The sequence below is a fragment of the Blennius ocellaris genome (assembly GCF_963422515.1).
Source record: "Blennius ocellaris genome assembly, chromosome: 2".
Lineage (NCBI taxonomy): Eukaryota > Metazoa > Chordata > Actinopteri > Blenniiformes > Blenniidae > Blennius > Blennius ocellaris.
Window position 1 is genome coordinate 22468811 of NC_137651.1, and position 72089 is coordinate 22540899.

At 41.0% G+C, this 72089-nt stretch overlaps 2 protein-coding genes across 2 annotated transcripts; both read right to left on the reverse strand.

Moving 5' to 3' along the window:
* Positions 1–274: 274 nt before the first annotated feature.
* Positions 275–19477, reverse strand: LOC308140807 (alpha-2-macroglobulin-like; the record flags this gene model as incomplete). Its single annotated transcript, XM_080510742.1, has 35 exons — positions 275–279; positions 1015–1056; positions 1142–1247; positions 1319–1387; positions 1484–1574; positions 2423–2547; positions 2756–2968; positions 3712–3899; positions 3975–4137; positions 4297–4371; positions 5357–5513; positions 5986–6061; positions 6468–6644; positions 6730–6813; positions 6919–6970; positions 7059–7180; positions 7307–7433; positions 7720–7945; positions 8480–8645; positions 8754–8847; positions 9418–9567; positions 12161–12306; positions 12759–12822; positions 12998–13225; positions 13450–13476; positions 13561–13817; positions 14539–14656; positions 16127–16244; positions 16334–16418; positions 16485–16656; positions 17232–17252; positions 17359–17411; positions 18391–18547; positions 19046–19226; positions 19392–19477. 35 exons carry the CDS (start codon positions 19475–19477, stop codon positions 275–277), a joined length of 4221 nt encoding a protein of 1406 aa, XP_080366868.1.
* A 3100-nt stretch (positions 19478–22577) lies between these two features.
* LOC308140815 (alpha-2-macroglobulin-like) lies at positions 22578–42712 on the reverse strand (the record flags this gene model as incomplete). Its single annotated transcript, XM_080510754.1, has 32 exons — positions 22578–22612; positions 22715–22820; positions 22913–22981; positions 23062–23152; positions 23924–24045; positions 24145–24357; positions 25349–25536; positions 25612–25774; positions 25926–26000; positions 26201–26357; positions 26851–26926; positions 27689–27865; positions 27946–28029; positions 28782–28833; positions 28948–29069; positions 29191–29317; positions 30059–30284; positions 31161–31338; positions 31430–31526; positions 31639–31779; positions 32532–32681; positions 32808–32953; positions 33058–33118; positions 33653–33880; positions 34832–34999; positions 35932–36076; positions 36193–36277; positions 36365–36530; positions 36797–36817; positions 38057–38109; positions 38626–38779; positions 42560–42712. 32 exons carry the CDS (start codon positions 42710–42712, stop codon positions 22578–22580), a joined length of 4029 nt encoding a protein of 1342 aa, XP_080366880.1.
* Positions 42713–72089: the final 29377 nt, after the last annotated feature.

The window sequence follows — 72089 nt, forward strand, 5'->3', positions numbered from 1 at the left end:
AGACTTTACCTGAGAGGAGCGGGAAGCTGAAGTGTCGTCAGTGGAGAGTGAGAAACTCAACGGTAGATGAGGAGGATTTGGGATTTGATGCCAATGACAAGGATTTCAAGTTTTATTGCCGTTTGATTTTGGGACGTTCGAGGTGAATTATTTATATGTTATATTATTTATCTGTCAGAAAGACCATTTCTGCTTGTTTTTTCTTGAGTGACACAAAACGACAGATGGCTACAGAAAAAAATGTTTATTGAAATGTTGAATCACAAAGATGTCTTCAAGCTGCAAATGGAAAAAGAACAGAAACCTTATACATATTAATCCTGTACCTGATCTGATTTTCAAATGAAACTGTTAAAGTCAACAAACTAAAAATTAGACACATCATTTCACAGATACACAAGTTATTTGTTACAATTATATTCAAGAACAATTGTATATATATATACTCGAATTGTTGTCCAATATATATATATATATCTAACTCTTGCAATTTTGAATCTGGTTTTCTCAAAAGTTTTTAAAAAACAATATATTTTCATGTGAATTTTGTATTTAAAAAATATACAAGTTCAATTTGATCAAGACTTAGAAATAAGTCCTGTGGTCCTTACTTTACAAACTGTTTTATCTGAATACTTTCAAAATGTCACAGTAAAAGAAAAAAAATAAAATAAAATTCAAAAATAAAAATTGTGACTCAAGATTGACGTGTTATTTATATCTACACTAAACTCAAGACAAGACATATTCAGTGGTGTTAATTTGTGGATGTAGCAGAACATTTTCTGGTGCTTTTAAGATGGATAAACATCCATCTTATGTGTTTCACCACAGTTTTATATGCAAAACATTATTGTTCTTTAGGGTCATTTTCTCCATTCTCCATTTTAAACCATCACGGTTTGAATGTGGTATTTGCAACAACTTCCTTTCAATGTATTTGATTGGACAACAATTCGAGTAAACTTCCAAGAATAAGGTAAAATATATATGCATCATTGCAATGTGACCTACCTGCAACACACGAGTAGATGTATTCTGTCTCAGCTTTGTCACCTGCAACAAAAACAAAAAAAGGTACAATTTAATATCAGTGTCAATGTGTTGGAATTATAGTCTGCGGGTTGGTGTGGGTTATTACTTGGCTGGTAGTAGTCATAGATGTGGACCACAGCTGGTTTCAGGTTCTGTACTGGGAGCTCCTGGACCAGGTGGAGGTGGTGGGTCACGGATTCGTCCTTCGGCAGCTGAGAAACAAAGACTATGAGCGACAGAAGTGGAAACTTCCATCGGTTGTCCTGCTGCAGATCGCTCTCACCTCCCGCAGGTACACCAGGACGTGGTCTTCCGTTTGGTCGACACGGTCCACCAGCAGAGCCTGTCGGAGCTGGGGTTTTTTTTTTTTGGGGGGGGGGGGGTCACAGAATTAAAGGGGCTCACCTAACAACCAAATATATGAGGGCTTTGGTTGAAGAAAACTCACTGTGTCCAAAGACTGCGAGTCTGGAACAAATCCAGAGAGCACTTTGACGTCCAGGATGACCATGTTTGTCGTGTTCTCCTGTCCGCTGTATCTGGAATGAAGTCATTAACGTTTTCTCAGTGAATCGATGCGGCTCGGCTGCGCTCACTGACTCAGATGATATGTCTGAGACAGCTCTATCGAAGGCTGCGTGCCAAAGACAGTCAGGAGTCCCAGTGATGACGTTGATTCCAAACTGCCTCAACCCATCTGAATCCAGTGATTCTGTCATCACCACTCATGTAATCATGTGTACTGCAGCAGGAAGATGTTTATTATTACAATTAAATAAATGTATTAATAAAATCAAATAATACAATTAATAAACAAATAAATAATAATAAATCAATTAATAATAAGAACAAACCCCCCCCCCAAAAGAAAAAGCAACTGACAAGTGTCAAGCCTTTCCGTTTACACAGGTGGTAAATACAGTATGGTGTGTTTATGTTATGAATCAATACCCATGAAATCCAATTTTCAGTCCATGTATTTACCAAAAATGAAAATGAATAAATTCCTATAATATTCTAATTCTGTTTTATCTGAGAGCCTGATACAAATCACTTATTTCCATTCCTCCTTAACGTATAAAAAGGCTGTGAAACCTATACCTGATGTTTGACTTGGACCCACGGACATGAACGAGAGTCTTTTCATGTGATTAATAATTGTTTAGAACTGTTCATGAACATTTGATCCGAGCCACAAGGAATAAAGCTCCGGCCACAAAAATGACAACGATAAAGAAATCAGTCGCATCAGGGTTTGTTGTAAATTTAAAAAAAAGTGTGAAATCACTTAAAAAAAAAACAACAACCAAACAATTGTTTAGTTTTTTTGTTTTAGATGATTGAACTTTGTGTGTGGAGGAGGATGCAGTCGTAGGTCGATACTTACAGGGACCTCAGTTCCAGAGAGAGTTTGGACTGGTGGGATTGGGCAGTGCAGTTGACCTTGGTGGTGACCTCCACACTCAGAGAGGTGGTGTCTATCGGGGTCGGGACGTTGTAATGAAGAGAAACCTGGAAAACAGACCCGACAATGAGGCCGAGCAGTACAGCAGGCCGGTAGGTTTGAAAAGCGATGCTTTCATTTCAAAAACGGAATAAATCCATTTCAAAGACAGATTCAGTTAATGGATGCATTTCTTGGCAAGAGGAAGGTTGTTCATTGTCATGGAACTTGTGTGTGTTTATTATAACATTATAGGCTGACGCTGTGTTCACTCACCTGTATTGAGGCACACGCGGAGCCCTTCACCTCCAGGTTGAACTTCCCCGCCATGTCCTGCAGCGCCATCTCCTGGTAGAGCAGCTTGTTGTCCGGCTTCACGTCGAACGCCAGCGGACCGCTGGGAGCCTGAAGCGTCACGGAGCTGGAACCCTCGGGACTGAAGACCAGAGTGGAGTAGAGAGCCAGAGCCTGGAGAGCCACCACCGTGTCCTGCAGCACATGAGTGACGTCACATCTATGGCCTTGTTCTCCTGTGGTGTTTTAATGAACTGATTAGGCTTTCATTGTTTTATGTGAAATTAATGTTTTGCATTATAGAGCGCAACAGTAATTGTATACAATGTAATAGCTAAAGTGTTTCTTTTTTTTTTCTTTTTTTACTTTGGATTTGAATTTTGACATTGAAATAATGATGTCAATATTGGCAAAGTAGGTTTGGCTGTTTAGGCATTTGACCTCTTCTCGTGGTTTTAGGTTTTGTCCGCCATTAACTTAAGCAATTTCAACAATTTTAAATCCTTTTAATGTTGTGAAAAATGGTCTGGTGAGCTAATAAAATAAAAATATCGTCGGTCAGCTGGTTGGTTGATTCGTAGATTAGTTGACTGGTGGTTGTTTTTTGGTTGTTTTTTGGTTGTTTGGTTGATCAGTCGGTCAGTTGGTCAGCTGGTTGGTTGATTAGTTGATTTATAACGGAATAACTTAAAAACTTGTTGACAGATTTTGGTCAAACTTTGTCAGACTAACAGATAAAGACACAAGAATGAAATGGTCTGTTTTTTTTTTTTTTTCTGGGGAGCTCTGGATCATATCCTCGGAATACAGACCTATACACTCCCTGAATTCCTTTTTCTTGTGACTCCAGAGCAGTGGGTTGCAGACCCGAAAGCCTTCAGAGACATTTTTACTATGTCGAGCGCTCTACTCATTTCAAAGTCAAACTTCAGTCGTACCTGTGTGGAGGAGAAACCTCCGTAGGAGTTCTGCTGTCCCGTCAGCCACCTGATGATGCTGGAGGCGTATCCCAGGTCCTCGGCGGTCGGAGAGGCGCTGAGTTTGGCCAGGAGCACGTAGGAGCTGATCTCCACAGACAGAGAGGCGGATGTTTCTGCTGCTTTCTGAGACCAGTGGAGGAAACCTCCTGGAAACAGAAACAACCGTCAGCTCACACTCACCGTGATGGAGCCTGATCGCCTCCCTCAGGACGACGGCCCACCTTCTCTGACTGCAATCGTGTCGAGGTAGTCCAGCAGGCGACCGCGGTTCTCCACGTCTCCTGCCAGGGTGAAGACGTAGGCCATCAGGGCCGTGGTGTAGGTGTTGCTCAGGTTACTCATGGAATCTTTGAGGCACGACAGACCCCTCACCAGCGCAGGATCCTTCGGGAGATCAAATAAAAAAATCTCACAGTTCTTTCTCAAAATATGGAAGTCTTCATAATCCCAGATAGAAAATGCCTAAAACATTTATTCGGATACTGTATTTAACTACATATATGAGGAAAATATCGTCACACCTGCACGCGCTACTTCACTCACGTTCAAAGAGATGTTCATTTCCAACAAAGCTGCAGTGGCGTAAGCACTGAGAGTCACTTCATCTGACACACCACCCTGTAGAACAAGCATAGCACAGAATTAATCCATTAGCACCAGACCTACAATCGCTTACACACACAGCTGGATTACAATTAAAAGTACCAGGTTGTTTTAGTTCCAGGTAATAAAAACATTGATGTTCTCAATGTTGCCTGGAGTTTCACTGCGGCCTTAATCCTACGAGGATTATGGGGCGATGACGGGGTTTAGTACCCATTGATTTTTGTTTTGAATTACAATTTGTTTCGAAGGTTAATTGTATATATTGAACACTGTCCATTTCAGAATGTTCAATTTATATTAATGTGTATATAACAGTATACAGTATCCCTTTTCTTTGTTACTGTGCAAAATTATCTTAATATATATGCGTTGGTTGTTGGTGACCACTGTTTTTGTCTATCTGTGGATGTCAAACCCCACTGTTCTAAATAAAAATCCTGCGAGGATTAGAATGACAAAGTAATACAACAACAATGCAATATGTGAAATTGAGAAGATATGATCCCCATTTGGCAGACTATCGCATCATATCGTTTTAAAAAAACAACAACAAAACTTTCTTATATGGGTTAATTGGTGCAAGAGACGATCCCTCATAGCAAAATGGACTCAAAACACCAGGAATGTCTCTTCATTTGATTAAAGCACAATGAGATAAATGGAGAAAAAAAAAAAAAGTGTTTTTCTAAAATGAAATACGACACAGTGAGTAGTTGTCCTATTAGATTTGTTCAGCGCCACAGACATTTCTTCACCTTTTGAAAACCTCACCCACTCGACCAGGGACTTTAACTCTGGAACCAAATTTACAATCCGGTTGCAGCAGTCAAAAACACACGACATTCTTGTAACGCTTCCTGTACTTGGGGGGGGGGGGGGGGGGGGGGGGGGAATGGCTAAAAGCTCAAAATGCCAGACATCTGTTCTGGATCGTTTCAAGCTTGTTTGATTAGCGTCAGTGGTGTTTCTACCCTCTTTGCATTGAGGAGCCGCTCACCTTCATTCTGTTATTGAAGAGCTTTCCCAACTGTAGGAAGCAGCCATTTTCCTTTTGTTTATGGATTAGCCACATTTTCGACTCTTTGATTTGTTCCGGGTCGATGAAGATGAAAGACCGAGCTTTGGCAAAAGATCTCAGCACAAACGCAGTCAGCCTGAGGGAAACAAAGGCAAAGCTAGTCAATGCTATATCCAGTCTTCTGGGGGTAGTCAGAGACGGGTTAGCATTCTCATCATAGACCAAGAAAGTCCCTGGTTCAAGTCCCACAGTCCAAAAACAAACATTTGAAGCTGGTCAATGACTGCACATTGCTTGTTGGTGTAATTATGAGTGCCATCGGCCTGTAATGGACCAGCCTGGCCGAACATCAGCTGTCTTGTCCATCTCAGTTCTTGTATGAGTTGATGAAAAAGTCAAAAAGCAAAACCCATGATGCCATAATCTCTGCGAATTGCTTCACGTGTGCTTTCTTTTGATTTTGTGGTGTGTGGGTCTGTGGATTCACATCCTCGGTGTGCCGACATGCAAACATACAAATGTCCCTCTGCTCCTCTCTGCCACCATTCCTTTTGATTTAAAGGTCCATATCAAGATGTGAAAATAGCAGAATATTTGAGCGTCCTCACCAGGTGTTCCCGGTTCCATATCCGAACGTGCTGTAGGCACCATGCCTGTGCTTGTAGTTCAGTTGCTTCTGGTAGCCTGTCGACGATGAGACATTCAGGAAATGACTTGGACTTGTTAATAAGATTGTGATATTTGTTTCGAGTCACATTAAACCACTCGCCGCTTTACTTTGTGGACTTTCTTTTTCTCTCGGTGTATTAATTACTGTAGCGTACGTTTCAATGTATTGTGCCGTGAGTTGCTTCATCCTTTCTTTCAAATCTTGTTACTAGACTGACTTTGATATTGATTTTCCATGCTTCTGTCTGTTCCTACATTTGAGTTCCCTGTTATTGAGTTTCTCTCAGTCAACAGCTCAGACCGTTAGAGCCCTGGGTTTCCATCGGGTTTAATGTTCCCTCAATGCCTAGTGCCATCACCGGAGTATATGATAAATGGACTTTACTTAAATAACCATACATATAAACCAACAGAGACTCACCGCTGGTCAGGAAGTTGGACGCCTTCTCCATGATGGCTGGCGTGAGCTGCTGTGTGCCCTTCAGGTACTGCAGGATGTAGATGTTGGGGGCCAGCAGAGCCATGTTCTGCTCCCCACATCCGTAAGGCATCCGCAGCAGTCCCTCCAGATTCTTCAAGGCCCGGCCCAGGATGTCACCTGCAACAAAAACACCAAATATACAATGTTTTTTTTCTCATAAGCATATCTGGCCAGTAAGAAGCTTAAATCTAACACTTTATACCCAAGACAGAGACGGAAGCTCTTGCTGATCCTTCAATCACATTCTCAGGAAGATGCACTTCGATTTCATCTGTCAAAACATCTCCTATACAGACAGAAAAACACAAAAAGATTTACCTGACAGAAAGGAGCTGACAGGAGGTCAAATCTATAGTGAATCTGATCTGATTGAGGCATCTACCATACTGACCATTGGGGCAGAGCAGGAAATTGTACGCCTTCGACATCTCAGTTCCTTCAGCCTGAGAGGACACACAGGTTACAGACGATGCTGTCGGTTTTAGTATAAACTTTGATTTTTCACATCCCGCGTTAAGCCCACCTACTTACCTTGACTCTGAGAGACCGTGTGACCACGTCGAGGCGACCTCTTTCCGGCACACTCACAATCTCGTTGTCACAAGAAATGTGGGAGGCCACAGCCTCGGCAGACACAGTCACGTTCACAACCCCTGGAAATGATCAACGTGTTATATGAATAACAGTGTCACTTGAAAACATAATAATTGCAATAATTTGAGTCTGCATCCCAAAGAAAGATTTATTAGTATTAGAGTTTGTCCTCCTATTATCCTCACCTATGGTCGATGGGTTAAAGGTCCAGGATAGAGTCTTGCGCTCACTGCCACACAGACAGGATGTGAGCTGCTTTCCAGGGAGAGGCGTGAGGGTGTAATCTGAGGACTGCGGGGTGGTAACGCTGATCTGTTCAAGGTGGAGCACAAAATGCTTTAAACATCAAAGCTGTTCTTTACGGGGACACCTTCAAATTCCAGCAATGCACCATCAGGATGCATTTGTGTTTCTGCTGGTGACATTTTCACGCTTTTGTGACATGGAGGCAGGGTACGGGCATTTTGACTATACTGAAAACAATGGAGGACGAAAATGCGTTTTGGTCAGTGAAGATTTATCCTGTAAAAAAACAGACAGCTTGTGGTTAAACCACCATGTCGTCAGCAAACATTGCAAATGCAAGATGACTGGTCACCATCATGCAGCTGGTCAGGTAGTTGAAGACGGTGGCCTTCAGCTCAAAGCTCTCTCCTCGGATGATGGAGTACGGCATGGTGAGCTCCAGGAAGAACGGCTGGAAGACAGTGACGTTCTGGCGAGGAGCCAGACCGAAACCCTGAGGGGACAAACAGAAAGCCTCCGTCTCCCAGGTGGTGATGGTGTCGGGCACTTTGAGGGAAACGTCCTTCCTTCCAGAGTCTCTGGATCATTACATTGAAAAGAGACACGTCAGCTTTGTTTGCCCAATGTTCAAAACCTTTAATAAAGCCCAGGATTTGTCTCGCCTGCTGATAATCAGCTTATTTGTGGTGCCTATGAAAGTGTCCTGTGGTACTTGGGACCAAGACATCAGTTATTGATCCTTTAAGTGATGGAAAATTGTTCTGAAAACGTATCTCTTCTCATCAACATAACCCTCAAAATAGTGCCGACTGTGAAAACCATTAGAAAGTGAATTCTGCACAACATGGGATCTTTCAATCGTATATTCCTGTCATTACGTGTAGCAGTTGACACTATGAGACAAAAGATTTGAAGGGAAGGTCAAAAGGCAACCTGTGGCACAAGATCCCACACCTGACCTGTGATAAGCTTTCTTTTTCGGTGTGACTTATGACTTTCTGACAAATCACACAATAAAGTTCAGATTCAACAATTTTTTTGAGGAAAGCAAACACAATCCATCACATTCAAATGCAACATTTGTGTGGCATCACGTTAAAAAAAAAACTTACCCAACTTCAACTAGGTCCCATATCCAAGTCTCGGGGAAAAAAGTGCGGATTGTCTCAATGGGTGGAGCAGAAGACCCGAGATGACTACGACTACTCCCTCCAACTCCCTCTCTATTTAATGCACTTGCCCCTGGCAGGCCATAGGAGTATGACCGCACCCCAAATCCTGCAAACAGGACTCCAGTTTCATACTTTCCTCCAGAGAATGGCTCACAGTGGCAGAGCAAGTGAAATGCTTCAATAAAAGGTTCGGTAGAACACTAAAGATACTGACCGAAGCGACTGTTGAGGGTGTATTCTTCACCTTGATACCAGAGGCACACGGGTTTTCTAATGTCTAAATTTGTCGCCATCTTCAGTCCTGCATCCTGCATTGTCATTCACATTCACAGGGTCATCACATGTGCAGTAAATACAACATTTCTGTATTTCATTGGAAGAAAAAAAAAAAAAAAAGAGTTACCAGGAAAACTTTTAAGATGTCATTTTGCCAGTCTGACCCAATATATCTCTTCGCCCTCACGTTCAGGCATCCTACTTTGTCGTGAGGAATACGTGAATTGTGGGAGGATTTTCTGGCAGACCACAAGCGAAACACCTTGCAAAGATAATAAAAGTGAAAATGTCTCACAATTCCAATAGTGAAAATAAGCAACTTAAAGAAAGACAACTTTGCTCGGTCCTCATTTTCGGAGTGAAAACTGAACGAGCCTCGAATAAAATGAAAAAAAAACCAACAAAAAAAACATGCACAAAACAAGGGTGGCTGCTGTGGAATTATCAATCTGTGCCATTCCTGGTTTAGTGTTAGGTTTCTCAGCACTCTTTCAAACAGTTCCACCTTGGGAGCCATTTTCAAAAAGTTGTGTTTTCAGTGGCTCCGAGCCGCGTTGTCGTGTAAATGGACACCCAGCTCCCCGTTACTGTCTGATTATTACCCTTTCTTCGTTGAAAATATTGCTTGAATCCTGGATGAGGACACTCCGGTCAACGGCACTAATCCCGCACAGAGAGTTGGGCTGCGCTGCCACCTGCAGGTCGATTTCTTCACCTGGAACAGCTGAACGTGGTGAAAACTCCAGAGACACCTAACACACATAAACACAGATATATACAGTTGTTGGGGCCACTCAACCTCATGGAAGGGGGAGGGGGGGGACCACGTTTTGAGAACAAAGGACCACATGCCTACAACTGAAAAGTCTGCCATTGGTCACGTGATCACCCCCTGGACCCCCCCCTTCCAAGGTGCAATACTAGAGGCCAACGGCAGGGGGAGCCTGAGAGCTCCCTCACCAGCTGGAAGGTCCAGGGCGGGCCCTCCGTCAGGATTGGTCCACATGACCCAGAGCCGACCGGTAACACGAAACCACAACAAGAGGTATAAAACACCCCCGCCGGGGTGATTTCTGGCTCTCCAATGTTGAAACTTGCGTAAAGACGGACGCATCCGTTTCGCACGGAGACGAAGTGCCACGTGTGCCCGCTGACCGGGCCCGGAGTTCCACACCCGGCCGGACGAGCCGACAACCACCGTGGAACTACTTCTACTTTTCCCTTTTTCCTTTTTTTTCTTTCTTCACCGGAGTCCGAGTGTGCAGCTGCCAGCGCACACTCCTCCCGCCTGCAGACCTGAAGCCGCTTCTTCTCCCCCCTCCTCAAAAGAAGCGCTTGATCATCCTGGGATCATCCTGTGGACTTTTTCCTTGTCCACAGACCAGTTTTAGCTTGTTTTACCTGGGACGCCAGAGAAAACAAACTCGCAGCCGGGAAATCAACGGATTTTCACCGGCCGCCGGCAGCACGTTCACCCTCATCAAACTGAGTAAGGCTTAGAGTCTGGGCAGACAATGAGAATAACGTGACTGTAATATTGCTGTGTGTTTATTATTGTGTTGAAGTCAGGGACGCCGATCCCTGTTTCCAACCAATCTGTGTCTGCGCGTTGGATTTACATCCACGCGAACCTCCTCTCTCTCTCTCTCTCGCTCGCTCTCTCCTTTTGCACAGATCATTTCTAGATGACTGTGCAGTCCAGAGACAGTGTGCAGAGCTGAACATATTCTGTCCACTGCCCTTTCTCCCCCTCCTTCCTCTCTTTTCTCTCTTTTTCTCTCCGCTCCACTAACCGCGGCGCAAACTCAGCAAACAGCTGTTCCTGTGTGCCGCTCCACCCGCTTCTGTGACCGTGTGTAGTTCACTGTCCCTGGGATTTCTCACCCACGAGCCCCCAGGCGCGCTCCGAGCAGGCTCACGAGCCGTGCACGAGCACAGTGACGTCACGCTGTCCAGAAAGAGTGCGCCAAGCGCCTCTGGTGGCCGCGTTGGTGATTGCAATCTCTTGAAAGACCGCCACTCGGTGGACAAGTCGAGTCATTGCATTCTCCCTCCGTGCGCCGCCGCGCCCCTAGTGGTCATTCCGGTTACTGCCTCGAACTAGACGCCTGCCGCCATCTAGTGTCCGTTCGAGGTCATTACACCCACACACACTGACCCTCCAACGCCTGCCGCCACCTGGTGGACGTTCGTGGTCATTACATCCCACTCAGGCTCCCACGCATTCACTCACACACACTCACACACACTCACACACACACACCCTCTTTCTTTGTACATAGTGTTTGCTGTTTAATAGATTAGATCTTCGTGTTCGATTGTTTATTACTTAATTGTGTTGTTTTAATAAATGATTTATGAATTATTTTTGAATAAATACTTTTTGTTAATAAACGCATTTTAACTGAATTGATCGATTCTTGGTTATCATTGTGTATTTATTGTTGACAATTCACTGGTTTGTAACAGTCTGTGCTCGAATCTCACACCTTCCTTGTTATTTAATATTGTTATATTTACACAGAAATATTAACTTTACTTAAATAACCCTTTTTGACAAACGAGACTGAAATTTGGTATTAGCTATTTCCAGCTTAGCTGGTGGTGCCCCGATTTAATTATTATTTGATAAATAACCAATTTATGCAAATTAATAATTTTTATTAATAAATTATTTTTGATAATTTATTAACTTTTGAGTAATTACTCAATTACTCTAGGAGTTGCTGATGAGTAACTAACCGTTTACTTCATTAGTAATTCCAATTTTTCCTAAATTACTTTCAGTAATCCATTACTTACAGTAATTATTTATGCTAATTACCAACCATAAATCCCAACACAGTATATATATATATATATATATATATATATATATATATGAAATGCAGTATGTTAGCTTGCACCTGCCCAAAAGGTATGGTAAACATAAGTGTACGGTACTGTAGGGATGCACTGATACCGATACCAATACTGGGTATCTGATCTGATACTCCACGGAGCACAACGCACGTCATTTATGTTTAATGTCTGAACACAGCGAGATGAATTTGTTTTGTTTTTTTTTAATCTCAGAGAAAAATATAAATGTCAATTAATTGTGGATGGAGTCATGTGTAGAATATTTATTGTGAGGCAGGTGTATAGCAGGTATTTTTCACACCGCATTTGCTGTATTGATTCAAATGAAAATGCATCATTGCCATGTAAATGGGATATCAGGTCGTATTGGAAGACACGAGGATGTTTCAAAGAGTACCCAACACATTTTGTAAATATATAAAGAAAGTCTGACCGATATTGATCCACTGACCGTATCCGATCTGTGCCTCTACCGACACTGACCTTGTGACCGAAGCATTTCTCGGTGTTGAAGTTTGCTCGGTGGGCGATCACGGTCTCGCTGGGCAGGACGGCGAAAGCCACGATCTTGATGTCTGAGGCCATTTCTGGCGAGACTCTCAGAGTGAAGGAAACCTCACCCTTATTCACTTGAACAGCAAACCAGGCGAAATGAAGAGGCGTGGGTTTTGAGAGATAAAGAAATAAAAATGCACTATGAGTGGAATTGTATACATTTTTGAAAGTCTTCTGTATCTATTTTGGAAAATTAACAAAGACGACTAAATATCCCTAATGATATGCTGAAACCTGTGCTGAAGCCCTCTGTGTATTACTGTGACCAGAAAAAGTAAGGATACACTTTAAAGTCATTGCTGATGTCAGGACAAGCCTGTGTCAAAAAAAACCTTTATATTATTACTTTTATTTAAGAATATAGCCATTGGACGTCATTTAAACGCAAAACTTCCCTGAAACGAAAATGCAAAAAAATTATGCTATTTGAATCATTGTTGCGTAAACGGTTCCTGAGACTAATCTACCAAACAAACATTCATCGATGACTTTGGCTTTCATACGACCGTTGACGATCGTGGCCTACCTGAGCTTTCTTTCACCTCGACCCTCCTGAAGCCCTGCGTGACGATGACGTTACTGGATAAAACCTGGACGGTTAGTAGAGAACAACAAGATGAAAGACAATTCATCTCACAATTCTGAATGCGTCAACCTGTTTAAAGTCTGCGTAAATAGTAATAAATCTGTGTTCTGTGTTTGATAAATATGTGACATATTCATGTGGAAATGCAATTCACACAGACTTCAGATCAGATTACTCACCAGATACACGATAGCCACAGAGCCCTCAGCCTCTCCCACCACAGTGTATTCAATGGCGATGCTGTGTTCACTGTCACAGGGAAGTTCTTTGTTCATGTCCTTCACCCGCAGAGAGCTGACTGATTTGGTGTCGGGGGAAGAAGTTTTGGACATAGACAGCAGTTGGGATCCGAAATGAAAATGTGGTTCGTTTCCTGTGAAGGGCATCTGCATTGGCGCATTGGTCACCTGGATTACAAAAGAGAAAACCGTGAAATCAATGTAGACGCTGAGCACATATTTAGATTTGAGGTGTGATCAATAACTCAGGCCTCCATTTTCTGCTGTAAGAATAAAAGTGAATCTATTATTGTAGCTTTACGAGCAGAAACAGCTGCGAATACGAGCATGCAGATAGCAGCTGTTCACTATAACAGCGGTAACTTGGGATTTATTTGAAGCTGCTGATTCACCACAGACACTTGTGCATTGTGCAGTTGCTGTGGACACAGGAAGAATGAGAAAGTTTGAGAGTGAAGTGCCTTCGCGGCGTAGTCTGGAGTCAGTGGTGGTCCGTTACTTACGTACAGACTGAAGTCTCCGTCGAAGGTGTCGGTGCTCAGTGAGAACGCCACGGTGCCGTTGCTGTCTGTGGTCAGGTTCTGCTTCAGGCGTGTGGACCACGGTCTGCCCACATGCAGGTAGACCGGCAGGTCCGGAATCGGCGTGTTGTTGTAATGAACCGCTTTAATCTGTGGGGAACCAAGATGCTGCTTGATGATCATGGCCAGTTTTGGGCCTCTTCTGTTGGTTTCTTGCACTTGGTTGACGAGAAGAACCACTATGAGCCCAACATAAATGACACATGGATTCCATGTTGATATTTTTTTTTAACCGTTTATTGTGACGTGGTCCTCACAATACCATCTAATCTGACAGGTGTGTTCATGGATGCAGACGGGTTTTTATATCTGAGACCACTGTGATATAAACACACCCGTCACAGCTGGTGGTGTTCTGTCGCTCATTCAATCTGTTTTTACTGTCCCTGGTGCTAGAAAATCAACATGTGTGTATTTTTGTTTTGTTCCCACAATCAAATGTCATTTGAACATGTTGCACATCTGAAATTGTCCCTGCAAGGCTGCCATATTCAATGCCTGTGACTCAAAAGGATTTGTAGGGTTAGTTACAGATAGTCTTCACTATTGCATTTTTTCTTGTAGCTAGGAAACTAGGCTAGGCTGATTAGAGCCGACTCATTTTCACTTCAACCTTGGGATGTACCACTTCTACCTCCTCAAAACAGTTGAAATGAGTTTTTCCCGCCATACAGGAGCCCGAACTTCTGAAACAGCGATCACTTACCTTTCCTTCCACTACGGATCCTTGGTTGAACATTGTAGGTGTGTCGATAATGGAGATTTTTCCAACTCGAAAATTAATACGCAACCTTTTGTCTTTTAAAGCTGAAACACCTGTTAACAACGAAGGGCCAAGTCATCATTTCAACACGTCGATCCATCCTAAAAGAATCTGACGGAAAGAACTGAAAGACTTGCCGGTTCCTTCTTCCTCCACTTTGATTTTCACGGTGAGGTCGTTTCGCTGCGCCTTTTGATCGAGTTTGTTGAACGTTGACATGTGGAAGGTGAACAAGGCGCAGCCTTTCTTGTCTGTCTGCAGAGACAAAAATAAAATAAACACAAGTCTGTTATCATATGTGCACCATTGTAACTATAAGATTGTGTTACGGATATTGCAAGTTACGGATATATTTTAGTAAAAATCTGTTGGGATCTACAGGTAATAATAACCGTAACTTGCTGCTTAGAAGCTTTTGACAACATTTATATTCTGAAAATGTTAGTTTACAGGGATGCACCGATACCAATACCATTACCGATACCGATACCAATACCGGCATCGTCATGGTAAACTCACACTCGTAAAAAATGCCCTTTGCACCACAGCAAATATTTACTGACATCATTGGTCAGAAACGTCGCCAGCAAATAGACGATTCGCCACAAGTCAGGTTCTCGGGTTGGAGATTATTTAATATTAATGATTACCAATTCATCATAACAACATCCAACAGCACCCACTAGTGGCCCAATATGCCAACAACATCATTTAGAGCTTTCTTGCTTTTTAAACAAACTTCGTTTTCAAAACCGTGAAAAGGTAAAACTTTCTTGAAATAAAAACAGAAAAACGATGCGTTTTTCACTCGAAATCACTTGTATACTGGGCCTTAGTGTAATGACAGACACTCTTAGGGTGAAAATATTAAAAATCATTCATCTTGTGGAGTTTAAAACCATTCAAATACTATATAGAGCAAAGAATAACTTACAGCCAAGTAACATTCAGGAATTGTTTCATGAAAGAGAAGAAGGTTACAACTTCAGGGAAAAAAATTGCAGTTTGAAACTCATAAAGTCTGGAAAGGTTCTGTATGTAATGTAATATGTAATAATGCAATACGTTTTACACTCATTAGGTAATAAGGCCGCATTTTGTTATGAAATTCTTGGCTGCAACTTGTGGATTTAATGATTGTAATAACTGTCGCAATATGTAACAAGTTATTAGAAAATGTGGCAAAGTGGATTACAAAATGTGACTTTATTACATAATGAGTTGAAAAGGTATGAATCAAATACATTTAGAAATAAAACAACCACCAAATTTAATTCAGTTAAAAAAATATACGAATAATTGATTCTATCAAGGTACAGATTATTATTATTATTATTATTATTATTATTATAGATTACTGTCAAGACAATAAGGGTTTAGGTGGTTAAGTTGTCACGTAGATTGATTGATTGCTGATTTTTAATTGTTGTATAATATGTTGTACAAGTGTACTTCTTCCTTCTCAATTTCAAACATGTAAAGCTAGTGCCAAATATTTAAGAAAAATGGGAGTGTGCCATCGCTAAATATGTGTACTTTTTATTTTTTGCTCGATTTATTTTGATGTTTTCTTCTTTATTTGTTTGTTTTAATATGTTCAGAATATGAAAAAAAAAGTATTCATTCATGCATCATAACTTAACACTATAACAGAGCTGCTTCTATGTGTCAGTAAATTAATTCTGACAATGAAACATTCATAAAACTTTGGCTTTGTACTCATACCTGTTTGGTCTCTTGGGAGCAGAAGTCGGTTAAATTCATGATTTTCTTTACGTAATTTGTAATTCCTCTGCACACCTTGACTTCAGCGGTGCCCGGCACTGACTGCCCGTACGTATATCTGACAGAAAGGACATTTGCACCAACGTCACTGCGACGTGTGGCCACAGATTCATCCGATTGTGTCGATATTGAACTGATCACACTCACTGTGCGCATGCTTCAATGTGAAATGCCTCCTGAGCGATGTTCACCTCGCTGGGTGCTTCCACGTGGACGTCGAATTTTGGCAAAACTGGAAGCAGCCTCACGTTAGAATGAATGAATCCATCAAAACCCAGAAGACAGAAACTGAACTCACCGTATTTCTTGACCTTGAAGTTGTGATAGAGTTGTAGGTTCCATGAATCTACAGACGTGAAGATTTTGTAGAGTCCTTCCTGGGCCTCAGAGCTCAGTGTGTATGAATGCTGCAGTAATTTGTAGTTGGACGATTCATTCAGCCACAGTCCGATCTTGTTGTTGCTTGGATCCTGGCAAAAATCATTTGAAGGTAAAATCAGCAATAAATGCAGTGTTGAGATGTTCATGTTAAGATGTATTATAATATATGTAGCTAATTAAAGGTCCCATGTGCCTCGTAACCTCAAATATTTCACATTTAATCTCCAAATATGCAAGACATTAAAATGATAAATCTAAACAAAAACAATACATTTGATTTATACAGACTAGTTTGTAGTCAAATGCAGGTTTTGGCTGATATTCTTAGTTTTTTTGCTCCACTGACATTTAGATCACATTTTCAGATACAAGTTTAAATAAAGACATTTTATAAGGGTCACATTCTGCTAAATTCACTTTGTAAAGGTTTTCCAAAAGTAATAATCGTAAAGTACTTTTTTCCTTTTCTCAAGATGGGTATGTGTGGGCGGAGCCAATCCAGCTCACACAGACACAGCAGATTCTGAATGCAGCTCATATGATAAATTAAAATCATGGAAAAGCTGGATTTGAGAAAATAAACTTTGAATACAATGTGTCTGGAACAACAACAAAAAAACTGTTGTAAAGCTGTAGAATAGGATATCTTTAAAGAGTTTCTTACCCTCATCTCAATGGCATTGAACTGTGAAACAAAAACAAAAAAAGAGATGTATTAATAAATATATATTTATGAATAAATATAAATATATATCATGTAGAGAATAGAGAAACAGAGGTTTGAAACTCACCTGCAGATCAGCAGGTCTTAACTTGTTGTCCAGTGTGACGACTCTGAAATGAACTGGAAGACAAAATGAACTCATGAAGGTGTGATATGACATTTCCATTTAGCACTGATTTTCACTTCGTGTCAATGTCATCTTCTCCAGCAGGTCTTTTTTTGATGTATGTTATTACTTTTTTCAGAACGAGAAAAATTCAAATCTAAATACAGATTTTACAGATTACAGATATGATAAAACAAGTTCAAAGGTGAAATAAAATGTTTAACAGGCGTAACACTTGAAAACCACATACATAATAACAGATTTCCACTGAGGCCTGAAGTTTCAAGTGAGAATATTTCATGTTTACGCTGCAACTTTTTGAAAATGGTGTCTGGAAACGCTGAACGAAAATGTAGTTTTCAGGTTGGGCCACTAGGGAGTGATGTTGCTGGTTTTTGTAATGAAGCCACACACACCAGGGAGCAGAGAACGATGGTCGCTGAAATTTTTCAGCATGCATTTTTTGGGGGGAATATTGTTGAAAGATATAAACAATGATGCAATGAGGATAAAAAAATGTTTAAGATTATATCCAAGAATCAAACTGCATAACTGACCAAAATCCTGTTTTTGCACCATTGGGGTATTTTCTCATTTTACTTTTTGTCAAGAGCTCCGCCATGCTCTAGCCACATCCTACACAGAACTTTTCTATAATAATATAACTGTCATTAAAAGTACCTTAAACATGATAGATATCATAATTCAGTGTAATCAGGATTATACAGGGTGAAATGGGAAGTTACCGAAACGCGGTTAATAACAGGTATCATGCTGCATTTTTAGCTCATTGTGCTTTGCGATGTAAAGAAATGTGTGACTCAGTCATGCGAGCATGTGGCAATTTTGGCTGTCAACCTGCCTGAACTGACTCCAGTGGCACCTAAATTTAAATTTCCAAGAAACATGAAACATGTTAATCCTCCAGACTCATAATGTAGATGATTAGTGAACACTAACGTTGAACTTTGAGACATCAGCTGAGGTTTTTACCTGTTTGTCCAGGAAGGTAGATCGGTTTATCGGTTTGGATGAATACCATTGGTTTAAAGACTTCAAATGAGACTTTCCTCACTTCCACTGAGTAGAAGTTTTTCCCTCGTACCTCCACTTTAAACATCTGCGTTGTTCCCCCTTTCACTAAAGGAGTCTGTCACAAAAATAAACGAGAGACAAGCAAACATAAAAATATTGCTAATGTATCACAAGTTACCATTTAACTTAAAAAGAACTAAGACAATCGTGAGTCTGGATGATGTCTGTGAACTGTGAAAGAGATAACTAATGAGCTTTTCTTGTAATACCACTCTGCTCCACAAGATGGTGACATGAGGCGATATAACTTTCATTTCTGGTCGATCATATTTTGCTTTTAACTCTGTAAACATATTCAATATGTCTTATTTATTGCATTATTATGTGTGCTCAATTAGCTGACAAACCCATAATAGTATAACCCATAAAACTATAAACGTCACGTAAAAAAGGTAAATTAATGAGGAAAAAAAGAGCCATAACATCTTTAAGTAATGGTGAGTGTTTGACAGTGGTCCAACACTGCCACCTAACCTTTAAATTGGTACTACATGACTTCTTTCTGACTTCCTGTTTGTTTTGATGAAGTGATGCCCGCCTGTGTGGCGCTGACCTGGAACTGAGAGCAGATGTGAAAGTCTTGATTGGACGTGTGTGTGAGTAAAGTCGTGTTCGCCTCTTCAGACATCAGGGTGACGGTCATGACCAGAACCTGGTCGGGACGCAAAAGACTCGCACAGAACTGAGCCTCGGTTCCGACCTCCATCACCCCGGGAACAGCCACCATGTACTGCCTACACAAACACAAACCCTGTTACTTTGCTGGGACCTGGAAGAACCTGCAACTTTCACGACGGATATCAACAGCCTTCTTCTTTGTTACTCCGTCCACCTCCAGCCTCCCCGAGGTCTTGATACGCGTCGGTGTCAGACAGTTCCGAGAGAGCAGGGATACTCACGGCTTCGCCTCTCCGCCCTCCATGTAAATCCAAAGCAGACCGAGAAGCAGTGTCCATATCCTGATCTGTACCACGGAAAAACCCATGACTGTCTGACTGAGAGTCCCGTCTGTCAGATGAACCTGCTTCACGTCTGTCCTCCGTTTGTCCACATCAAGCAAACACAAGCAGCTATCAGACTATTTTAATCGTCAATTATTGACAGAAAAACCGAAGGTCTAGATGCGCCTGATCCTCCACATGGACCGCTGTGCTGTTGACATGGAATCCAGGTTAATTAGTTTCTCCAGCAGCACACATCCACATCACTGTCCCTTCCATTTGTGTGAAAAACGAGTGTAAAACTAACAAATATATACCAAGCCTGACCTGAAGATTATCATGGATGATGACGTACACACCAAATTCCTTACATTAATAAACATTTTCAAATTATATTATACACACATATCTCTCAAATCACAATGAATCCCCGCCTCCTTTCACATTTCCCCCTTTTCTTAGCATTATTATTGTTGAAGATGTACACAGCTACAGATGTACTGAAGTGGTAAAAAATGTTAAAATAATCGTATAGGCTCCTGAAAAATTTAATGCAAAAGTAAAAAAAATAAAAGCAAAAACCTCAATGATAGTAATGTTACTTGTTGTAAGGCCAAATGGTTGTGTTTGAACTCTTTGTCAATCAAGCAGGATGAGTCAGAGTTTACTGAAGTAAAAGAAAAGAAAATACTGAAACATTAGATTATTTTCATGACGGTCACCATTTGAGGCACTATATGTCGAAGTTAAATCACAATTTTGTGTTGAAGCTACTTAAACTTCAACATGTCAGCAAAGACTAACAAAATACACACAATTCAAATGATCTCCCCATAATCTGAAGTATTTGTGTAATTTTCTGGTAATTATATGGGAGGGGGAAAACAGTTTTGACATGTTAATGTTCTACAATGTCAAAAAGTGTTTAAAAAAAATCCCTTTCGCCCTCCTCATAATCTCTGTCCAGGCCGAGTTTAATCTAACAGGCTGCCGCTTCACCGATGGACCAACAATAATCTGCAGGATTAATAGAAATGAAACTTTGGGTCCACTATTTTCTAAGTTCAAGCCATTTTATAGCGTCAAATAATCCACAAAGATCCACTTTATTTCTCACCGTAAACTGATTATTTGTAATGGTTTCCTTTAAAAGCCTGTAAACCTCAGAAAGCTGGGACCTTGCACAAGTGTTGGTACAATATTTGCAGAGTACAGATGACCTACTTAGGACTATTCATCCATGTGAGGCAATGACCATTTTAATTGTTGAGACCGTGTATCAAACCCAGTCTGTCATTCTGCAGGTTTATTTCTGAAAACCTTGCAGATCACAACTGAATTGGTCACGTCAGTCTGCACAGGGCCAAAAAATAAAACACATCTGCCTGGATGAAGGTGCATTTCATGTAAAAGCAGTGAACCTGACCCACAATGGCTGAAACAGATTAGAAGACCACAGCTCATACGAGTCCTTGGACTTCTTCCCAGTCAATGATCCATGTCTGTCTCTCACTGTATTCCACAAGGATTAAGGTATTCACATTTGTTCATTATAAGTTAAGCACTTCACAAATTGTAACACCTAAAATAGAAAGGACCATTAAAAAAAAATCCATGACAGGGCACCTCTACCACAGATATAGGAAAGCTGACTGAAGGAAAATGTCCATGATGTTTTCATGACACATCTGGTCCGCCGGTCTGGTCCATGCCCGGCAAACATTGAAGAGACCGACCACACGATCAGCAAAAACGCATTAATTGGTCCATATGCTGTCCACAAATGGGCCAAAGTCACTCTGTCGCTTTCTATATTGGTTAATTAACGTCAATAACTCGAATTTATCAGCTCCTTTCATCCCTTCCGGGTCACCTCAAGTTTACTTCCGGTTCAGCCCCTCCTTTCCGGGAGATTTCTACATTTGTGTCTCCGCTTCGCACTACGTGCTTCGCGCTCTGTTGATTTTTTCCCCCCTCTGAAACGTAAATGTGTCTCGGGACTTTTTGTTAATTTTGTTTTTATAATACATAAAACTGTTTTTCAAAATCTAAATTTGTGTCACATTGTGCAAAAGTGTTTCGTACTTGTCGGCCACTGTACAAACCACTTAAATAAACTCCAAAGCCTCAAACAGCTTTTCACATATTTGCTTTTATATTTTTTTCAATTATGTTTATTTTTCTAAAATATACATTTACATGCTGGTTTGATTGTTTCTAATCCAGTATGTCCATATAGTGCATGTTTATTTATGCCAAATGTGCTTTCAGCTGACAAATAATATGTTCTACAAGTGAAGTTTAGTCAAATCAAGCGAAACTTGACATTCAATTTAATTCAATCAATTCAATTCAACTATATTTCTGTTGCACCAAATACAGCAGTTACCTCAAAGCACTGTTACAGAAATAAACTCAACAATTCCACAGGAGCAAGAATAGGAGACAGTGGAAAGAGGAAAAGAAAATCCCCTTTAACAGGAAAATACCCGCAGAACCAGGAGGCTTTCTGTCGAACCAGACCCAGAAGTAGGGGGGGGGGGGTTGGAGATAGGAGAAGAAATGTGTGTCTTCTTTTCCACGTTATGATTCAGTGATTCACTTGCTTGTTCCTCCTCATTTATTGGAATAAAAAGGCTGCAGAGCATTTGGATCCTTTATATAAACCTAAGGGAACTTTGACAAATCAGTTCCGCAAAATATGGAAAATCTGTACATTGAACTATAAATCTTCATTTTGAAAAATTATACATACTATGATACTATACAATGGCCATACTATGACCATTCAGTTTTTACACTTTGTATTTATGATTATCACAGGAAAGTGTTATATTTCACTTGTTTTTTTTCTTTTTTTTTATGTCGTATCACTAAGTTCGAACTTCACCTTTGATGATTGTATTCAATAAGCAGAGCTTATGTATTAATACATATGTTCATGGAAAAAGACACAGATATAAGCGATGTATTCGAAATGATCTTTAATAAAATGCAACTTCTTGCTTGGTGCTAGAGCAAGGGATGTCTTGAAGCTGTAAAACAAAGGATACAAGACGTTATTTCTTCTTATTGTGGTAAACATTTCTGGAGCCGTTATTAGTATTTTTTTCATGTCTTTTATGAGAGCTTGTCACCTGTCGCTCACGCGAAGACGTATTCCGTCTCAGCCTGATCGCCTGAGGAGAGAGGGGAGATCATTTTTAAGATTTCCAACACATTTAATACTGTTTTGTTTTCACAATCATCTGTATTGAAAGGGAACGTGAATGTGTTTTTACTGGGCTGGTAGTAGTCGTAGATCTTGATCACAGCAGGCTTCAGGTCCTTCACTGGGAGCTCCTGGATCAGGTCTAAGGTGTGGTTAATGGCCGTGTCTTTGGGTAACTGAACAGAAGAGGATAAACACGCTGCGATTAACACCACTGTCATCAAAACATTTTCACAAATCAAACATTCTGCAGATGTCGCTCTCTCACCTCCCGCAGGTACACCAGGACGTGGTCCTCCTTTTGGTCAACACGGTCCACCAGCAGAGCCCCTCGGAGCTGTCGGCAGAAGACGGTTATCCACCAGTACGATACACGAAGTAACTCATAAACTAAACTAGGTCACGGTTACAACTCACCCTCTTCACGGACTTTTCGTCTACGACAAATCCAGAGAGCACTTTGATATCCAGGATAACCATGTTGGTGTCGCTCTCAGTTCCACTGTAACTGTAAAACAAACCGACATCGTGAGATCGTATTTGACCAACGCTTTAAGTTCACCTCTTGTGTCAGTAACCATCAACAGCTTTCTTTAATTCTCTTTTTGCAAAATCAAACTTTAATCGATTTCTAACTCTAAAATGGTTAAACTGTAGTTTACAGTGAATGTCCTGTTAAATGTGGCCAAAACTATGGGGAAACGAGGCCCTCTTGTTTTTATGGGTCATAATATTTTTAATGTCTTAAAATAGGTGAGTCTGCATTTAGTTGATATTTGTCACAAAACTTCTACGTTGAAACATTTACATTAAAAGTGTATCATTGTCTTGCAGAGTCAGTAGCAGGAGAAGAAACGGTGGAGTATCAGGATTGAGGGAAAGTTGAATAAGTCAAAAATTAAAGAGCATACCAAGAGCTTTACATGGCTTCATAGAGCTGAGGGCATCTTTTGGGGTGAAAAACTGGCCAATGGCGGTTTGACAATGTGCAAGCTGGAACCCCACCAAACACCCCAAGATAGTATGAAAACCCAAAGATTTGATCCTCAGAGAAAAGGAACTCATGGTAAAGATTTGGGTCCATCAAGAAAAAAGGTGGAGAATCACTGCCCTCAGTTAACTTCAAAGTTACAACCGGCCCTTTGCCCTTGATGAAAACAGGTTTGAGACCAGTACATTTTCCCCCTCACCGGCACATTTAATCTGTCCTTCAGATTGCACCTCAAAGAAAAGGCTTTCTGACTGTAACATGTCTGTAACCTGCTCGTGGATGACTTACAGCGACTGCAGCTTCAGAGTGAGTTTAGGTCTGGAGGGCTTGCTGACGTCGACTTTCGTTTCAACCTTCACACTGAGAGTGGTGGTCTCAGTGGGAGTGGGGATGTTGTAGACGACGACAAGCTGCAAAACAGGCGGGCAAGAGAAGTTCAGTATGAACGGTCAACAACAGTTTAGTTTGATTTGCCCGGAGGCCGTGTGGATGAGCATTTCCGAACTAACCTGCACCGCAGCACACGCGGAGCCCTTCACCTCCAGGTTGAACTTCCCCGCCATGTCCTGCAGCGCCATCTCCTGGTAGAGCAGCTTGTTGTCCGAATTCACCTCGAACGCCAGCGGACCGCTGGGAGCCTGAAACGCCACGGAGCTGGAACCCTCGGGACTGAAGACCAGAGTGGAGTAGAGAGCCAGAGCCTGGAGAGCCACCACCGTGTCCTGCAGCACATGTGTGAAGGATTAAAGACGGCTGCATGATATCGGGTGAACAAGTTGTCTTTGCACTTCTAACCAACAGAATTTTGAGTCTTGGCTGCTTTTCCTTCATCTTTTTTGCTTCTGACCTCTCCGGCCACCAGGCAGGAAACAATTAAAACCATCAATCAAATACAATTTCTTAATCAATGGATTTTCCATACGATATGTCACACCTGAGTAGATGTCGCATCCATCAAGAAATGCATCACGAAGAGTGAGAGAACATAAATCTCACTGGTGTATAAGACACATTATTTCCTCCATGTTCAGATGCAATTTTAGCGTTGATAATCTTGGTCCAGCAGCAGATGGAAGGAACCAGCAGCATCTTATTCCTTCTTATATATTGAAATCTTGCTCACGATGGGTGATCACTACCATACTGTGGTGAGATAGTTTTTGTTTTAGTTTGATTTTTTGTGTATGTATTTTACCCCGCAAATACTGCAGTGAGTGATGAGTAGGAGAAGAAACTTTCACAATGAAGATGTGTCGAACACCGGTGGTAAGTATCCAAAGTGAAGCCTTGTCGAATTCTGCTGAAGTTGAACTCAAATAAAAGATGTGACCGCCTAGAAATATTGAAGTTTGTGTGAAGATCGGACATTGGCTCGCAAATAAACGTTTGAATGAAGTAGCCTAAACATTATTTCCCTCTCATGAAAGTTCTTGCATCACCAATTCCGGCATATGAACGCCATGATGACGCTTTGAAGTAGTGTTTATGATAGCCATGCAAAAACCTGGGATCAAGAGTTTATGAAGGAGGAAGGCTGTTAAGCTTAAGTTCAGGATCATCGATAGACATGAAAATGTCAATTATGTGAGGAAAACCTGGCTTCCACCTGCTGCTTTGATGGAACATCAGAATTATTTTGGCCTGAACTCTCCCACGCTCCTGCGCTCATTTACCTGCCTCAGGTCAGCTTGTCTGGGTCGTGTGCAGTCGTACCTGTGTGGAGGAGAAACCTCCATAGGAGTTCTGCTGCTTGGTCAGCCACCTGATGATGCTGGAGGCGTATCCCAGGTCCTCGGCGGTTGGAGAGGCGCTGAGTTTGGCCAGGAGCACGTAGGAGCTGATCTCCACAGACAGAGAGGCGGATGTGTCTGCTGCTTTCTGAGACCAGTGGAGGAAACCTCCTGGAAACAGAAACAACCGTCAGCTCACACTCACCGCGATGGAGCCTGATCGCCTCCCTCAGGACGACGGCTCACCTTCTCTGACTGCAATCGTGTCGAGGTAGTCCAGGAGGCGACCGCGGTTCTCCACGTCTCCTGCCAGGGTGAAGACGTAGGCCATCAGGGCCGTGGTGTAGGTGTTGCTCAGGTCCCTCATGGACTCTTTGAGGCACGACAGGCTGTTGTTCACCTGTGGATTCTACCACACATTAAAAGACATAATGGTTCTTTTAAACAGACTGAAAGGTTTGCATGCTTTTAGGCACAAAGACTTTTAGAAAATATTTTGTCTTCAACTACGACCAGAGAAATGTGGATGATTTGAAACCTTCTTCTTGAGATTTACTCACACTTGACGTGTAGTTCATCTCCAGGAGAGCAGCGGTGATGTAGGCAGTGAGCGTCACCTCATCAGACACACCTCCCTGCACACAAAGCATTGTGCACATGTTAGCAATGAACATCACCCAACTGCCATAAGTCAATCATAAATACGCTTGCAATTGTATATGGCCAATTCTGACTTCTGATTTTGAATTTACAGAACATGAATGCACTGTGCATGGAAACATCATCTATCATGTTTTGTTTTTTGTTTTTTTAAATCAGAAGAGGATCAATGTACCTTCATTCTGTTGTTGAAGAGTTTTCCTGACTTTTCAAAGCAGCCATTTTCACGTTGTTTTGTTCGCAGCCAGTCCAGGGACTGGTCGATATGAGCTTGATCAACGTAAATGAAAGATTTGGCTTGGGCAAAAGATCTCATCACAAAGGCCGTCAGCCTGCGGACGAGAAGAGCAGAGTCACCAAGAGAAAAACATCGATTTAAAAGAAGTAGCAGTCATCGTCATTGGTTATAAAGCCTTTGGCTTAAAAATGATCCTTCCCTTTAAATGAATGTTTTTCACCTCCCTGTGGTGCCATATATTATGAGTAAGTCTTTGTCAAGCAGATACATGGAGAAAATGCTACTACCCCATATGAATGTACTGAAACTTGAGGGATATAACTTCATGAAAATATTTTCAGAGATTCTTTTGGATGTGCTTTAGTATGAGAACACAATCTCTGCATGTATAGTTTATTCAGGGTTGTTGGCTTAAAATTCATCAAAAAACTTTATGTAAATCACATGATACATGCTAAATAAAAACCTTTGAATATCAGAAGAAGAGATTACGACTAGATATAATACTGAAATATACGTCACCATCATGATGAACCGAATTAGAAGTTGTTGAAAGGATGACTGAATACTTTTGGTCATTTCCTTACCAAGTGTTTCCAACTCCCATTCCAAATGTGCTGTAGGCGCCATCCCCATGTTTGTAGTTGAGCTGTCTCTGGAGGCCTTTACAACAGAAACAGAACAATTATGGCAGTTATGACAACAGAAGTTACCACAATGTAAAGGATTTTTCTTACATTTACATGAGACAAAAAAAAATAAAAAATACAAATCATTCAACAAATTCCTGTTTTAAGATCTGGATTCTATTTGGATTTCTAACTCTTAAAACGTAAAACTGTTAAGATCTAAAATTGTAAAATCCGAAAGACATCTGCATATATCCATCCATCCATCCATTGGCTACCGCTTTATCCGGGGCTGGGTGGCGGAGGCAGCAGTCCAAGCAGAGTTGCCCATATCTGCATATATAAGAGAAGTTTATAAACTAGATCCATGATGCAAAAGCAGCGACTTCTGGTACTTGATTTGGTTGAAGTCATTAATATTTCTCTAATGAATTGAATCATTTCTATTATTGAGGAACACGAAAACGAATCGAGTTTGATGGGTGCTGACAAAAACATTCTTAGCACACATTTCCTTCGTACTCGACCAACCCAAAAAAATTGTTTCTTGTGACAAAGCCATTTTAAGACTTTTCCAGGTCGTCCTTCGATCTGGATTGAATCGTCCTGCAGGACAGTTTTGGCCCCATAGGTTTGACACTACTACACTAAATTCCCAAAGCATTGCCCTCCAGGGGCTCCTGAGGGGACTGATAGAGGGCGGTGATTTACGCTAAGTTTGTAAAAGTTTTCAATATTCATGCATGAGACTTCTGCCATCTCTACAGTCGTCTTGTTTTGTTATACTGGGACTCACCGCTGGTCAGGAAGTTGGACGCCTTCTCCATGATGGCTGGCGTGAGCTGCTCTGTGCCCTTCAGGTACTGCAGGATGTAGATGTTGGGGGCCAGCAGAGCCATGTTCTGCTCCCCGCATCCGTAAGGCATCCGCAGCAGTCCACCCAGGTTCTTCAGGGCCCGGCCCAGGATGTCACCTGCGACAAACTTCTGTATCACGTGGTGCGCTATACATTGGCTGCAGCAACATTTGGTTGAAGTGAATTGTTGAGTTTACCCAGGACTGACACTGAAGCACGGGCAGAGCCAACGATCACGTTTCCAGGAAGGCTGATCTCTTTCTCTTCTGCCAAAGCTCCACCTGTGTGCAGACAAAAACAGAGAGGAAATCCAGCTGGAGGTCTGACTGGTTTGGTTCTGTTTGTATTTGTCAAAATGTAAAACCCTGGTTCACACCAACGCGGTGGGAAAACCAAGCCACGTGAGAAAGCAACATGCTCATGAACCAGTCGTAAAATTAGGCATTTATATTCCACTTGTTTCAAAAGGTTTTCTACTTGTTTCCGTAGAGCTAGAGGTGAAATAATGATAGCTGCATATTGATATAGACCATAGGTGTTAATCTTATTTTACTTCATGGGCCAGATACTGTGAAATTTGATCTCAAGTGGACCGGACCAGTATATAGTAGCATTATAATATAGAAACTGTATACCCAGTCAGGGACCTGACTTGTTTTACACCCTGGGTGAGCAGCCGTGCCTCCACATGACTGCAGCTGAGACGAGGTAGTTCTCTGTTCCTCTGGTGTGCTTTACAGATTGCACCCTGGGTGGCTGCTCCACATTGCCCATAACAAAATCCGCCACTGTTATGTACCAAATTCTCAACATTCCTGACAGATTGATGAGAGAAAGTGACGATGCGCAATGGCCCGTAGCAGCACGGAACAATATTGACAACCGTGAGCAATGACGAGTGATGATCACCACTGTCTCGTGCTCTTCATTGTAACGTATGCTAACAGGTCACATGACGCCTCCACCATGAATCATATCATTTTGGTCAAAATCTTGATCGGGGGGGGGGTTGATTTCTGTAATCCAAACCTACCATTTGGACACAGAAGCCAGTTGTATGCGTCTGTCACCTCAGTTCCTTCAGCCTGAAAGAAATATGAAAAAAAAGAAAAGATGATGGTAACAACAAAGGAGCATTGCCAGTTTTACAGGAAAAAACATTGCAGAACAAGAGCACGTAGTTTTGAAAGGCACCAAACCTTGACGATGAGGGATTTTGTCACCACATCAACACGACCTTGTTCGGGCACACTGATCACCTCGTTGTTACAAGAGAGGTCAGACGCCACGGCCTCGGCAGACACAGTCACATTCATAACCCCTGGAAAAAAAAAAAGAAGATCAAAGTCTTCAGATCCCCGGCGATTCCTAGCGTATCAAAAAATATGGTCGTTCAGGCGGATCTCATGGTGTGTGAATGAAAAGCGGACGGCGGTTCTCACCCAGGGAGGAGGGAATCATGGTCCAGCTGAGGGTCCTACGCTCGTTCCCGCACAAACAGGCTGAGTACAGGTGTCCCGAGAGCGGGGTCAGGGCGTAATCTGTCGAGATTGCGGGCTTTACTAAAATCTGTTGAAAAAGAAACAAAAAAATTGTATTTTAAAATTGAATCTCCAACAAATAAGAGTCATAGTATTAATCTAGATTGAAAATTTCAATGCGACTGTGCAAATAAAATCATATATTTATATGGTGCCGATTTAATCGGGGCGACGTTTCATCTGATTAATTTTGGTCCATGCGGTTTCAGCTCGTGATATTTCAGTTTGAGCCTCAGTGTTGTGTTGTGTATACAATGTTTTTTTTTTTTTTTTTTAATAAAGACTTGCTCGTTTTTTCTCCTGGGCTGGATTGAGACTTCTTGCGGGCCGGTTGTGGCTCACAGGACTTATTTATGACACCCTTGATTTAGAAAACAATTATCAGTACAGACTCCATCAGTAAAAATGAATTGATGAGAAAGTTTGCAGCACATAATCTTTTGAATTGCTCCCCCATTGGATCAAATCTTTGTTTGAAGAGAATACATCATAACAATCGACTTCAAAGTCAGACAAGAACAAACTCCCTTTTGTTTGAATAAAATGATCATTTCCAGATCATAACCATAATTTTCTTAATGTCATGTTGGTCATCTATAACAGAGGTTCTCTATAACCCATAATCCTAAATCTCGCTGAGAGCCGTTTTCAAAAAGTTGAACTTTGGGTGGCTCCGAACCCCGTTGTCCTGGAAACGGACACACAGAACGAAAGGAAAGTGACGCCAAAATGGTTCCCATAGCCGAGGAGAAGTCAAAGGCCAGGTTACCATCATGCAGCTGGTCAGGTAGTTGAAGACGGTGGCCTTCAGCTCAAAGCTCTCTCCTCGGATGATGGAGTACGGCATGGTGAGCTCCAGGAAGAACGGCTGGAAGACGGTGAACTTCTGGCGAGGAGCCAGACCGAAACCCTGAGGGGACAAACAGAAAGCCTCCGTCTCCCAGGTGGTGATGGTGTCGGGCACTTTGACGGAAACGTCCTTCTTTCCAGAGTCTCTGGATTAGCAGACAAACACAAACACAATCTGTGAGACGGTAAATAAGTCAAATGGACCGCTGAGTGAACAACTACATGCATTGCAGAGCAATAATCAACACAGACATTCTCAGCAATAGTTGATTTTGGTTACTATGGTTGGTGCAGATGAAGTCTAGAGGCATAAACTTTGACTGTTTTAATGACAGTTCGCCTTTGCTTTTTCCACCGTCAAAACGTCTTGTCGCACCAAATATAAGAAACAGGCTTTTATTTTAAAGTGTGAGGTGCTTGAGCAGTGTGTGCCTGTCCATGTGCTGTTTCACTTTTTAAATTTTAAATAATCTGTTCCAAGGTTCCGATTATCCAAATGATTTTGGTTTTCTTCCTGTCCTTTAAAGCTGTGCTGAATAGGGGCATTATTGCTTTGTCATGTAATTTTCAATTACGTTCTTTTAATTCAAAGAAGCAATTTGCCAGCAGTGGTTGACCATCAGGGAGTCTGTTGACCACATGCCATGTGTCCCGCTGAAGGTTTTCAGCAGTTCCGAGTCTAACCCTAACCCTAACCCATTTTAAAAAAAATCATTTGCTTGGCCTCGTGTTCATCATCTCTTTAGAGCGTTCACAGTTGAGTCTCACAATCTGGTTATTTATTGTTTTCTGTTTCTCTCATTATGTTCTGTCCCCTCATGTCCTGTCCGGTCTGACTTTTATTCTATTTCTGTTAACATCTCATGTTTAGTCACTCTGTACATCTTCTGGATTATTCGGATCACCTTCTGCTGGACCCTGCTCATGCAGAACACCTCTTTCTATGGGGACCATGATGAGAAATTCAAGTTCTAATCCTAAAATATAGGTTCATTTCTTGACCATCAAATCCTTTTGCTCACCCAACTTCCACAAGGTCCCAGATCCAAGTCTCGGGGAAGAAGGTGCGAACCGTTTCTATGACCGCATCCTCCATCCGTAATTCCGTATCCATGACTCCTCCACCTAATGGCCCAGCTGGAGCTGCCATAGCCACCACTCGGGTATTCATTCGGGCCACTTCAGGAACGTAGTCTAGATCTGAAAGATAACCAGGAAACGTTCAGAAATTGGCAGCAGAGAATATCAGACACAGGCATCTACCTTATATACTGTATATAAAGAACATTACGGTATCCGCCACGGCCCTGGTGGTAATATCGTCCTCTGAACTTGAGGCATGAAGGGACTCGGATGAATAAGTTTGTGGCCATCTTCAGTCCAACATTCTAGATAAGCCAAAAACACACAAATGTCACTTTGAAGAAGAAAAGATATGAGAAAAACTGTAAGAGGGAACAAGAGAGAGAAGGAAAGAGATTGGAGTGATTTGTATTGTACCGAGAAAATGGAATGGACATCTTCAGAACTATCAGGATGCGGCATGATGTATCTTCTTTGTCTCACGTTCAAGCATTCTGTAGAATCTATAGCCCGATGTGGTATATGGGTTGCTTTCTTGACAGGCAGCAAGTCAAATATCTGAAGTGGAAAAACACAGAACAAACCAGGGTGTCCAATGAAGTTTTGATAACTGGTCGAATCGGCCAGAGGCTCAAAGCTGCAAGTCATGTTTAGCAAACTTCTCCATTGGCTGATGATTTACATGAAAATCAGTGTTGAAATGTATTGAACAATTAATTTCAAGATAGAAATGGCTAAAAGAAAACAAGAGGAATAGCTGCACAAAAGGAAAGATAGAAGAATAAACCTAGAACCTTGATAGTGTTTTTTATTATTATTATTATTATAGAGTATACATGTATACAAATCATATCTATCTGGCCATACTCAATTCATCCAACTCTGATCACTGACATCCCCCTTCACTTCAAGTGTTCCACAAGGTTCTGTCCTAGGTCCTCTCCTATTCATAATCTACCTTGTTCCCCTCGGCAACATCTTCTGGAAATATAACACCCCTTTCCACTGTTACGGATAACACCCAGCTCTCGCTCTCCACTACACCCTCCCCCAGCCTCCCTCCCACTTCCCTCTTGTGAATGCTTGCACAAAGTAAACACCTGGCTCCCTCACGACGAAGTCATATTAAACAGCAACAAAACTGAGGCTTTTCTCCTGGGCACTAAATCTACTCTATCCCAAACTTACAGCATAACCTTAAAAATGGAAAACTTCATCGCTTCATTTTTTTCCTTGATGTCCCCCTGCATGTGTCAAATCATTAAGCTTGGACCCTTTGGGATAAACATTTATTCAGGATTTACTGGTACCTGTTCAGCCTCCAGAGTCTTCCCTGGCTCCTTGATGAGGACGCTCTGGTCCACAGCACTCACACCACACAGAGAATCTGGCTGCGCCGTCACATGCATGTTGGCATTCACTCCTGGGACACTTTTCGTCGGCATAAACTCCAGTGACACCTGATACAGGAGAACCTTCGTTTTAATATCATTTATTTTGAGCAACTTCAGCTACAAGTGATCTTTTTTTAAATTTACAGTTAAATGTAAACGGCAAAACTGGTGGCACTTTGTTGTGACACTGACCTTGTGAGCAAAGCATTTCTCAATGTTGAAGTCGGCACTGTGGGCAATCACATTTTCACTGGGGAGAACGGCGTAAGCCACAACTTGGATTTCAGGTGCCATATCTGGAGACACTTCCAGCTTAAAAGTCACCACGCCCTGATTCACTGAAACAGAAAACCAACCATTTTGCTGTGTCAATGATCATCCACACTTGCTTCAGAAGGAAAAAACATGACTTTGCAACTATGAAGCAAATTAAATTACAAACATTTCTCTTGCACTTCAAACTGTTGAAATCCTTGGTTGACGATGGCTCCCCGAGCTAAGACCTGGAAGATTGGAGGTGAAATCACAAAGAATTAGTAATGGACCACAAAGCGTGTCCAATTCAATGATTTAGATTCAGCCCAGTATTTAAAACATACAAATAGGATTGACCAACTGTGTGTCTGTGAACAGAGGTGATAGTCAGGATGTCTGGCTCTGCAATCCATATAGTGTGACTGCTGTTATCTGAAGCCACTGTTGTTCTAGAGGAATTGTAAAAAATAAAAATCTGTCCTTGCTGTTTGATTGACTAATTGAACCTGTTTAAAAAAACTGAAGGATGCACGATGACCCATGGCCATGTCTCATTAGAGATGATCTATATGACAATGCGTTATTTAAAACGCTTTGTTATACATGTGACAGAAATCACCGAAAAATATCTAAAGATTCCCTAAAACGAAAACTTTGGTGCCGAGCATTTCCTTTATTTCAAGCTTGTCCATTTCTCCTGCATGTCCAGCTGCATTAGCATCCAAGTCAGATATGAGTTATGAAAAATGGCTCGTGGTGCGAGAGAACTAGAAATAACTCACCAGATATAAGAAATCCACAGGGCCCTGAGGCTCTCCCACCACATTATAAGCGACCTGGATCTCCTCTTCTTTGCCACAGGTGAGGCTTTCCTCTCTCTTATTCACCTTCAGGGAGCTGGCAGATACAGTTTCCTCAGTGACCGGTTGGAACAGGTTCATGGTGTGGGGTTTGATGTCATAGTAAGGGACCCTGTATCCAACGTATTGCAGTTCTGGCATGTCGCTCACCTGAGTTGTAGAAAGAAAATGTGTGAGGAGGACTCATCTCTCAGTCAGATGATGTTGCCTGATATTACATGTGATCAGTCTGGGATAAGTCTCCACCTCTGACCCCGGTTCAACAGAAAGCCTCCAACTCTGAGTCTGATGCTCCAGAAAGCAGCTTCCTCTGTGTCTGGTTCGACTTGTCAAGAGTTAATCCTTTCCACCAAACCTTTCCTTGTTCATGTCGTGTTGAATTTTTCTCTATAAAAGTGCCTTAAAATGACCTTATTGTTCTTTGGTGTTACATAAATATAATTGAATCGAATACTGGATCAGTCTAATAAAATAAGTTCCTGAAATCTCATAAGAACTCTGAAGTTGAAGTGCAAGTTCACAGGCAGGTTGAAGGGTTGGATGCTTAATATTATTATGCTATCTGACATAGATAGGTTTTACTAGCTGGCTCATTTTACTCTCACGACTTCTGAAAGTGGTTGAGTGGCAAGCTTGAGGTCGGTAGTTCGAATCCCACTGAGAGGTTACCACTGAGCGAGGTCTCTATGTGCAAAAAAAACCCAGAGTGAAGAGTCAAAATAGGATAGAGATAATAAAGACTGTAAACTTCTTACTAGGGGTATCCCATTCACACATTTTGGTCTCTGATACTTAGATTTCAGTTTCCGGCAGGTCACAAACAAGGCTCAGTGGGAAAAAAAAAAGATTGGTGAGGTGATTGACTGGATTTGCCAATACTCAATCTGATCTCCACCGATCCGATTAGGATTGTGGGGTTCATACTTGTTCCTATATTTAGTTTGTGCATACATAGCAAATTAAATATTCTTCAAATATAAATACATTAGTAACTAGTGACAGTGATCGACCCACTATTCAGCAGCTTGCACATCATAGCTTCGTCTAATTGGTTCACCAGTCAGAGAAGCTTCTTGGTTACCGTCGGACCTTCCTACTTACTTGAAGGCGAATTTGCCCTCGGAAGTCGTCAGTGCTGATTGAAAACGAGGCCAGTCCTTCGCTGTCAGTGGTGAGATTCTGCAGTCTGGTTGAATCCCACCTTTCTCCTTTAAAGAGGTAGAGCGGCATGTCGGGAATGGGCTTGCCAAGGTGGTCGACTGCTTTGGCCTGTTGAAAGCAACATGGTGCTGTAACAGTGAAGAGAAAACTGAAGAGATAGCCTGAGGAAATATTGAGCACTTACTTTCCCCTCCACATCGGTCCCCTTGTTATAAATTGAGGTTGTGTTGATGATAGACAGCTCTCCAATAACATATGAAATGGTTATTGTCTTGTGTTGACTGCGTGAAATACCTACATATAAAAAAGGAATGCTTTCATTAGCAACATTGTGACGCACATCAATATATAAAAAAAATGATGTGGAAAAGGTTAATTGGCTTGCCTGTGCCTTCCTCTTCTATTTCGGCATTGACATCCAGCTGATCCTGCACAACTTTCTGGTCGAGTTTGTTGAAAGCTGACATCATGATGGTAAATGTGGCACAACCACTTTTATCTGTCTGTGTCATCAAAGGGAACATGAGGAAATGATACAGCATTAAAACACGGACAAAAGACACTTCTTGACAGATCTTCAACATAATCAGGTCACTACATACGACAGCCTTTGTATGAGTTGTACCAAGATGACACACATTTGAGCCCTAAAGCAGTGGTGATGCTGCCGACTCACAGTTATTCCGAAAACCATTGAAAAAAGGTTGAAACGATGTGGCTTTAGCTAATCGTCAGCATTAACTTCAGGGTTGTTCAGTTAGAACTTTCTGTATGGAGTTTGCATGTTGAACCTTAATCTTGTTGGTTGGTTGGATGGATGCATGGATGGATGGATGGATGGATAAAACATGGGTAGTATCTAAAGTTACATGAAAGAAAGTTAGGCATGTAACCGCTACGCCTTATTTGAGAAAAATGTTCTCCATAAAGTTGCTGCTGGTTATTTTTGTGTCACTGGCAAATATACAAGCTGTCCCATATTCAGTCCAGCCTGAGTTATTTCACATTCACACAGAAGGACGATGCTGTATTTACTCTACCTCCTTTGTCTCCATGTGACACGGGGTAGTGATCTTAAGTTCCTCTTGCAGCTCCATAGAGAAATAAGTGTGCGATACATAGCGATTAAGAGGTCGGCACACCTTCAGTTTCACCGCTCCTGGCACAGGCTGGCCATAAGTGTACCTAAACATTTACACATGAAAAAAAAAGTAACTTTTGAGTCATCCACTCATCGAAATAGATCAACCTCAGAGTCATTGAAAGCACCCTTGTTTTAAAACCCTGAAATAACTACTTACTTTGCACAAACTTCAAGTTTTAGTTCTTCCTCTTTCACACTGATTTCATCTTTAACTTCCAACGTCATGTCAAATTTAGGCAAAACTGTGGGGGGAAATGATCAATGTTAATGATGAATGAATGATAAATTAAAAAAGGATTGCTGAATAAAGATCCAGTTTGCTAACTTACCGTACTTTTCCACCTTGAAGCTGTGATATACATCTCCTTCCTGTGCTTCCACGGCGATCTGGTATTGTCCCTCTGGCGCCTCGGTGTTGAGGGAGTAGGAATGCTGCAGGATGATACCGTCTGAGGTGGCATTGTGCCACTGGGCGATCCTGTTGTTGTTAGGATCCTGTTAAATCAACGACATCCAAGTGTTCGGACGTTAGACACACAAATAGGAGGATGTAAAGGTGGAAATACTTTCCCAACTAAGTCTTCTCCTTATTTTAATTTTTAAACCAGACTGCAGATAAAACTATGGGACATATACCGTATGGTGGTCTGTCTTAAAAAGGAGGGTTCCGACTTAAAATTAAAATCAGAAAATGTATTGATGTTGCAACACATGTAGATTCAACAAGAAATAGCCGACTGAGTTGGCGGGTATTTTCTTACCTTGAGCACGATGATGTTGTACTGTAAAACAAAAAGATACCATATAGAGAGATATGTTAAAGGATAAGTTGTTCTCATCATGCAGTGACTTCACAAGTCTGAATATTTCTATGTGTAACAGAACTAAAGTGACTTAAACAGGGCGGCATTTGTGATGGCACCTTGTATAATACATGAAGATTTAATCTAATATACATTGGATAAAAACCCTGAAATCAATGTCAAGTATATGCAATACAGATAGATTAGAATTGTGAAGAACAGGGCCAAGGGTTGCAGGAATCTGTTGTTGTTGTTTTTTTCCATAATAAAAACTTCTCGGGCCATCCATTGAATTAATAGAATTCACGTCTTTCAAGAACAATGAATGAATGTTGAATCTAAAATTACTTCACTACATACAGGTGTTATTGATGAACAGATCTTCGATTGTATACATGGTTTATTATCTGCTACCGGCGACATATTCTACGTTCCCTGTACTGTTCGCTGACGATGCCATCCTATTTCTCTAAAGTCTCTCTCTTTCTTTTCATTTTGTTTAGTGGAGTAGCTTGAATCACTATACAAGCAGAAATAGATGCAAAGATAATTAAATCCACCAAGGTCATATGTAATCTCTTACTGCTGAATCTCACCCACACGATATACGCTGAATAAAAATATATACGAAACACTTTTGTTTTTGCTCCCAGTTTTCATGAGCTGAACTCAAAGATCTCTCAAATATGGTTGACAGATTTGTCTAAATCTGTATTAGTTGATGAGACAGCATGAATATTGCCAGAGGTGTGCCTTTGGGTGGCCACAATAAAAGGCCACCCTGCAATGAGCAGTTTTGCTTTATTGTGGCCACCTAATCAGCATCTTGAGGTGCCACACCTGTGAGGTGGGATGGATTATCTCGGCAAAGGAGAAGTGCTCACTAACACAGATTTAGACAGATTTGTGAACAATATTTGAGAGAAATAGTCCTTTTTCATACACAGAAAAAGTGTTAGATTGTAGAGTTCAGCTCATGAAAAATGGGAGCAAAAACCAAATTGTTGGGTTTTTTTCATGACTTGATCAAAGGTGCTTTGTCGTGATTGTATCAACTGTTAATTTCACAAAGAAAAGTGGAGGAGTAAACATTTGCTTCACAGCATCAGCAGAAACAGGTTTGTCTAAAGGGGCCCTGCCTGTACTTTTGATCCTTTGGCTGCAGTCGAATGATCGGGGACGTGATGCGACCCCGGATAAGGGGTCCATTGACCTCACCTTCAGATTGACAGGTCTCAGCCTGGAGTCAAGTGTGACCACTCTGAAATTCACTGAAATGAACAGAGACACTGCGTTAAGACTTGGCTCTGTCGTCTTTGTTTTCCCTTCAACAACCAGCTTTTGAAATCAAATTCTAAATCACCATTTCTTGCATATGACGGCTATCTTCTTCTTAGCATGTTGCTAATTCATTTGCATACAGTCTTGAAGTTTTTTTTCTTCCCCCCACATTCTGCTTCTTTGCAGTTTTATGTATGATCACAACTGAAAATGCATTGTAAGTTGTGACCTGCATCAAAACAGACATGATCGAAACCATTGCACAGGCTCAGGAACACTCCTGAAATCCATTGTCTGTGGACGCGCTTCATCAGAGTGTCCAGAAATATATGTCAAAACTCAAAAACGAGCACATATACTAGCAGTGTTTTAGAGTCAAAGCTTTGTCGTATGGTCCAATAATCATAATTAAAGATTTCAAACGTTGTCTTTTTAGTATTTTCATATAAATATAGGTTTTAAATTATTTACACATCTGACACACCATGTGATCAGTCGAAGGTTACCTTTTTGTCCAGGCAGATAGATGGGTTTATCTGTTTGAATGAAGGTGGCGGGCTGATAGGATCTGATCAACACTTTTCTGACTTCTGTTGAGTGAAATGTGTCGCCTTGTACCTCCACCTGGAAGTTCCGCACCTCGTCCGCTTTGAGAGGAACCTGTCGCACCAAAACAGAAGAAGAGCTTTGAAAATGTTCTTGAAAAATCACTGTGCATCTCAACACCTCACAACAAGGTTCTATTAGGGAGCTGACCTGGAACTGTCTGCAGATGTGAAAGCTTTTGTCGGATGTGTGTGTGAGCAGGGTGATGTTTTCCTCTTCAGACATCAGAGTTACAGTCATGGTCAAAGTCTCGTTGGGCTCCATTAAACTGGCGCAGAATGTGGTCTCAGATCCAGCTTGCAGGACCGCAGGGATGGGCACCATGTAGTGCCTGCACACACACACACACACACACACACACACACACACACACACACACACACACACACACACACACACACACACACACACACACACACACACAAGAGCAGCTGTTACTTCACTGGCTGTGAGCTTGAACAAACGACAAACCCAGTAAAAAGTTTTCCCCCCATTGAGACGGAATAGACGGATGAACTTACGGTCCAGGAGCGGCCTGACTCACACATATCCCACTCAGGAGGACACACAGTGTCCACGTCCACGACTGCATCCCAAGACGACTCATGATGGACTGCGCTGATCCTCGCAGTCAAAATCAGCTAAATAGCCGCAGGGAGAGATACACACCCACTTTTCACTCACCCCCAACCCCACCCCCACTTCACCTCTGAACTCATTTCCAGGCACCTCACAAGGCACCGACTGGAATTCTTTCTAAAGAAATTGTTTTGACACAAATGAAGAAATGATGCGTCTTTCGATACAATATATTGCACCCCTGCTGAAACACACACAATGTGTTTTTGTTCCTTGCACAGACTCTCTCTAAATAATTACCTCTTATCTAAGCCATCATCATGACCCGTCTTCAAACCTGTCTTTAGCTTAAAGTGTAATGATTTTCCTCAGGAGGATCACAATCTTTGTCCACACGATTACAGCAAGTTCTTATAATGTCAGCGTGTACAACACACACACACACACACACACACACACACACACACACACACACACACACACACACACACACACACACACACACACACACACACACACACACACACACACACACACACACACTCCTGAAAATGTAAGACAACCCCTACTAATGAGTGTGTGAACATAGGGGCCTTAAAATGTACGTAGGTAAAACATACTCTAACAATGGCTTTCAGAATATCTCAAATCAGTGTAATTAATGTGTGACAGACATTTAATTTGAGCAGTTTTATTCACATTATAAATACCTTTTCCGATGTGCAAAATTACTGTAATGAATGGATAAAAAAAATGGCTCACTTTCTCCATAAAAGGTTCTGATAGATAACATATTTTGCTGATGCTACCAATAAAAATGCTCATGTTGCACTTTGGGGTCTGACTGTTGGAGATGCGGCAGCATATCCGAGAATAGCTTCACTTCATGGAGACAGAGTCTGCAAACAAGATTATTTTCCTAAATGTGTGGGAGGCTTTGGAGTCATGGAACTGTGCACTTTACCCAGTGTGGGATGTTTGACTTTGTGATGCAAGCAGTCCCTAATCGCACTACAAGGGCCAAAGTAGACTGTGGGTCCAGTAAGTAAACGTCTCTGTTGATTACACTCCCACTCAACTCAGCCCACGGGTTACAACACAGGTTGAAGAAATATGATTGTTGTTACTAAATGCTGATGTAATCCACCTAAAAATGGGGCACCAAAAATAAATATTACCATTTAGAAATCATTAAAGTTAGTTCATTTGAATGGTGTAATATGATGAGTATAGAATATATTAAGGATTTCATTAATTTTTTTTATTGTGTGTTTGTGTATTTGAGGCATTTTTTGACAGTTTACGACAGTTGAAAATGCTTTGTGGTAATGCCCTCAGTGTGGAGCGTGTGAGCGAGAGAGAAGGTGGAAGGAGCTTGGGTTTTTTTTTTTTTTTTTTAATACCTTGACAGGTTATCAGCATGATCACTTGTGGAAGACCGAGTACCCAACCTTTAGTACAAAGGTGGAGCAAACATTTTCTTTTATAACAAACAAAGGGAAAAAGATTGAAGTGTGTCTGTATTTTTAACAAAAATGCAATAATAATTTTGTTATAGAAAAGTATCTGATTTGTGTCTGTCAATTATTCTCTGTGTGAAGTCACTCCTTTTCTACAGCCAAAGACGGATTCATTATTCTTTAATACATTGTCTTACCCTTGGACTAGGACATCACCAATTAATTGTGGTGATCCCAGATCCTGAGTTTATTTTTGCAGTTTTGTATAGACCTGGTTACAATTACATTTGCAAAATGCTGAAAATATCAAATACAGATGTGCTTTGGACCGTCTTCATGGTCAAGTAAATTGTCCACCAAAGATATGAAAGCACATTGAAGAATTTGTTGCAGTTTACTAATCGAAACACAAACAATAAAGAAACCTTCAGAAAGTCATAATGCATTTGTTGATTTGGAAAAATTTATTTTTTTAAAGGTAAATCGCTGCAATTTTGACACCAGTGTGAACCAGATTTTTGAAACCACAGCCAAGAAAGAAGTGGACCAGTGGCTGGAGACCATAATGGCGGTTAAAACTGTTAAAACTGGACCAACATCGCAGCCCGGACACAAACTTTGTCTTTTATTACTTGTACTACGTGTGTGTGTGTGTGTGTGTGTGTGGAAAAGGAAATAAATTCTCTGTAAAGAATCCATAATTTTTTATTCTTTTTTATTCTTAAAAATGATTTTTCAAACCAAACAGAGGCTTGCCAAACTAAACTCTTAATGCAAGACATGAACTGTCAATAAAAGTTGACCTTAAATCAACATGGATTTTTTTTTTTTTTTTACCGTGGGCGACGTCTAATACACCCCTGACTCATCGTTATGTTTGGTTCATCTAAACACTCATAGAAGAACAAACATTTTTCATGGTCACACTTGTTTCAACAACACTGGCTCAATTTTCAGAAAGTTACATTGGCCACCCAATTTTTTTATTTTTTTTATTTTTTCTACAGGGAGCAACATGTATTATGTACCACTAATTCATCTTTCTTCCAACTCATAAGCTTCTACGGCACCAAATCACAGACAGATAACAGTTCCCGTAGTTGTGCTGATGTATGGTCTGAATTCTTATATGTGCAAAACACAAAACTGTAAATTGCTGGTGGATGTCGAGACCGATCATTAGCCGTCGTGCAAAAGTAGTTGTACATCCGTCTCAGCCTGGTCACCTGTGAGACAAAACCTGCATTAGACCAACACACTTCCGTTCTGTGTTCACAGGTGGTAACAATAGCATCAAAATTCAGTCATGTTTCCATGACAACTTGAGCATGATGGCATGAGGAGTATCGTGTTTCTGTGATTAATCCGTCCACCAAAGATGTAATGAAATCATCGGCTTATATCTGTCTGTTTGTATGTCTGTTAGTAAGATTATGTCAAAACTTCTGCATGGATTTTGTTGAAATTTTAACAACTTTTAACAACAATTTTTGAGATTTCTCTTTGAGGCCTCGAGTACCTAGACCAAGACTATAATAATCGTGAGTAATTAGTAAGTACTACAGATCAGTTAAATGACCAGACCAGTGAAGTGAGAGTTTTGTTGTTGGATTGTGGGTCTCAGTGGCTTGCAGCTCTAAAGATAAATATAAAGGTGGAGAAGAGTGTCAGGCCAGTGACAGAGGAAGTTTTGAGAGAAAACCTGGAGTATAGGGATAGTGGATACATGAGACAAATATGCTTGCAGACAATAGGAGACTTCAGAAAAGATTATTGGCTGGAGATGAAGGAGTACATGGAGAAAGTCGGTGTAACTCAACATGAGGCCTTCAATGACCTGCGCTGCAGCACACACGGTGCCCTCCACCTCCAGGTTGAACTTCCCCGTCACGCCCTGCAGCGCCCTCTCCTGGTAGAGCAGCTTGTTGTCCGGACCCACCCAGAACATCAGTGGTTCGCTGGCAGTGTTGCCAGATTGGGCGGTTTTTCCTCTCGAAAACCACGAAGCGTGTCCACTGCAGGTCCTTTTTTTTTTTTTTTTTTTTTTTTGTATCGCACTATTTTTAGCCTGTACAAAAAGCAAAATTACATTTCCTGTTGCTGCCCGGCCATAAAGGTCTGACCGCAGGGAGTGCACTGTCAGCTAGATTACATTATCAAAAGTAATGTGGGCAACACTTTCCATGAATCTCCTCCGAGAGTGGAGGTAAATCTGAGGCAACAGTCAAACCTGGGGTCCAGTCACAACAAGTAAATGCAGTTTAATGGTGGGTCTGATTCTCAACATCCTTATTTACAACATATTCCTGCGCTTTTCCCAACGTGTCATGTTTGTTTCTGACACTCCATGAGCCATTAATTAATAACTTTCAGCTCAAATCAATCAACATGTAACGATTTGGACCATTTGACTATACGTTTGATTTGAAGGAGATTTTTTGACTGACTGCTCTATAGGTCAATCGAAGGACTACAGTTTTCTTGATTAATGCACCCCTGCTTCAAACGCTCCTTTCAAAAGGTTTGGGTCGGCCGACACATTCTTGCAGGCTGTCTGTGTCTCTGGAGGACAGACCCTACGAAGACTGAGTGTCTACACAGCAACGGTAATGAGTTGCAGATGATCTACGCATCATTTCCGGTCAGAGGCAGCGAAGCAGTTGCCTAGCAACAGAAACCCGAGACTCAGAGCCACTGATATCACGTTCATTTGCTTGTAATGTGATTCAGTTGAAAGCCATTACTGACACTTGAATGTGTTTTATCTCACATTCTCAAGTTCCCAACATACACACCGTATGTTGACAACTTGGTGCAGTGCAGGATCCACTTGTTGGATCTGTTGTTCTAAATCAAGAAAACACCAGCAAAACACTGATTGTAATAAAGTGACACAAACATGGCTTAGTACTGAACTGATATCAGCCCAGCAGCACCTGTACATGCAGATAATATTAGGGAGGAGGCTCATGGATCTGTTATTGCAAAAACACATGTATATAAAGAAAATGTGTTTATTTAGAGAAAGTGTGATTTTTGACCCATTCCTAGATACGCTGCTGTTCTTTAAAGAGCAGAAGCAGAAATTGCTTGTGGGAGATTAAATCAGCGAAAATAGATGCATTTTACTTTTGCCCTTTCAGTCGCTTCAGATTTTTTCTCATCACGATCTTGACTTGAAAATGTCTCCACCAAAACACAAGTTTTCTTTCCCACATGACCAATTCTCCACCTGGTATTTGATTGGTTTTAATGTAATTTCTCTGTTAGCAGAGGCGAGCATCTGATCATTCCCATTTATCATAAATACTGTGATTTTTAGAGCAGCACTCCACCCAGCATGGCTGTTTTCTAATTTCTCTTTGGGGAGATTGATCCAGGAAATGAGTAACCATTATAAACCATACCCATTAGTGCTAATGCACTAATGAACAAAACACATTTCATCACAATTTCTGTGGCGCAGAAACCAACATGCAGCTGCATGTAATGTGGATTAAGTTAATACGCCCGAGAAAGTTGCTACTCATCCGGGCCAAGCGTAGAGGACACTGGTAGTGGTGGTATAGCTTGGTTGGTGGAGAGGTTGTCTCCCAATTGGAGGGTTGCAGGTTTGATTCCCATCTATGCCTGCATACATTCTGAAGTGTCCTTGGACCATTGGAGTGACAGTGCCTTGCATGGCTCCAGCCTCCAATGGTGTGTGAATGCGGTGAGGTACAGAAAGTGCTATGTGCTCACACGGCTATGAAGCGTTATACAAGTTTACCATTTACTTTATTGTATTTACAAACCAGACGTCAACGTAGTGAAGACAATCTATACAATGGTAAGGAGATTGACATAATGTGCCTATGACTCTACATTTAATTGAAAACTGTGCAAATGTAACAAATCAGATCCTGTTTTAATTTTTGTGTTTTCATTAAAATAAAATAAATAAAGTGTTGTGTTTACACAGCATTGTTTTCAAGATGATGCCTGTTTACATAACAACAGCAGAAACTCTGAAAACCAAGTCGTTTTCACATTGGGCCACGAGTTTGTCTTTGAAATGCAACCACACACGGTGCAGAGTTCAATACGCAATGGACATTAACGATGAGATGCAAGGACATCTGTATGACGGTTTGCTTTCTCATTTTAAAATGTTACATAAACGAGGCTTAAGTCCAGTGAACAGCTTAATGTGATGAAGCCACTTGGAGAAGAAGTCAAACATCTTCCAAGACTATAAAGAAATAAAACATAAAAATCAAAATATCTACAGGTGAGGGGAGCTAAAGGTACAGCTTGCAGGCCAGAGCTGGTCACCCAGAGAGTCCAATCCCGTTCACAAGATGAAATAATCTAACTTTCTCAGTAATATGACCATGACCGTACCTTAACCTCAACTGCAGTATATAATTTGACCACCAGGGGCACACTTTGGTTTGTGTCATGAGGTGAATCAGTTGAGGGGATAAGGATTACTACACACTGAGGCATGTGTCTACATTAAAGATAATTTTTAGAATTGACAAGTTATTCTGACCACAGTATGAAGTAGACAACTCCATTTTTGACTCCCTGCTGTATGTGGCTAAATGTTTTATGCCTAAAATGTAGATAATTTAATCAAAATCTACTCTGAAGAGGGGACACCTGCCCTTAGATTTTAGGGTGTCCCTACGTCAGACGTTTTACTGTATTCATGTAGTGGTCCAAATTGCGCTATTTGTAGCCCCTGAAGTAAAACGATTTTGACACCCTTGCTTTAGTGTATTTTATACATTATTCAGTCATAAGATGAGGGAGAACTTGCGAGTTCAGAGAATTTTCCAAGCTTGGACTCAAACCAGGGATATATTCACCGTGAGGCCGGCCTGCTCACCGTTACCCTGCTAGCTCCGACCTGAATCAGTGAATCTGTGTCCAGCACACATGCAAAAGCTATGACACAAAAATAGAAAACATAAATTTTTCTCAATCGATCCTGTTAAAAGTGAGACCGTGTGCCCTGAAGAATAGAGCAGCACTCTAAGACCACTCACCACCCATCCACCCCTCCCTCCCACCCTGCTGCCCCGAGCTCTCATCCAGCCCAGCCCAGATCATTACTGTGATTCTGGCATTTCATTTCTCCAGAGCACAGCTGGGAGTCACAGGACGGAAACAAGCAAACCAGAGACTCGAGGTAAGGCGACTCGACTGCTTTTAACTCATGTTATTCTGAGAACGGCTCGGAGCCGAGCAGGAAACCTGTTGGACGCCAGTGAGGTCAGTCAAACTATGAAGTTATACTTAGGGCTGGTTTTAGTGTTTCATCCAATCAATAAGTTCATTTCTACTGCCTCACTCGTGGTAGTAACCTTGAAATGTGTATTTATTTTGATTTCTCTGGCCTCTCGTTCATTATCAAAGCTTCCACCTCTCACATTCAGTCACAAACAGAGGAGTTATTGCGCCTGGGCCTGGTGTGATTTAATAAAACTACTTTTGTTTTAGTGACAGTATCTTTGTTTTCTGTCACCGTCAGGTGGGAGCCATGTACGTCTCAGTGTCTCTCCTCTTCCTCTTTCTAGGTAAGATGTCCTCTAATACCAGAATGCCGGGGAGGTGAGGGGTGTTTTTAAGCACCACGTTCATAAGACTGTGAAAATAAAACTGTCGTCGTGAAGCAATGTGAGTTTTTAGCTTTGAGGTTCAGAGGGAGGCTGACAGCATTCTGCCAGCAACAGTTGCTCCTGCAACAAGCGCATCAATCTGCAGAAGCAGCCTTAATCCAATTTGAGAGACTGGAGTATGCCACTGCTACCCCGAGGCTGCATATACCATATCCAGTCCACTCACCTGCTGGTTTGGTTTGTTTGTTTGTTTGTTCGTCCTGGTTTTTGTTTCCTGATCCCTCCAAGATTATTTGTCCTAAATTCGAATTTGATTTCATTAGCGATGATGCTATCCGCCTTTGGCTCCTCCTCGGTCTGGGAGTGACGCTCAGAGAAATGACATAAGTTCATTAATGTCAACTTATAAATATGAATCGATAATGCATTAAGACCTGAGCACAGCTGGGAATCGATTAGCCGTTTTTAAAGAGGAACTCATTAATCTTACACATTACTGCTTCCGGGTCTCATGACGCACTGATGCGACTGTCAGACAGTTTATTTAGGTCTTTCTTTGCTCCAGTGTGGAAATAAGTGTGGGCTGGTGAACTCGTCTCAAACGATGAAACACACATCAACAAAATTGGCAAAATTTATTCAATTGGAAATGTTTTTTTTTTTTTTTTTTTTTGGGAAGCTGCAATGTGTTCAGGTGCCGTGGTTCCAAACAAAGCCAGAGATATGGACATCGAACCACGTACATTTGGACTAGAAGATGCATTTCTTCATCCTCTCAAGTGAAATAAAACAGGAAAGTCTGAAAGTCTGTTCCTAAGTGACATTGGGGCGATACACTGATAGTACCTTACATGGAAGTTGTCACACCACTGGTGTGTGTGTGTGTGTGTGTGTGTGTGTGTGTGTGTGTGTGTGTGTGTGTGTGTGTGTGTGTGTGTGTGTGTGTGTGTGTGTCTGTGTGTCATATCATGGAAAGTGTCCTGAGACGGCTCAAGTGGCAAGTCTAGTCACACTGATATATTACACAATGCCAGTTGTGACCTACACTAACCTTTATTAGGTACATGTATCCTTGTTAACGAGCCAATCAGACCTTGTTTACAACATTGTAAATGCAAACACATCGTTTTTGCATTTTCATTTCAGAAAAGTTTTGCATTTAAGCCGATGCTGTACGCCTCCAGAGTGTCATGACTCCCATATTCTCCTGGGACTTGGTAGTTTTATAGTTGAGAGTTACTCTTAATAACAATCCAACTTCATCATCTGTTCATACAAATGTCCGTGTTCTCGCCACTGCTAACGTTTATAACTTCTTGTTTTCTCTCTATTGTTTAACCAGCCTTTAACGGCCAACATGAAAACCACATCTCTTTCAGCATTTCTGCAGCTACTGCGTAAACAGACATTGCTTTCAAAAACATTCCCATGTAAAGGTGAAACAATTGTGAAACGATAGCACAAAAACGATTGTGTTTTTACAATGGAGCCCTTGTGTCCTGCAGGTGATTTCTCTCTTTATTTATCCTGTGGTGGACTGGTGACCTGTCCAGAGATTAACCAGTCTTCATCCATCAACAGCTCAAGCCCAACCATGACCCCATGGATGTAAATAAACATAGTGGTAAAAAAACAAAACAAAAATACTTTGTTCCTCCATTCAGAGCAAACATGTTCTTTTTGCTGTGGTAGAATTTTCTCTAATCCAAAAATATTTACTTAAAACACTGGAATAGTTGCATTGAGAAAAGTGTATTCTATTGAACGAACCAGTCTGGAAGCTAATTGTTTGTAAGTCTTTAACTTTATTAAAGAAAAAGAAAGAAAAAAAAAACCAGGGAGATCAATATTTACACTTATAGTGCAGCAGCAGTGACTTCATCCATTATTCATGGTTCAGATGGAGCCTCCTGGTCAGAGCAGGTCAGAAAGGGATGCTGGAGAGCGGTTAAAACACAAGGAGAACTTATTCTGACTTTTTATTTATTTATTTTTTTCATATAGTTATTCATTATTTCATATTTCGCTTACCTCTATTAACAAATCAAAGACAAGATGTGGCGAGGCCGCATACATCAGACTCTGAACTCAAGCTTCATCGATCAAGTCAAAACATAATAATACATTTCATTTACACAAGTATAAACAATATATTCCAAATACACATGTATACACATCATATCATATTGTACCTGTACAATTATATACACAGTTTATGCAATATACTAGCAATTTCACTTATATTTCCCATTAGTATTTATATACTATATTCAGTTTTTGTTATTATCGATATAGTTGATCATGTCATTAATATTACTGGTGTTTATTCTCGAGCAATAAAAAATAAATAAAATTGCCTTGAGTTGATTGTGTTGTATTTGGTGCTACATGGGTACAATTGAATTGAGGGAATCAGTACATTTATAAATAAGTTGAGTCAATCAGAGAGATTTTCTAGACATTGTACATTTAAAACTTACAGATCTGAACCTCATGTCATGTGATTGCAGGCTCAACGTTGGCCAACAAGCAAGGGGATTTCGGCATTTTCACCGCTTGCACCACCAAGGACAACAGCCTCAGGTTGAAGCATCCATCCGTCTCATGAGTAACACAACAGCGTGAAGCGCATTAAGTCTAGATGTGACTTTAATTGAGGCGTTCCTCCCATTAATCGCACACATTTGATCTTTTTTTAAAAGGTTGGAATGCATTTATGCACCCTGCTTGAACTCCCCGCCCTTCGATTGTGAGATCATGGGTACACAGCCAAAGTTCTACTTTAAAGGGTCCAACACCAGTTGCAGGCATCCGATCCCAAATCACTTTGATCAGTACAAGAACGTGACCACAAACTACAACTGCACGCTGACAAGGAGGAAGAGGACAGAGGTGAAGGAGATCACCATAAACTACAGAACCAAGAAAAGAAAAGGTTAGCACAGCTTCATATTTGGGGAGAGAAGGTGTGTTTGGGTTAAAATTGCTATTTGGGCCTTGTTTACATGGCAGTTCACTACAGGCGTGGTGCATATTGCACAGTAAGGGCGTTTCTTCCATCTCCACGGCGACGGAGGCAGTGCCCTCGAAAAGTTCCACCTCGGGAGCCGTTTTCAAAAAAGTTGGGGTGGCAGATGCACAATCTAATATTGTCTGGCTGTGAGCTGTCTGAGTTATACATTTAGTGGTGTCACTTTCAAATGCAATGTGTGTGTCTATATTTACATATTTCTATTACCATTACAATTCTATTTGTTGTTTTTGTTTGCTTTAGATTGTTTTTGTAATTATTTCTGCTAGGTAAGTTCCATTTGTCTGTATATATATATATATATATATACATATATATATATATATATATATTTTTTTTTACTTATTCTCTTCCCTACTTCCGTTATTTGAGCCAGTAATTCTATTTTATTCATATGTGTGATGTATTTTATTTTGAACAAAAAAAACAATACAGTTTGAAACAAACAAAAAGAAATGTTTGGGTTTCAGTGTGTAAACGGAAAGCCAAAACGCAACAAAGGTTTTGTGTTTTCACTCAAACACATTGTAAACGAGGCCTTATACACAGGACATGTTCCTGTATGAGTCTGAATGTAATAGTACATGTTATTTTATGCGACAACAGCGAATTCGTCCATGATCTGATTACAGGTGTCTGCTCCATTGAATTGAAAAAGAGGACTCTTCTTCTGGTTATCTCCTTGTATGCTGGGACTTTGAATGAACTGCGAGTGTAAGATTCTGCTCACTGATTCTGATCTCTGTCTGTTTTGTTCAGAAATCATCAAAAACTGTCGTGACAGCGCGGCTCTGCTGCTGCACCGAGGCCCTGGTTCTCTGTGGCCAGAGCTGGTTCTGCCTCTGTGGACAGTCCTCGTTGCCGATCAACTCACAGTGAACCTTTGACCTGCGGGAATGTATTGATGTATGCTGGATTCCTTCAAATGTACAGGGAAATGTCCTATAAGAGGATTTTGATATAGTGATGGCCAAATGAAGCTTCATAAACCACGGTCTTTATTTTCTAAAGCCACTCATTTGGTGCTTTGTGTTCACAAACACGGTTGAAAGCACACTTTATTGCCAGTCTTTCAGACTCTAATCTTCAAAACAAGAGTTCCTCCTGGTGGAGTCAGAAAATAAAGAAAGTGGTTTATGAAGCTTTATTTGGTCGTCACGAGTTTTGAATGTTGGTTAGTTTTTTCTTGCTTGAGTCTCTTTTTGAGCCTTGAAACCCACGTCAAACTCAACTCTATGTTAAAGTTTGGTGAGTGTTTCAGGAAAAGGTGTGTGCACTTTGTTATGACACTAAAAGAGGCATGATTCTAAATGCTAGTGGTTCTAAACATTTCCTAAATTTCCTTTACAAAACTTTTTTGGGGTTTTTTTGGTATGTTTTGGTGTTATTTCTTTACTATTCCCCCTCCCCGAATAATGTCAGTGTTTTCTGATGGAAGTGTTTTCTGAGCCTCTGACACATGCTGTATTAACATCCAGCAAGATGAATGGCCACATCCTCCTCTGCTTTTGGCTGTGATTCCTCAGTCAGAAGGGGGGGAAAAAAATTATTTAAGTCTTCAAAGCTTCGATGCCCTGTTTCTTACTTCTTGACTGATGCACATCTATGCTCCACATATACTCTCTGAACACTTTTACAATGGTAAACGTGCAATGATAATGTGATGGTCAATAAATCCAAGCACTTAGATGAATGATATTAATGTGCTGTGAGATTTGTTCTGCTGTTTCTCTCGCCTCCAGCTCATGCCACCATAAATCACACAATTCTTTATTTTTTTTTCAAAAGAATTCTGTCATGTTGTATTTAAAGATCATGGATGGAGTGGAACAGAATATTTGACATGTACATTGCGTGCGTTGAGATACAGGATAATGATCCTTTTGAATTATATTAAGCAGCCCTGATGGTTGGTCTTACAAACAGTCTTGCAAATTGTAAAAGAAGGTATCCACTGCTAACTCTAACCCTTTAAGGAACAGCGCCTCCTTCTGATCAGTGTTAATGCTGCATTACGTGGGTGTCAAATGTTGTGTAAAACACATGATGACAGTTAAAAAAAAGACCCAAGATCCAAGTTAATGAAATCATTGAATGAATTGCATGTCTAAAAATATCCAACTTCATGACTTGAATGAGCAACATTAGTTTTAAATAAGATATTTGGAGTTAAAAGCCGCATAGAAACAGTCCAAATGTAACAACATAATAAAGTACTACTGGGATTAGAACCCAGGTACACCTCTGCACCAGACAGGTTCTCTGACCAGGTAATCGAAAGCGCCACCCTCAGGTGTCTTGTGAAGTTACATTACCTGGATGTCAGTTGCATTTGACGAATGTATTTTTATTTTTCTAAAAGCTTAAAATAATTTAATCGTTAAAATAATTCTATAGATTTGTTTTTAAGAGAAAACATTTCTATGTCTATCAAGAAATTTTTAGAGCTTGTGTCAAAAATACCAAAAAAAATATAAAAAACGGTTAAATTCTGTGACATTAAATCAGGGGGATATACTGTGATTTTTCATATCCAGTGTGACTGAAACATCGGGATCTTCTGCCTTCTTATAACAGTTTTCCTCCCTGGATGTTTGCACTGGTTTAGCTCAGTGGTTACTTCCTCTGATACTTCATTCTGGCAATGATCCTCAGTTCTTCCCTCAGCCGAGGGATCGAACCACGGGTGCTGTCCAGTGTGTTTTTGTTTCTGTCTGTCTTTAGCACATCCTCAGCGTTTATGAAAATTTACAACAATAATTCTATTATTCAAGTGTAGTCTTGTGATTTAACATCAAACAATAATCACACGTCACACATGCTCCTCCTTGACTGTTTTATTCCTGTTCATCATGTTGACAGCCATGTGTGTGCCGTGCTGCTATGGATGTAAGTGATATTTAAAATGGCCGCAATGCATCTTATACATCTGTATTTTATGTTACCTTTGAGGAATTTACATGATAGATAGATAGATAGATAGATGGATAGATAGATAGATAGATAGATAGATAGATAGATAGAAGGAGAACCTCCACAGTCAGTACACTACAGTTCTGGTTAACTTGTGTGATATTAAATCAATAATTTTTCATATCCAGTGTGACTGAAACATCCGGACTCCTGCGTTCTTATAACAGTTTTCCTCCCTGGGTGCTTGCACTGGTTTAGCTCAGTGGTTACTTCCTCTGATACTTCATTCTGGCAATGATCCTCAGTTCTTCCCTCAGCCGAGGGATTGAACCACGGGTGCAGTCCAGTGTGTTTTTGTTTCTGTCTGTCTTTAGCACATCCTCAGCGATTATGAAAATTTACAACAATAATTCTATTATTCAAGTGTAGTCTTGTGATTTAACATCAAACAATAATCACACGTCACACATGCTCCTCCTTGACTGATTTATTCCTGTTCATCATGTTGACAGCCATGTGTGTGCCGTGCTGTTATGGATGTAAGAGATATTTAAAATGGCCGCAATGCATCTTATACATCTGTATTTTATATTACCTTTGAGGAATTTACATGATAGATAGATAGATAGATAGATAGATAGATAGATAAATAGATAGATAGATAGAAGGAGAACCCCCACAGTCAGTACACTACAGTTCTGGTTAACTTGTGTGATATTAAATCAATAATTTTTCATATCCAGTGTGACTGAAACATCCGGACTCCTGCGTTCTTATAACAGTTTTCCTCCCTGGTTGCTTGCACTGGTTTAGCTCAGTGGTTACTTCCTCTGATACTTCATTCTGGCAATGATCCTCAGTTCTTCCCTCAGCCGAGGGATCGAACCACGGGTGCTGTCCAGTGTGTTTTTGTTTCTGTCTGTCTGTAGCACATCCTCAGCGTTTATGAAAATTTACAACAATAATTCTATTATTCAAGTGTAGTCTTGTGATTTAACATCAAACAATAATCACACGTCACACATGCTCCTCCTTGACTGATTTATTCCTGTTCATCATGTTGACAGCCATGTGTGTGCCGTGCTGTTATGGATGTAAGTGATATTTAAAATGGCCGCAATGCATCTTATACATCTGTATTTTATATTACCTTTGAGGAATTTACATGATAGATAGATAGATAGATAGATAGATAGATAGATAGATAGATAGATAGATAGATAGATAGAAGGAGAACCTCCACAGTAGGTACACTACAGTTCTGGTTAACTTGTGTGATATTAAATCAGTAATTTTTCAGATCCAGTGTGATTGAAACATCCGGACTCCTGCGTTCTTATAACAGTTTTCCTCCCTGGCTGCTTGCACTGGTTTAGCTCAGTGGTTACTTCCTCTGATACTTCATTCTGGCAATGATCCTCAGTTCTTCCCTCAGCCGAGGGATCAAACCACGGGTGCTGTCCAGTGTGTTTTTGTTTCTGTCTGTCTTTAGCACATCCTCAGCGTTTATGAAAATTTACAACAATAATTCTATTATTCAAGTGTAGTCTTGTGATTTAACATCAAACAATAATCACACGTCACACATGCTCCTCCTTGACTGTTTTATTCCTGTTCATCATGTTGACAGCCATGTGTGTGCCGTGCTGTTATGGATGTAAGTGATATTTAAAATGGCCGCAATGCATCTTATACATCTGTATTTTATGTTACCTTTGAGGAATTTACATGATAGATAGATAGATAGATAGATAGATAGAAGGAGAACCTCCACAGTCAGTACACTACAGTTCTGGTTAACTTGTGTGATATTAAATCAATAATTTTTCATATCCAGTGTGACTGAAACATCCGGACTCCTGCGTTCTTATAACAGTTTTCCTCCCTGGGTGCTTGCACTGGTTTAGCTCAGTGGTTACTTCCTCTGATACTTCATTCTGGCAATGATCCTCAGTTCTTCCCTCAGCCGAGGGATCGAACCATGGGTGCTGTCCAGTGTGTTTTTATTTCTGTCTGTCTTTAGCACATCCTCAGCGTTTATGAAAATCTACAATAGCATGTACAATTTGTGCTGCGGAGTGGCACAAGGGTCAGTTTTGAGCCCTATTTTGTTTTTACTGTACATTTTACCACTTGGTGAAATTATTGGTTGTTTTAAGGATGTATCTTACCCTTTCTATGCTGACGATGTCCAGCTGTATTGTTCTTTTAATGATACTGAGTTCCATCGTCTGCAAATATTCTGAGAGTGTGTTTCCTCCATCAAAGACTGGCTGGCTACAAACTATTTACAGATAAATTCAAGCAAGACTGAAACGCTGATCTTTGCTCCAGACCATAAGATCCTGGTGATCAAACAGCACCTTGGCTCTCTTGGCTCCCCTGTCAAATCCAGCCTCAGAAACCTGGGGGTTGTGTTTGACCAGGCCATGTCTTTGGAGACACACTCAAAACAGCTTGTGCGAAATTGCTTTTATCACCTAAGGAACATCTCTAAAATTCGCAAAATGTTGTCAAAAAAAACCTGGAATTGATTATTCATGCTTTCATATCTACAAGACTTGATTATTGCAACCCTGTTTTTACCTGTCTGAATAAGTCTGCTCTGAACAAACTGCAAATTGTTCAAAATTCTGCTGCTAGACTTGGAACAGGTGCGCCTGGAAGTTTTCATATCACTCCAGTCTTCTCAGCTCTCCATTGGCTCCCTGTAAAATTCAGGATTGATTTTAAGGTCCTATTGCAGACTTTCAGAGCCTTAAACGGTCAGGCCCCACAGTACATCCTGGACCTTTTGAAGCCGTACTCCTCTGGCCGTACTCTTCGGTCGTCTGGCCAGAACCTGCTTATGGTCCCTAATACTCATCACAAGACCCGAGGGGACCTGTCTTTTCAGTCTGTTGCCCCGAGACTGTGGAACATTCTGCCCCTGTCTTTGCGCCTGCCAGACTCTGTTGTCTCTTTTAAAAAGGATCTGAAAGCACGTTTATTTAGGAGAGCTTTTGGTTGATGGGTTTTCACTAGTGTCACTTTAATTTTACAGATGTTTATACATTTTATATTGTTTTTTCCTTTTCTCCTGTACAGCACTTTGTAATTTTATCTGTGAAAAGCACTTTAAAAGTACATTTTACTTACTTACTTACTTACTTACAACAATTCTATTATTCAAGTGTAGTCTTGCGATTTAACATAAAAAAAATAACCACACATGACACATGCTCCTCCTTGATTGTTTTATTCCTCTTCATCATGTTGACAGCCATGTGTGTGCCGTGCTGTTATGGATATAAGTGATATTTAAAATGACCACAATGTTTCTTATACATCTGAATTTAAATACTTTTGAGGAATTTAATGGTTACAGGAAGTTGTCATGAAGAAATATTGAAATATTTTATAGTTAGACAGACAGACAAGTCGCTGCAGAAACTCTCCAAAGCAAAAAGCAGTCAGGCACTGCCAGGATTACAACCCAGGACTTCCTGCGTAGAAATGTGACTAAAAAGTGTCTGCACCTTTTCCAGCTTCAACACATATTCAAATAAACAAATGACACATATTTGAGTGGTATTTTTCATTTATTTAAACAGAACTGGGCATCAATGAGCACACATGCTTTCTTTATAGTAATCCTTCACTTCAATGCAGAGATGTTAAGAATGCCAGAGCTGTACCCAGTCCACCACCTCTCCACAGGACCTGAGTCACTGTATCTTTAACAAATAAAAATATATTGATATCATGGACAATTTCTGAAACATAAAGCCAAAACAAAAACACTGAGTATGCCAGCACTGAGAGTGACTTTGATCTAATGGGTTTGACCCCAAGTTGAAAGCAAACATCACGTGATGTTATCAAGATCAAAGCGTGATGTTATCCAGATGAAGAGGGATGTCATCCTCACTCAGAGTGATGTCATCCAGATGAAAGGGTGATTAAATCATATGATGAAAAACAAAATGCCACATTGGATCAGCGAACACATCTCAACTGTTCACTTGCAAAGACAGAGCAATCAGACTTGCTTGCAGAGAAGCCACCTCACTAATAACCTTATTTAAAACAAGTATTAAAAATGTTTCAACAGTGCATTCTTGGAGACGGAGAAGGGTTTAACCAGGGCCCTCCCTGTGATTCTTACCCGATCATTACTCGGCAGATGACGGCCTTGCAATGTCGTGTCAATAAACTCATGAACTCCGGTAAGGAAATACTCCATGAGGAACATGCTTCAAACTGCCCGGAATTACAGAAACTTAAAGAGGAGCTGATGAAAAAAAAATCCAGACTGGAGAGACTCCAGCTGGTTGCTAGAGTGGTGGAGGAAGACGGAGAGAAGAAGACTGAAGCGTCCTTGGATAGACACTCAGCTCAAAGGACAAAGAAGAAACTCAATCAAGAAGTGGTCCCACTGAAGGAGCAGCTCGCTGGCAGTCACCAAGACAATGCTGAACTCCAGAAGAGATTTGAGCGTCTCTCTGAAATGTTCCAGCTCTCCTCTAAAGAGCTGAATGACATAAAAAGACAGAGCGAAAATGACAAGAGGAGGGTGAAGCTCACAGTTCTGGAGGAGAGGATCCAGCAGGTGGTGGAGGAGAGGGACAGGCTGCTCTCTGAGAAGGAGAACTTCCATAATCAGTACACTACAGTTCTGGCTGAGAAGGACAGCCTCCATAGTCAGTACACTACAGTAGTGGCTGAGCAGGAGAACCTGCTCAATGAAAAGGAGGCCCTCCACACTTGGTGTAACACTCTGGTGGCAGAGCACGAGAACCATCTCTGTGAGAAAGAGACCCTCCACAGTCAGTGTAATACCCTGGTGGTGGAGATGGAGAAACTCTGGACTCAGTGTGACACACTGGTGGCGGAGAAGAAGATGCACCTGTTCCAGCTCTCCTTTAAAGAGCTGAATGACATAAAAAGACAGAAAGAAAATGACAAGAGGAGGGTGAAGCTCACAGTTCTGGAGGAGAGGCTCCAGCAGGTGGTGGAGGAGAGGGACAGGCTGCTCTCTGAGAAGGAGAACTTCCATAGTCAGTACACTACAGTTCTGGCTGAGAAGGAGAACCTCCACAGTCAGTACACTACAGTTCTGGCTGAGAAGGAGAACCTCCACAGTCAGTACACTACAGTTCTGGCTGAGAGGGAGAACCTCCAGACTCGGTGTAGCACGCTGGTGGCGGAGAAGCACTTCCTCCACACTCGGTGTGATGCGGTGGTGTCAGAAAAGCAGTACCTCTACACTCGGTGCAATGCACTGGTGGCAGAGAAGGAGAACCTGCTGGCAGAGAAGGAGATCCTCCAGACTCGGTGTGACATGCTAGTGGCTGAGAAGGAGAACCACCACATTCAGTACACTACAGTTCTGGCTGAGAAGGTGGTCCTCCGCACTCATATCCATAACGTGGTGGCGTTCAATGTAAACCTGCTGGCGGAGAAGGAGAACCTCCACAGTCAGTACACTACAATTCTGGCTGAGAAGGAGAACCTCCAGACTCAGTGTAACACGCTGGCGGCGGAGAAGCACTTCCTCCACACTCGGTGTAATGCGGTGGTGTCGGAAAAGCAGTACCTCTACACTCGGTGTAATGCACTGGTGGCAGAGAAGGAGAACCTGCTGGCAGAGAAGAAGAACCCCCACACTCAGTATAATAATACCCTGGTGGCAGAAAAAGTAAACCTGCTGGCGGAGAAGAAGAACCCCGACACTCAGTATAATACACTGGTGGAGGAGAAGGATAACCTTCACACTCAGTGTAATTTGCTGGCAGCGGAGAAGCAGAACCTCATCACTTGTTGTAATGTGCTGGTGGCGGAGAAGGAGAAGCTCCAGACTCAGTGTAGCACGCTGGTGGCAGAGAAGGAGAACCTCCACACTCAGTGTAACACACAAGTGGTGGAAAAGGAGAACCCCCACACTCAGCGTAACCCACTAGTGGTGGAGAAGGAGAACACCCACATTCAGTGTAATACGCTGGTGGAGGAGAAGGAGAACCTCCATGCTCGGTGTAATTTGCTGGCGGCGGAGAGACAGAACCTCCTCACTTGGTGTAATATGCTGGTGGCAGAGAAGGAGAACCTGCTGGCAGAGAAGGAGAACCTCCACACTCAGTGTAACACATTGCTGGCAGAGAAGGAGAACCTCCAGACTCTCTGTAACAGGACATCACCCACAGCTGAATTACAAAAAAAGTGTTAAGAAATAAACTAGTGTTTATAAAAGTTGTATATTTTTCTTTCTTTCTTGTTATTACACGTTACAGCTTTGGGATCATATTTCGTGAATTTAATTAATCTTGATCGCAATTAAGTCTGAAAAAATCTTTCAATTTGAAATACGTTGCCGGGAAATTGTTCATTTTTTTCCCTGATGACCGTGAACGCAGCATCAGCGCTATCCGTTAGCATCACTTTCAGCTCCTTCGTTTTTGTTCCTGGTGAAAAACCGACACTTCGCTGCTTATTGACAACATTTTAGTGCTTCACACGGAATCTGCAATCGCTAGAAGCCCCGGGTGAGCCGACATTTCTTTCACAAACCCACCTATCAGCACTTTGGCGACACTTTGTGGCGAGTTCACCTCCAAAAGGTTTTTAGCTCTTTGTTAGCGTGCTAATGCTAATCCGATTAAATATCGAGCTGACTGCTAATCTGATTATCTGTTTATTTGACTGATAATCTGATTATCTGTTTAATTGACTGATAATATGATTAAATGATTGGGAACATTTTTATTCATAAGTTAAATGTTTATGGAGGCATATGGCTGATTCTACATTGACAGTGTTTGCCCATCACGATGAATGAAGCAATGGGGAATGGAGGCAAAGAGCCGCCCGCAGGGCCGCACAAGAGAACAGCCAGGAGTGAGCCCCGAACATCCACCCCCAACCAGGTACACACATCCACACATTGTATTGTCTGGGAGAAATGTTGCCCAGCTGTTGTAGGGATGTACAGATACCAGTGTTTGGGTATCGGGTCAGATAACGATACCAGTATCGATACCATTATTTAGATATGTGAAGACAGCGGCCGCCATTTTCATTTCCGATTCGTGATCCGCATTTTGGTCAGTGACGTGCTGCGGAAAATATGCATTGTGATTGAATCGCATTGTGGAATTCCTCGGGATTCCCTCGAATGACGAGTCGTGGAAATTCCTTGCCGTCCTCCATTTTGAATCTTTCACTTCCGTCAACATTCAGATAGTCACCGGAACGTAGTGAAAACTCACTCGACTTCAACACATAAAAACAACGTCAATGGATTAAGTAGTACTTTTGTCAGGTAAAACGATGTCTTTTTGATTATGTTGACTTTCTAATCCTGAAGTTTCATAACTTTTTATAGTTCAGAAAAAAAAGCTGACTGAAGAGGAGGAGGAGGAGGAGGAGGAACAGGATTATATTTGTTATTGACGAATATTATAAAAATACATGACACACATTTACCAGGTTATTAAAAAAAACATGTATATGGATTAAAGGTGACTAATATAATAAATATGGTGTGGCAGTATGTAGTAGTAGGGTGTGGCAGCTCCAATCTTAATACTATCAAAACTTTTTCAGACCAAGAACAAACTTAAAATAAATATTATTTTTCCTCTGGATTGAAGAGAGTAACACACACCTGTTTCACATTTTCACCACTTATCACCAAGTCACGTTTTTGCCACTTTGAATTAAGTCTGCAAGCATTTTCAGGTCTGTTTTATTCGTTGGTAGTCAGTTCTTTTGAAGTGCTTGAATGTTTAGTGTGGAAATGTTGAGCCATTTTTCTCTCTCTCCTGTAACAGGTGGAAAGGTCGCCTGCAAATCCAGGTAAGTCCCCACCAAAGAAGAAAAGACCTGCGTCTGAACCATCCACCGAGGAGTCGGCTCACACGTTTGAAGCCACAGCTGCAGGTATGCGTACAGTTGTGTGGTGAGATTAAACTTAAAACAGAAGAGAAGAGAGTTCCTTTATAGGTTGCAATGTGGTGAGAAGATTCTCTACATGCATATGTGTGTGGTTTCATTACATAAACAACCAACAGCACCCCCTAGTGGCCTGACATGCAAACCACATCGATTTCAGTGTTTTCTGCCATTTTCATGTCGACGCGAAACTTTTCTGAAACAAAAAATTTGAAGAGGTTGTGGCGCAAACGGGGCCTGAGGCTTTCTTCTGTTTGTTTCCTTACCGTCGCAGGAGCCAGTGCCGAGCTCAGCATGCTGGTGTCAACATTTGCAGGAAGGTTAAGGTATTCGGACAAGCTCATTTAAAACACTTTGAAGAAAAGCTGCTGCTTGAACCGGCAGAGATTATAAGGAGTGGTGAATGTGAGGGAAGTTGTGTGTGGAAAATGGTGGAAATTGTGCTTTGCTCATTGAAACAATATTTGAGTTTGCTTCGTCATAATACAGGCGTATACTCTAGATTATTCTGTGAGCATTTATTGATGATGAGACTGACTATTTGTATGTTTTTAGCTATCAACCCAAGTTATGGCAGCCCCCCCCAAAAAAATAAAACACAATTTCCATTTGTATTCCACAATTTCTCCAGCAGGTGGCAGTGGACTCCATGCGGTTCAGTTTCTAGTCTCAGTGTGTGTCTGCTAATCTCACTAAAGCACTGCTCCCTATCAGACAAAGAGCAGCCGTCTTGACTGAGAATTTTCCAGAGACCGTCTTCCTTGTGTCTGTCCTCCTGCCCCAGTGAGAAAGCTGCAGCAGATACCTGCCAGATGAGGGAGCTGCGGAGTCTTCTGGCAGAGGCTCTCAATCTGGAATCCTACTTAAAAGAGAAGAAAAACCGCCTGAAGAAAACACTAGAGGTGATCTCCGACAAACTGCAGGGTTAACTCTGCTGCCGGTGTGAAGAGGCCCTTCTTCTGCCTCCACTTTGTTTGTATTACAAGATTTCTGCAGTTCAGTACCTGGAAATGTGATGAGATATCTTCCAAAATGTACTTTGTTTTCCATAGAATAAATTAATATTAAATACATTTTGAGTGCATTGGATTAAACAGTGACTTTGAACTGAAAGACACTGATGTTTCTTGAAGTCTCTCCACCACATAATGAAACTTCCTGCTGCACTTTTATGATCCAATACTTCAGCTGGGAAACGTTGAGTCTCCTCTTAGCGACATAACCAGGATTAAATCCACATGTAACCCCAGTCTCATGTAACTAGTGTTTTACTGGAAGTGGTGAGTATGATGAGAGGGGAGCCTTTATTAATGCACCTTTATTCAAAAAGGACACAACTTAATCAGTGGATTTTTTACACAGGTTTACACACATCAAGTAAAGTCTCGGAGTAAAATAGATTCACTTATTTACACTCACTGAGCTTTGATATGTGCTCTGAAACCAAAGGTTATGTTGCTCTATTACAGTTAAAAGAAAGTAAAATGTCTTCCATTCCGAATTGCAAGGTATGAACTGCCGTCAAAGCAACTACTCTTTTGTATTTAGAGCAGAACATATATACAACTTAAGTTGTTTGCGTCATTACAAAGGTTACATTTTTTTTCCCCAGAATGTGACCAAACAGGAAGTAGATCAACAATAAGATCGTCTACATAAAAAAAGGGGGGGGGGGGGGGGGATCCAGAATTAGGACAAAATATAAATTACTATTCACACATTAAAAAAAAACATTTTTAAAATAAAAACGAGAAAGTAAAACAAAATAACACAATAAGTGTTTAAAAAAATAAAACCTATTCAAACATGTTTTGTGAAACACAAAAACGATATGTTTTCTCTTGAAATGTCTAAAGTGTGGAAACACCAGCAGGATTGATAAAGACAAGAAGTCAGGCCTTCACAAAGAAAACAAAACATTTTATTTCTAGTTACAATGTTATTTTCTCCAATATTTCCTGCCGACGTTACAAACATTTCAACACATTTTGTCAGCTGAATAAATATCTTTTTAAAAAATTATTATCAACTAATTTTTACAAAATGTCATATAAAAACAGTTGTGGCAGCTTACCCCCCTGTTCTCCCGGGTACCTGGTGCCTTGTAATGTGTGGTTCCGACGTACCTGCGAACACGAGCCTTTGAGCAATTAACAAAACACACAGTTATATAAAGAACAAAAGAAAGATGAGGAATTCAATTCAATTGTTCCTGTTACCTGTTCAGGATGCACGCAGAGCCAGAATTTCTGAGCTGGACTGTCCCATGATCTGTCAGGAAACTATCTATTTTATTTGATTGAGCCTTTATTCAGTCAGGAGAACCACATTGGGATTAAAAATCTCTTTTACAAGTGTGTCCTGGCAGCAGTACATAAAATAAATTCTATTCTATTCTGTGTGAGAACGAGAGAACATCGGTTATTTGACATCAAGCTAAAAAAAAAAGAGCAGCCAACTGTGGTAAAAGTGACGATACTGCATGAACAGGAGATGTTGAGATTTTATCATTGTTCATTGTAATAACTTTTAAAGGGAGATTTGTTTGAGTGTGTGTGTGGAGATGGGGTGCAATTACCTTCAAATGCCTCCCTGACGGGCAAAATGTGCGGATGTTTCATTGTGGGCAGCAGGATGGCGTCCCTCTTTGAATCCTCCAATTTGGGCTGATTCTATAAATATGCAAATGCAAGCATGGAGGCATTCCCTATTATGCAAAACAAACAGCCGCCATGTCTTAATGTAGGCAGCAATCTGGTAGGTTATCAGCAAGGTGCAAATGACATTCTCACATCCCAGCCCGCAGGCGACCACGACAATATGGAAACAAATAATCTGTGTCGTATTTGTTTCTCCATGTGTTGTAACAACAGCCCTGCGGATTCTGCATGCTTATTCCAAGTTTTTATTATTGCTGCGAACTCCCCAGGGTTTGCAGCGATGGTGCTTTACATCTTATTACTACACACATGAGGATGTGTGGTTTGTGCTCACCCGAGGCAGCTGGATTTTTTTTTCATCATATAATGCTGCTTTGCCTTCCGCGATGGTCTTCAGGAGGGAATAGTTTAGCCTGTTCCTGAAGCACAGAGATCGACAATGATATGTCCATCCTCTCCCTGGGCCTGTTTGGGACTTACTTCCGTGTTATTGTATGACGTAGGCGTAGCGTAACCGCATTGACGCAGCGCGGCCGCTGGATGGCAGCAGAAGACAAAACTATTTTTAGGAGCCGTCCGCCTGAATTTACTGCCAATAGCAGAAATAAATGGAGACGACATCGTCAAATGAGGCACTGCAGGAGCTGCTGCGGGTCAAGGTTCTTGCTCATGGACTCACACAATGGTGACCCATCAATGACAGGATTCGAACTTAGAACAGAGTGCTTACAGGTATACTAATGACGTCATGATGTCGGTACTGCCAGAGCCCGGATAGCTCAGTCGGTAGAGCATCAGACTTTTAATCTGAGGGTCCAGGGTTCAAGTCCCTGTTCGGGCGAGAGAATTTTTGATTTAACGAATTATAATTGTTCCCAAATTCAAGACGCTACAGAATAATAGCACGTTTTAACTTAATCTTATCCGAGAAAAGTACAGTCAATTCTCTAAATTCTTGATTTGATCAACACTAACATCCACAATGGCACAGTCAGTCACAGGAAATTCCTCAGTTTAGACTGTCGTGCTGTTGCACAAGGAGGATTATTAACCTTTGTAAAGTATAATAAGATAGTTAAACCATCTTTGAAGCTTGTCAGTATCTGTTATTCGTGAGTGTAGGTAGATGGCGCTGTTTTACTTCCGGTCATTTCATGTGACCAAAACAAACATGTTGCCTGAATTGAGGTCGTGTACTAAACCTTTATGTGTTTAATTTATTCACATGTCCTGTCATATAGGAACACTTCTCTAAGCTCATGATATCCTTTATATACTGTATAAGTGTGTACTTGGACTTGTATTCAATATAAGCGTGTTTGTGAAAGAAAACAATTTGAGTTTTGATCGTGTTTGATTATGAATATTTAAACATGTCATAATTTTTTTTATGTAATACATTAAGATGAGACAAGGAATCTGTTCATTGTAAATTGACGATTAGCAAGAAGTTCATTCAAGGTTTACCTTCAAAATCTGTGACATTCTGATTTAGTGCCTGATATTAATTGGTGAGATTTATTTGTTGTGATTGGCTTTAATGAGATGAAAGACTTGAAGTGGGCGGGGCCAATTGGGGAGACGAAAAGAAGGTAACGGGAGAGTCGGAGGAGTAACAGTGAAAACGAGAAGTTTCTAGAGAAGACTTTGTATAGTTTAATTTTCCCTGGTGGTGGCCGACTTAGATTAGACATGCGCAGAAGTCTTCAGGTAGCACGAGGGAGACGCGTGCAGATGAGGGTTGCACGTCACGTCACACCTGGATTTTGATTGATTCACCTTTTTCTCTTTTGCCATCTTTTGGACTTACTTCCTTTTTCTTCACGATCACAACACAAACCCGTGGGTGAGACTAAGTGGTTGGACATGTGCAGTGTGTGTGTGTGTGTGTGTGTGTGTGTGTGTGTGTGTGTGTGTGTGTGTGTGTGTGTGTGTGTGTGTGTGTGTGTGTGTGTGTGTGTGTGTGTGTGTGTGTGTGAGACAGAGAGAGAGAGAGAGAGATTTTAATATTGTATTATCAACCAACTTTGTATTTAGAAAGTTATAAGTTAGGTTTAAGGCAATAAGTTACTGGTTGATTTTTTTGTTTTTTGTTTTTTTCGTAATTACATGATTGTTTGGTTTAGTTTAAAGCATTTTGTTATACAGTTGTTCGGTAGCAAAAATAGTTCAATGTAAATCCATATTGTATTCACAAAAAAGTATTTAGTTTGTATCAAGTGTTTCATTGTAAATAAATAATCAAGGTCTTTCTTTGTTTTTGAGAAAAAGGACACGGTTGTCTGAGTCCCAGGCTTATTATCATTTAAAAAAATGTTTTATAATACGAGGGTAATTTAAGTTCCACCCCATACTGTTAAAACTTCACGGTAACAAACCTACCAGTCTTCAAGCCCAAGTTCCTCAGATTCAGTGTCCAGCTACAATACCTTTGAGAGCTGAGGTGGTACCTGTGTAATGAAACGTCAAAAACATTAGCAGCATTGTTAACTGAAGCTCACATTGGACGGGGACAGGACACACAGCCAGTCCATCACGAAATGCTAAACGCTGCTCCGCCATGCGGCCTTGATGTGAAATAATGAAGCCATTATAAACTGGAATGACTTCATGTGACAAGTGAGTCACAAGTCCACGTAAACGATTCATTATTTTCATAATGGTACATATATCACATGTGACATGATATGAAACTCTGTACTTAACAGACATAAATAAGTAAACCATGAAATGGAAGTAATATAAAATATAAAGCAAAAGTAATATAAAATGGGCCCAATGGAAAGCAGCATGTATAGTGTTTACAATAATACAATAATAATTATAGACATGACATCGGTGCAAGTTGCAGGTCGGTCAGTGAGAGTCGCAGAGCTACTGGGCACCACCAGAGTTCAACTGGATATGTCCAAATAGTGGACATATTGTCACGGAAAGTTGGATAACCACATGCTGCTAGGCTTGCCTGCCAGCTGGCTGTAAACTGTGGAAAGGATGTCCTGACTCATTGAGAGCGTGTCATTGAGACCCGCCTCTGTTGAAGGAAATCCATTCCACAGCTTTCAGCCAGCAGAGCAGCCTGAAAGGAAACACTTGTGGAGTCAATATCAGCAACAGTGAAGCACAGGCGTGTCCCCTCCCACGTCTTACTGCATGGCGGGATGGCGGCTGAACAGACTGTTCCTGTGTGTGGAGCTTCTGCTCTTGCTGCTCTGCAGCTTCCTGCCTGAGGGAAGAGTGAGTGTGAGGAGGAGTCCAAACAAAAGATCACCTTTACAGCCATGTAGGAAGAGCCCGGATAGCTCAGTCGGTAGAGCATCAGACTTTTAATCTGAGGGTCCAGGGTTCAAGTCCCTGTTCGGGCGGCAGAATTTTAACTGTTAAAGGTAAAGAAGTTGCTTCCAGGTGAAAGAAAACCCAGCATGACGTGATCACAAAGTTCACAAGAAGATATGCTAAATGCGTCACGGAGGCAACTCACCAACAATGTTTAAAGAAAACCATGTTGAATCCCTTTTTCTGCTTGATTTCAGACCTCGTCAATGTCTAAAGCTGAACGTCACTGATAAACATCACTCTTGCCAGGTATGCTTAAAATACAAACACTTTAATGTCATAATACAGTGTACTAACACAAGAAAGACATCCTGTTCTATTCAAAGTAGCACCGAAAGTGCTCACACATGTTCATAGACAAGTTTTTAAACCAAATATTGGTGAACCAAATGTTGTTTTTTTTAATGTATTTATCATAAATTGTCAGCTCATAATCTCTGTTATAAGTTGAACATGAAATATTTGTGCATGAATATGAAACATAGTTTATTATATGGCAAAGAGCATCAACCTTGCATCACACACTATTTGCCATGAGATTCTATCAAAGTGAAGTCCCTCAAGACCTTGATTGGCTTTTTCTGGCTCGTCATGAACTTATGAAACCAATATAAATGAAAAATAAACTTCATAGAGCAGTGGTATTCATTACTGCATGAAAGGCAATGATTAAACTACTATTAAAAGCCTCAATGTCTTCATGTGATGAAGTCATGTGAGCCACTGACCCTTGAACACAACGTTGTTATCAGTTCAAACAAAACACTGCCAGAGGGCAGGTCTGCCAGAGCCCGGATAGCTCAGTCGGTAGAGCATCAGACTTTTAATCTGAGGGTCCAGGGTTCAAGTCCCTGTTCGGGCGACAGTTTTAGTCCGGCCTGGTACGACGGGAATTTCACCAACATCCTCCTGAAAGAGTAGAAGTCAAGCAGCCTCCATCTGATCATCTAAATGTCCTCAACCCACAAAAAATCTGCATAATGACAGGGCTTGGTCTCTTCCATTCAACGTTACTTTCGACACCCGCCGCTGAACAGCTGCTCAAACCATCATTTTCAGAGAATATTTCTAACAAAGCTATTAAAAATGGTCTTCATCAGTGATGCCGGTGTAATATAGCCGATATAAAGACACTTATTGACATCTGGTCTGAAGACAATATATTGCGATTGTTTGTGGCTACCCATTAGCTAACTAGCCTAGCCGTCCCGGGCTAAAGTAGTGGGACCAATCAATGAGCCGCTTTTCTTCTTTACTTCCTCTCTGCGTTGTAGTTGCGTAACAGTTTTCAAGTGAAAACGGAAAAATCTTGTCGTGTTTTGGGTGTCTGTTTACGCGACAATGTTGCTTGGAGTCTCTGATAAAGCATCTTTCTGAAAATGAATCCCAAGGTGGAACCTTTTGAAAATGCTTTGACTTTGTCTTTGTTCAACCCTTGAGCCCTGTGCAGGATGTTTGTGTGGTTGTGGGGCGCGTTGATTGAAATACCCTTAGCTGGGTTTTTTGTCATGAAAATCAATAACATCAATTTCTAAATTGGTTTGTGTAAATAGTGGCTGCACACCACTTGAGAAAGATGTTTTCTAATGAAATGATTTTGACATTAGGTTCGTAATAAGAATGGGTAATGGATATTGGAATACTTACTGATAAGTATTTTCAGTTGTTGTGACTGGTTTCATTATCAAAGCTCAAATTTAGAAAGAAAGCATGTTACCTACTCACTGTGGTTCCAGTACAGTATAATTCATCCCACGGTGATAATGTGTAGAAATCACAAACCAATCCTCACTCCTTGCTGGATCCCAGCACAAATAATGAAAGACAAAGAGTCCAGACTTCACATAAATTGTGATGGATCACCCAATTCCAGTGATTTTCTAAAGTCTGCAAATAGATTTTCATAAGCAGCAATGAATGAAATGGAACTGTCAACCAGTAAATGATCTGCACAAATTAAAGTATGTGTGGTTTGAAGTTAAAGACCTGAAACATGAAAATATACCACAAAGGTTTGTTAATGTTTAGAAAAATGTCTCCCTCATCTCTTCCAATATAATCCAACCGATCCATAGAAAGATTAATTCACATTATTACAAATATATGCCCGTTTTTTTGTTGTTGTTGTTGTTTTTTTTTTATTTAAAAAAGGCACATTGTTATGGTTGCAGCTTTTATCAAATGGTCTTGTTGCACAAGAGGATATTACATCAGTTTATTTACGGCTCTTATGCTGTGTGGGGCAATGGGCTGGACTCTGTTGGGCCTTTTTTTGTCGGCTAACAAATAGAATCAAGGGATGAAAAGCTTCATTTTGTGGTCCACCGAAGTGGGGCGGCCAAATATACTGCTGTAGCTCATCAGATAACTGGAAGATCAAATCAAGGCTGTACTGGTATGGTCAATTGTATTGGATACTACTAACGGTGGCAGCCTGCGTGTAGTGGTTAAGACTGGCCTCTCATTGAGAATGTCCCTGGTTTGAGACTGGTCTTGGGGGTCCGTCTGGACTTCGATTGAGAGGAGTGGCCCCCCTGAAGCCTCTCCAAAATTATACTTCAGCAAACATCTTGTATTATTTAAATTTTACTTACACACCAGAGCCATTTTCAAAATGAGCTTTATCTCTTGGATAAAATAAGGCTTTTACAAAAGTCACAATCAATAAAATTGGAAAAAGCTTAAAATGGGGGGGGGGGGGGGGCACGCACAAAACTGTATAGGAAAGAGATAGTATGGTCCTCTCCTCTCTGTTTGTGGCAACTATCTATCTATCCAGGTTTTGAGAGTTCGCTCCGCAGTAGTGGAGACCGTTTACAAGACCGTTTACAAAATAGTAAAACATTTGTTTTTAATGGGGATTTTTATCATAGGCAAATCAATAAATGTGTGAGGCGATGGCAGCTGGACGAAGATCATGTTTCAACAGCGCGCCAGTGCTGGGAGAACATTGAAATCCAGCATCACGCCACCAGTCAGACGCCGAGACTCCTCCAGTTTGTGTTGCTTCATAAATGACGGATGACCTGCATGAAGCAACTGTGGTGCAATAAAAATATCAAAATGAATGACATTAATATCCTCTAACTTGGAGGTTTCTCACTCCAGTAATCGGCTCCCTGTGGACCGGTGTGATATATGGACGACCATGGCGAAAGACTTGTCTTCACATTCACAACCGTCTTAATTTTCTCGCCTGAAAACCAGAGTCAAAGGAGAGAGAGAAAAAAACTATAGTAATTTTGCATATGGGACGATGATTAAATGTAATATAGTTTAAATGGCAGTTCTCGCTGCCATAAAATCTGTCTTTCTTTAGAGTCGTCAAAATGAATCATGCCTCAAATGTTGATGCCTGGCCAACGTCATGTCTGTTCTAAAAGAAGCATACATTTTATTAACGGCTGAATTCCCTCAAGACCTCGACTGGCTTTTCCGGCTCGTCATGAACTTATGAAACCAACATAAACAAAAAATAAACTTCATAGAGCAGTGGTATTCATCTCTGCATGAAAGGCAATGATTAAACTACCATTAAACACACTGGCCCTTGAACACAACATTGTTGTGCCAACGTTGGTCTGCCAGAGCCCGGATAGCTCAGTCGGTAGAGCATCAGACTTTTAATCTGAGGGTCCAGGGTTCAAGTCCCTGTTCGGGCGACAGTTTTAGTCGGGCCTGGTGTGATGGGAATTTCACCAACATCCTCCTGAAAGAAGAGAAGTCAAACAGCCTCCATCTGATCATCTATGCATCCTCATCCCACAAACCATCTGCATAATGACAGGGCTTGGTCTCTTCCATTCAACGTTGCTTTCAACACCCGCTGCTCAAACCATCATTTTCAGAGAATCTTTCTAACAAAGCTATTAAAAATGGTCTTCATCAGTGATGCCGGTGTAATATAGCCGATATAAAGACATTTATTGACATCTGGTCTGAACACAATATATTGCGATTCTTTGTGGCTACCCAAAGGAGAGAGAGAAAAAAAAGATAGTAATTTTGCATATGGGATGACGATTAAATGTAATATAGTTTAAATGGCAGTTCTCGCTGCCATAAAATCTGTCTTCCTTTAGAGTCGTCAAAATGAATCATGCCTCAAATGTTGATGCCTGGCCAACGTCATGTCTGTTCTAAGAGAAGCGTACATTTTATTAACGGCCATCAAATAGCCGGCACGAAGGGATGAGTTGAAAAGTACTCTGGATGAGAAGGTGAATAATTAAGACTGTCAGAGAAGCGTTGAAACACAGAAAAACGTGCAATATTGAACGCTTATATAATAAAAATAGTGGCATAGTATAACCACACTTTGCAAGTCGGGACTGCAACATTAAATGCAGGCGAGGTAGATTTTTCGCCCAGCCATCTTTTCTCCTCTGTGATGTCACACTTCCATATTTGGAAAAGAGACAGAGGGACACTTTAGTGGCTCCTTTGGAATGGCGTCTGAAGGGTTAAATACAGGACTGACCTTGATTAAAATTCAGTTAGAGTAGAAATATGAATCAATATCTAATATTTAATTTCCTGTTTTGTAGGTGTGCAACTTAAACAGACAGGATAGTGGAGTGTTGGTGTTTTAAAACTTTGACCGAGCACAAATCCACAAATGGTGAAAAAAATGCAGATTCTGTTAAAAAAAAATAGTGGTGTCATGATCAAAATATGGCAATTAAATGGTTAAAAAAAATGGAAAGTCATTTTTCTTTGAAAAAAAATGCCTACAATTAGTACCATGCTTTATATATATATAAATATATAAAGGTACCAGTCACACGCACATATGGTATTAGAAAATATTATACAATTCCTGAGTAAATGATGGAGAGCATGAATTTCTTATATTTATTCATACGATCCACTTTATAGAGGAAACATTAAAGATGCCTGACTCGGCACATTTAAGAATCAGTTCAGTCAGAATGTATAAGTGAACTGAAATCAAACAAAATGGATGATTTGTGTCATAATCAGGCATGAAACACACAACGGGGCGGTCTGCGCCGTGTTGATAAAGCTGCAGCGTGAACTGTGAAGGTCACTCTGTTCCACCACTGAATTTTAAGGTCCATTTGAGAAGCATAACCAGTGATTTTTATCACCGTCCCGACCTTCAGACCGTGAGGCTGCACCTCACTGCGTTACCTTGGATGTTGTCAGCTCTCCCTCTCAGCTCATTGTCCTCCTCTTTATTGTTCTTTGTTTTATCCCTCACAGATTCTGGATTTGGAACAAACAAAGAGATTTCATGCTGTAATGGAAACAAAGCCAAAACTTGGATTCCCCCCCCCCCCCCCAAAAAAAAAATTCAGTCGTTGTCGCAGGTGCATGCTCAGCATTCAAAACTGCTGCAAAAGTACAGATGTATCATCAGCCAAATAGAATAAAAGTTAAAAAAAAAAAAAGTTACATGTTTTTGGGGTTGTAATTCATCAATTTAACAGTTATTTTGTAAAGTTTCGTTCCCAAACTTAAGGCCAGGTAAAAAAAATCCTGTAGCGTTATGACATGATGAATGGGGTTCAACACACGTTCACATTTATTTACCTCCATTTCTTTTAAGACAGCACACCACCGGGCACGTTGTGTTTCTGATGATTATTTCTACATTAGGTCAAGACGTTTGACTGGTTTTGTCTGAACAGGTGTAGAATGGACGTGTGGTGCATTAAATGTAAATGAAAAACTGAATTTGAACGGAGAGAAATGAAACAGAAAAGTGAGAATGAATTAGGAAGCGGAATTTTTCAAATGCAGAAATATAGTTTTGATTTCATATTCAAACCAATAGATTCATTTCCAAATGAGAAAACTCAAATTCAGATTTGCGAAAAATTCAAA